The 72,089-nt window shown below is 36.1% G+C and overlaps 1 protein-coding gene across 1 annotated transcript; it reads right to left on the minus strand.

Annotated features, from left to right (window-relative positions):
• Positions 1 to 1,120: 1,120 nt before the first annotated feature.
• On the minus strand, positions 1,121 to 28,936 carry LOC122281085 (ABC transporter E family member 2-like). Its single transcript, XM_043092341.1, has 13 exons — positions 28,812 to 28,936; positions 28,609 to 28,728; positions 16,292 to 16,377; positions 16,095 to 16,192; positions 15,897 to 16,014; positions 15,729 to 15,818; positions 12,218 to 12,522; positions 7,514 to 7,709; positions 7,253 to 7,438; positions 6,879 to 7,148; positions 2,299 to 2,544; positions 1,722 to 1,856; positions 1,121 to 1,619 (listed from the first exon to the last, which is right to left on the minus strand). The coding sequence occupies exons 2-12, from the start codon at positions 28,709 to 28,711 to the stop codon at positions 1,737 to 1,739; spliced, it is 1,818 nt and encodes a 605-aa protein (XP_042948275.1). The 5' UTR covers positions 28,712 to 28,728; positions 28,812 to 28,936; the 3' UTR covers positions 1,121 to 1,619; positions 1,722 to 1,736.
• Positions 28,937 to 72,089: the final 43,153 nt, after the last annotated feature.

Raw genomic sequence — 72,089 nt, forward strand, 5'->3', positions numbered from 1 at the left:
CGGAGGTATAGATTATTATTATTATTATTATTATTATTATTATTATTATTATTATTATTTATTTATTTTTGAGTTTGGAGGGTGGTCGGCAGAATTAGGACCCATTTAAATTTGAAGACAAAATATTTCATCTCATCTCATCTCCTTTTATCATTATAATTTTTTTAAAATTCTCACTCAAAATCTAATAAATAATTTAACTTTTTCACATCCGAAAATAATAATAATATTCTAATAAACTTTTAACTTTTATCTTGACTTATTTCATCTCAATCCACTATCCAAACCTTAATTGTTTGAAAAGTAATGGTAAATTGAGTGTGGGTTGAATCAGATTTATATATCGTTTTCCCTAAAGGACGCTGCTACTTCCCCGTGGACGAGGTTTTCTACCAATCGACAGTGCATTTTGCACTTCACTTTTTTTAAAGGATTTTTTAGTTTGTTTAAATATATATATTTTTTAAATAAAAATTACAAACTAATTAAAAAAAAAAAACAATTCCTTAACCATTAACTAAAAAAGAAAACAAATATGTAGAAAGCCTCGGTATAAAATGTCGGTGACTACCATTTTCCTTTCCCTAAAAACGTAATCACAATCAATTTCCACACTGAATTTGGCACGTACCATGTAAATATTGTCAAAGCAAAGTGAGAGGATTCCTAACTACATACAGAAGGGGATGCAATAATGAAAAGAGGCACCAATTCAGCACAGTATTTTTTTTTTTTAATGGGAAGGGCAAAATACCACTAATCAATAGGTTCTTGTTCTCTTCTCAATGTCACGAAATGCGGTATGCCAGGACTCTTTCTACCACTAATCAATTTTTAGATGGAAAAAAAAAATAAAATCAAAACTTGATAGCTAATGTTGTATCAATATGTATAGAAATGGGAAGTAAAAAGAGAGTTAACACGCAACTTTCTCCTTCCACGCCAAGGTTATAACCAACCGACTCTAGTCGAACAAGAGTAACCTCGTCGAGTTAAGAGATTTCTTTAGCAACATGCACGGTCGTACAGAGTAATGAAACTAATCACATACAAATCATGCACAAACTGAAAACTATATGGGGGAGAAAAGAGGCCGATATATAAAATAACTCAGGCAACAGTCACCAAGGATTAATGCCCATTAAAGATGTAGAACTGAGACTGGTTATCTCCACTGGATGTTTTAACTAATTATACAAGAATAATATATATATATAAATACACTAATTTCCCGTTTCTGAAAGAACTGGACAGAGCCACTATATTGGAATTGTCATGCGTTAACCCGGAAACTAGAAAACTTAAAAACATGTAACTTAATAACTCAGCATTAACATCATTTTTGCTGTTCGTCACCTAGTAAACTACAAAAATTTGGGTTATAAAGACCAAGTAGAATATAGATTCACTCACCTCATGTTACACATAACTGGTGAACAGTAAGCAAGTGGAAAATATACTTAACTGGCAGTCTGGCATCAATAGATAACATGGCCTTTAAACTCAATATAACCAAGTGCCCTGTTGGACGAGCTAAGGACCTCTTGTCAATTGTGAACACAGTAACTTGGCTGACATCCCACTGCTCGTACTGATGCACTTAAATATTGCGAAGGCAACTGCATGTCAACAAAAATCCCAGCTGAAGTCTATCTAGGTGCCAAAAGAGCTATATGCTTAAACATGACTTGTGATTGAAAGTAACATATGAAAGAACAAACCTATTTAAATTTAAGTCAAGCATCCAGGTAATAGTAGGAACCAGCAGCTTTCTGCTCCCTGTCTTTGGTTGACTCCAGTTTGTTGATTCTTGGGCGGTAATTTGTTGGGTCCCTTCTAAATGTGATATCCAGATGCTGAATGAAATGCAAAATGAAGCATCGATAAGAATTGTAGTGAACACACACACACACACACAGAACAGTAATGTCTTTTAATGTATTAGTTTTTTTGCCACAATTCTCTTAAGATTTTACGTATGCTGTGGGAGAACTAATATGAGGGTGGAGGTACAGCAAACATTGGAAGCGTGAATCAGAATTGGATTGTTTTTATGCAAAATAGAGCCCCACTAATATGAGGGTGGAGGTACAGCAAACATTGGAAGCGTGAATCAGAATTTGATTGTTTTTGTGCAAAATAGAGCATAAAAACGCCCCACTCTCTTGAGCACATGCATATGTTGCTTTATTTTGCTCAAAGGCCAAATAGAGCAAGTAAAAGAGAGAGAGAGAGAGAGAGAGAGAGAGAGAGAGAGAGAGAGAGAGAGAGAGAGAGCAAAACAGTTGCAAAACTTACAGATAAGAAGAGATTCATCCCAGTCAATAATGACTGAGGAGAATTTGCAGCACAATCAATTGATGGCTTGCCCTCATACACAATTACTCTGTCTGCCAGATAAGTTGCCATTATAAAGTCATGCTCAACAACAAAAGCAGTTTTCTTTGCATGAAGGATAAATCTCTTTATGACTTTTGAAGCAACTATACGCTGCTCAGAATCAAGATAAGCACTTGGTTCATCTATCAGATAAATGTCTGCAGGCTGAATCAAGTAAAGCAGTATATTAGAACTATACAAAAAAATCATTAGAAAACAGAAGTTTTTTTAATGTCAACATTACATGAGAGATCACTATCATTAAAGTTACATTGTTTACTGGAAACCGAATCCCAACAAATGACTACCATAGGGCATTCATACCACACAAATGACCATTTTGAGCAATCAAACTAATATAGTTAAAAATGTTGGCAACAGTTCACGTGCCTTAAGAAATAAGTTGGCAATAGGTACACGTAAATTAGACTTAATAACAAATGAATAAAAAAAAAAAACACAGAAAAAAAGTGGGGGAAAACAAAAAAATTAAGTTGCTGGAAATTCAGGAGTTAGAAAGGCTCCAAGAGGTTCAAGCACTTACCCAGGAAGAACAAGACCGAAAGGCTGTGTTGGTTGCCAATGTGGAGAGGAAACTATTATTAGAAGAGATGTCTTGGTATCAAAAGTCCAGGGCGTTGTGGCTAAGGGAAGGAGACCGAAGCACAAGCTTTTTTCACAGAATTGCAAACTCTCATAGAAGAAATAATAATATTGAGGTGCTGAAAATAGAAGGGGTGGAATGTAGGGATGAGCAGTTAGTACATAACCATATTGTTGACTTCTATAAGAACTTACTATCAGAGCAAGTGGGCTGGCGGCCCCCCCTGAACGGGATGGTCTTTGACACCATTGGTTTGAGTGAGGCGCCACGCTTGGAAAGGGATTTTGAGGAGATAGAGGTTTTTGAAGTAATAAGGAAAATGGTCAGGGACAAGGCTCCAGGACCGGATGGATTCTCTATGGGATTCTTCCAAGAATGTTGGGAAGTGTTAAAAAAGGATCTCATGAAGGTGTTCCAAGAGTTTTTTGTGTCTGGTAAATTTGAGAAAAACCTTAACACTACCTTCCTAGCATTGATACCTAAAAAGGCGGAGGCTATGGAGATAAAAGATTTTAGGCCTATCAGCTTAGTGAATGGGGTTTATAAGATCATCTCTAAAGTATTAGCAAACAAATTGAGCGAGGTGATGGGGAAGATTGTCACGAAACCTCAAAATGCTTTTGTAAAAGGTAGACCGATCTTGGATGCGGTGCTAATTGCCAATGAATGCCTTGACAGTAGTTTGAAAGCCCGGAACACATGTGCAAACTAGATATGGAGAAGGCCTATGACCATGTTAACTGGAATTTCCTTATTCACATGCTCAGGAGATGCGGTTTTGGGGAGCGATAGAGTGCATGGATTCATTGGTGCATATCTACACCAAAGTTCTCGATGTTGGTAAATGGAAGTGCAGTGGGTTTTTTTAGCAGTTCTCAGGGGCTGAGAAAAGGGGACCCGTTATCACCTCTGCTGTTTGTAATAGTTATGGAGGCTCTAAGCAGGATGCTCGAGGTTATGGTTGTGAATGGTCTTCTAAATGGCATCCCGATTGGCACCCCGGATAGAGGTATTAGTAATATTTCTCATTTATTATTTGCAGATGATACTCTTATGATGTGCGAAGCAAATCAAAATCAGCTGCAAGTTTTGAAGGCGCTACTCTACTGTTTTGAAGCAGTTTCCAGGTTGAGGGTGAATTTAGATAAATAAAAAATGGTGCCGATTGGGGAAGTGTCGAATCTACGCCAGCTGGCTAGGACACTGGGATGCAAGATTTCGGCTTTTCCTATGACATATTTGGGACTTCCATTGGGGAGTGCTTCGAGGGCGCTTTCGATTTGGGATACAGTGTCGAGAAAATAGAGCAAAGACTAGCAGGGTGGAAGAGAATGTACTTGTTGAAAGGTGGAAGGATTACCTTGATAAAGAGTACTCTTTCTAACCTTCCTACGTATTTTTTATCTCTTTTCCTACCTGCTAGTGTGGCGACCCGTATTGAGAAGCTCCAACGTGATTTCTTGTTGGGGGGGGGGGGGGGGGGGGGGGTATGGGTGAGGAGTTCAAATTTCACTTGGTTAATTGGGGGCAAGTGCGGCGCCCTATCTCAGGAGGAGGTTTGGGGATTAGGAATTTAAGGGTTTTTAATCGAGCACTACTAAGCAAATGGCTGTGGAGATTTGCTAAAGAACCAGACTCCTTATGGAAATTGGTGATCGAGAAGAAATATGGTGGTTTATGGGGCGACTGGTGTACTAGAGATGTAAGGGGAGCTTATGGGGTTGGGTTGTGGAAACATATAAGAAAAGGGTGGGCAGTCTTTAACCGGTACGTTCAGCTTCAACTGGGTGTGGGTTCGAGTATTAAATTTTGGGGAGATGTTTGGTGTGGCAATAGGGCTTTACAAGAACTATATCCTTCCCTGTTTCAGATTGCAAGGGACAAGGATGCTGCAGTGTCAGAGATTATGGAGATCTCAAGGGGACAAATACTTTGGAACATTATTTTTAGTAGGGAGGCACAGGATTGGGAAATAAGCAGCTTTGCAGATTTCTATGGACTCCTATACTCCATAAGACCAAACAGGCAACAAGAGAATGTTATGCGGTGGACTCTAACAGGCAAATGTCCTTTTTCCATTCGTTCCTTCTATAAAGCCCTGACCCAAGTGCCTAACACTCAGTACCCTTAGAGGAAGATTTGGAGACACAAGGCCCCTCCCAAAGTTTCTTTCTTTGTATGGACTGCTTCTTTGGGAAAGATTCTCACTACTGATAATTTGAGAAAAGTGAGGATCATCATTACAAATTGGTGTTGCATGTGCAGAGGAGGGGGAGAGTCAGAATGACGTTTTTGTTAGATTGGATATGCCCTGGGTTATGCCGAAGACAGCGGAGTCAACTTTGGCTAGTTGGTCAAGCATAAGAGGCAGACAACCAATTAAAGAAATTTGGAAGATGATCCCTCTATGCATTATGTGGTGCCTGTGGTAGGAGCGCAATGCGCGGACTTCTGAAGATCAAGAGAGATCGTTAGGGGAGCTTAAACTTTTATTTTTTAGAACTCTCTGTAGTTGGGCTATTGCTCTTGATTTTAACAGCATGGCCTTTCATGATTTTCTTGTATCTAATGTGCCTACCTAGTTAGGGCATTAGAGTTGTGTACTGACATTGCCATTTTTTGATCAATATACCTTATTTATTCATAAAAAAAAAAAAAGGGTTAGGTTTGGAAGTTACCTATCCAAAAACATAAAAAAAAAGTTTTCATATAAATACACGAGCAACAGCATTAAAAAAATATGCTCAATTACACAAGCAAAAACAGTAAATTAAATAAAAAACCATATACATCTTTTATTGTGCAAGTATATGTACAGGGGAATCCGTGGAGTGCATAAGGAAGAGAGAAAACAATCTTCAAACAATAACACAAAGCTTCAACAAATCCTGGAGGTCATCATTCCATATCTACTCATAGAAATACAAAAAAATAACCCATTTGAAAATAGTCACAAAAACAGTGAAAGAAGTCAAGATATACATGGCATCTGACAACACTATGAACAAAACATAATTTTAGTCTTTAGTCCCCCCAAAAAACCCAAAAAACAGTGAAATGAAGGACTTACATGTGACCCATGGGGCACCAGGCCTTAAAACCTAGCATCATTGGACACAAAAGGAATGAAGCCTGGCCCATTAGATTCTCAAGAAATGGTACCAAACTAAGTAGAGGGTTCAGATGAAGTAAAATGTCTATTAGCTATGTAGAAATCAAACACCAGAATCTGACCCCTAGAGATGGAAGAGGCCCAAACAATCTAATTTAGCATGCGATGAACTTCTAAACTAATCTACCGAACTTTCTCTCATAGTCCCCTAACAATCTACATCACCACCCAAGTTTTCTCTGCAAGGCACACCTAAATAAAAAAACACTCATCTTTTATAGCATATGCTAACATCATCCCCATACAGCACAAACATTATATATAAAAATAAAAACAAAATGAAAAATAAAATAAGCAACAAATTCAACAGAACTAGGAAGAAAGGAATATATCACTATATCAATAATCAACTCAGAACTTCACTCTTTGGGCGACCCATCAACAAAGATATAGATAAATCATAAATTTGAAACAGAACAAATAAGTCCAAATGAATAATCAATTGGACCATTTAATCACACATAGAACCTTAATCAAAGGATAATCCTTTGTCTGTGGAAACCCTTCCTTAAAGAACTGCCTATTGTCCATACCATGAATTTACTCAGATAATATTAATATTTATACTAATTAACCAAAACGCCATAAATATGCATTGCATTCTTCAAAAATGAAATATTCATAAGGAATATGCCAATGAGATAATATAAAGCTACCCACAACTCAAAACTACCTAGTTTCGTACATTTTGCCACATTCAATAAAAGCAATTAAAAAAACTACCTTCCCAAGGCATAGACATAATGCAACTCTTTGCAACTCTCCACCTGAAAGATTCACAACTTTTTGATCCATCAGTTGTTCAATGAGAAGAGGCTTCATCACATCTGACACAAATTGAGGATGCATATATGAATCCCGTATTTTTTGATGTAGCAAGTGCCTGACAGAGGATTCAAATTTCGGACTGATCTTCTGGGGTTTGTAAGAAACATTAAACTCAGGTATCTCCACATCAGAACCTTCTATAGCATCAGGTTTCAATAAACCAGCCTGCAGTTTAGCCAATAGGATGACTCATCTTAAAAATCTGGTTATATATAATAACTTAAATTGTTAAAGTTGACAAAGAACGCAAAAATGATGACAAGTAATACCAGCATCCGGATAAATGTTGTTTTCCCTGTCCCATTCTCACCCAGCATCACAACAATCTGAGAATCAGTAAATTCGCCCTCAACAACACGAAGCTTGAAATTTCCTTGAGTTTTGGTCATAGTTGGATATTTGTATCGCGCATATGTCTCAATTTCCTCAGCACTTTCTTGTGGAGTCTCAGCAACCTGGTCCAGGCAACAAAGTATAGAAGTGTAAAGCTACATGTAAAGGACCAGAAATTGACAAAACTAACAGTTCACCTTAAAGGTAAGAGATTCATCCCGAAACCGTAAATTTTCTGTTGGAACAAATCCTGCCAAGAAGATATTGATTCCTTCTCTGACTGAAAAGGGAAGAGTTACAACCCCATATGCTCCCGGTTTCCCATATAAACAGCAAATGAAGTCCGATAAATAATCCAGGACACTAAGATCATGCTCCACCACAATTACATAGCTGAATTACAAAGTTTAAAAAGTGTGATTATCATTCTTAAAAGTCCTGAATAACACAAATAACAAAACACTTATTTTTTTATAAGTAACAATACTAAATTTCATAAAAATGTAAAGGATGAAACCCAAGTACACTAGAAGCATACATAGGAGAATTATTTAAAAATGCAAAAGAGAACAAGAATTAATTAAATATTTTTTTTCTCAGTAAAACAAAATTTTATTGATCACAAAATAGATAGTGGCCCGAGTATACAGGACATACAAGAGCATCGCCTATGCACGCTAGTTTAGTAATACCCATAAGAATTTATTAAATATACAAAAGAAGAAGATTTATAAGTGTCATGAACAGGGGTGACCATTCATACAAAAGATTTATTAAATCTACAAAAGAAGAAAATTTAGAAGTGTTGTGGCCATGTCCTCCCATCAATGAATGGACCAACTATCCAACAACTCATAATCAACTCATTGCCATTAACTAAAACTCAATCAGCAGAGGATGTTTGTTTTCTGGGCTCTTCTAACAGAGCAAGCTCTTAGAAATTTTCAGTAACCACCTCCCTCCGGCAGTTGCCTTCCCCCATCCCTACTTACCCCTAAGTTACTTGTCTAACATCATTACATTGCTCATCAAATCTATATTCCCATTCATTGGACCTTCGAAAACCATCACCTCTAAGTTTTCTGACCGAGATGCAGGCGACCATGGGCCAGGGATTTGCTACTCTTCTCTGTCACATCTCAGCTTGGGAGAACCAAACCCGGTCTTGACTTGTATATCTGTGGAGTAGATAGATTTTGTTTCTGACCCCTGACACATTTTGGGTCTTGACTTGGAACCAATGGCTCCTAGCCGTGTTTTAATACTCCATACAGCACCAGGATGAGCCAGTTTGCATTTAAGGCCCATATATTTAATAAAGCCCAAATTGTCTTGCAGGCTTTTCCCTCGTGCCCTTGTACTATTTTTGCACACCCCACTATTTCTGGGTAGAGGGACAAACAGGCTAATGGCCATTTGCAACCCATGGGCTTTAAGCCCTCTTTGAAATTTTTTATCACATCCTCCTTACCCCCACAACATCATCTTCATCTAGTCTTTGAGCCCAAGCATGATCTTCTCCATTTGATCTTTGACTGAAAGCATGGTTCTGTAAACTTTTACATCATCAGGATTCTCAATATATGCTGCCTCAAGTTGACCTACATTGCTTTTGAACATCTCTACCCGTGTGTCTATAGCTCCTCATACTCCTTGTATTTCTACACTCTCACAGACTTGCAAACCTCAGGACAACTCCTTCCATCCTTGCTCAGAGCTTCAGGTGCCAAGCTTGGTCTACCCCTTCTCATCGCCTCAACAAGTGAGCATGTCCAGAGCATCACTCTTTGAGCTTCCATCACCAGCGCAAGATTTACTCTGTGAGTCTTCCGTGGTTGGACATAAGTGTTGCCAAAGTCAAGGAAAGACTGGAAAAACTTTGCAACCTTGCACAATTAGGGCTCTAAAATGAACAGGCTACTCGACAAACAACTCGAACTCAACTCGATTAAACTCGAGTTCGACTCGAATCGAATATTAAATGGACCATTCATAAACACAGAAATAGGCTCGATTATTAAACGATACAAACTCATATAAAGCTCGACCGGCTCGATTTATGATCGGGAACAAACTCATATGAAGCTCGACTTGGCTCGTTACCTCGACTCATATATATTTATACATATATAATACAATATATATATATATATATAATATACACAAGTTAGATATATATATAATTTATAATATATATAATTATGTATACAGACTTACAGTCCATTACATATACTATATATAAATTTACAAATTACACCATATGGTCCATAACATATATATATATATATTCATATTAGTATATGTATGTTAGAAAGATGGTATATTGATATTAGTAATAATATATGTATGTTAATATATTAGTGGTGTTAGAAAGATGATACATTCATATACCATTACTAATGTATGGTGGTGTATGATATGCTAATATACTAACATTAATATGAAAGAAAATTGGCGGTGTATTAGTATAACATATTAGTATATGTTACTATGTATGATGATGGATAATATTAATAGTAATATATCTCTCTCATCGCTGGGAGTTCAGATCTGCAGTGTGCTCTCTCTTTCTCTCCTCGTTGAGGCAATGAAAGAGGAATGGAGCTTGGGAGCCTCTGCATTTGAAACTGAAGGTCTGATTGGGATGGGTTAGATTGTGCACTTTGGGGTGGAATCAAAGCTTTTCAGCTTTCACCAGAAACATAGAAACATGGGGGTCCTCAATAAATATTGTAGGGAAGAGCAAAAGGGTTTGGAGATCTGTAGTTATGGGTCATAGTGAGATAGGGTGGCTGGTGACTACGGTGGAAGCAGTGTTACAGGCAGAGAGAAACTTGGAATTCACAACACTTGTGCAAAGATAACAGAACCTTCGTGGCTCAACGAGGCTCCCATGTACATGGTAGATACTTGACTATTACTAAATATGGTGGAGGAGGTAGGTGGAGTGATCTAGTCATTCTGGAAGGGTATGAAGGGCTAGGTTGGGAGAAATTTTCTGTCAAGTTAAGTAGAGCCACTGCTATGTTTTTATCCATTCTTGATGATGGGTCATGGCGGGAAAGCCAGGAGAAGACATCTGGTCATCAGAACATTAATTTGGGGGTGAAACAAACAGACCTAAGCACAACCGTAGTGGCGAGACAATCATATGCAGCAGCTCTAAAGAAGGGTCATGCTTTGGCTACTCAATTTGATTCCAGGGGCAAGAAGGGAAACTGTGAAAGTGGCCTGGAGACTATGCAGACCATGCAAGGTCAAAACCAGCAAAAGGAGTCTGACTATGGCAATATGGCTGAAAGAGAGATGCTTAGTACATTAAAGGAGATGAAAAACCAACTTGTCAAACATCCCTTGATAGTATTACTAAGTTTAAAGTACATGAGTAATCATGTAAGGGGTTAAAAATTAGCTTAATTTTTTGTAGTGTATCAATGTATCTATATATGCAGGTTGGCGACTTCCTCATTTGTTTTCGTAGATGATTCGCAGATGAGATGAGATGAGTTGAAATAAAAGTTGAAAGTTGAATAAAATATTTTTAGAATATTATTTTTGTTTGAGATTTGAAAAAGTTGAATTGTTTATTTTATTTTGTGTGGGAATTTGAGAAAGCTGTAATGATGAGATAAGATGAGACAAGTCGAGATGAAATGAGAAGTTTTGTGAAAGTGAACGAGGCCTTAGTGTCGAGATGGCTGAATGGGAACACTTGCTGTTTGCTGAAGAAATCTGGCTCCATTCGATACTCCCCCTTTTTATGGTTTACTCCACTTGAAGGGTTTTTTTTTCCTTCTCCTGAAGGCTTGATGATGTACTTTGTATTTTTGTTGTTAATTCCTTATTTTGTATCTGTATTCCCAATAAAGCACCATTCGATACTGCGTTAATTCTTTGAGAGGCCAGTTATTGGGAATTTGGGGGCAAGTCGAATGTCATGTTATATCTTATACTTGTGTAATTGTGTTAATTCTTATTTCTTACTTTGTTAATTCCTTATTAATCTATCAGGTTATAAGTTATAACTTATGTCTCAGTGTACTATTTTGAATTGTGCTAGTTCTTTATTTTTTATTTTTTAATTTAGTGTATCAGTATATTTTCTAATTTATTTTGAAAAAAAAATTCCATCATCTCGAGCTGAGTCGGCTCGTTAATTGACAAAGTTTCGAGCCAAGCTTGAATGAAATTCTGGACTCGGCTTATAAGCGAGCCAAGCCCAAGCTCACCACATTTGTAAATGAGCCGAGCTCATACAGCATACGCTCGCTCGAACTTGGCTCGATTACAGCCCTGCAGCACAATTCCACCTTGAAAGCTATCCACCCCTTACATGCATGACCTTCTAGTATGGTTGTTAAGCCCCTCTTCCAAAATCTACAATACTCTTCAATGTCCAAGCATTTACCATAGTTATTAGAGTGACGATGGGCTTCATTGAATTCCTAATTGCCATATAGAAAGCAGCAACTCAACAATTAGCCTTTACAACAAAATCGCATGTAGACCACCCTTATTCTCTCATTGATCCCTACTACAGCAATACCCTCATCAACCAAGAACCCAAGAAGTTTCAACTCAACAATAATTGGAACCAACAACCCCACATTACCCTTCATCGTTACAAACTCAAAGAAAGGAAATGAATTATCAGGGACATAATTGTTGTGTTTACTTATCAAAAAAAAAAATCAGGGACATAACATTCACCAAATACTTCAAGCACAAGAAACAAAACATATGCATACACTATCAATTTTTAACTACTATACAATCAAATGGACACTATGCTTTAATGCGATTACCTGACACAACCAACCTAGCTGAAATGAACACATGCAACAAGGTAATTAAGAAAAAATTTGAAGATTAAGAATCAAAAAGAATAGAGAAACCATAACCTCTGAGGCCTGAGCAAAGACCGGACAACTTGAGCAGCTTTTAGCCTCTGTCTCACATCAAGATAACTTGAAGGTTCATCAAACATATATATCTCTGCATTCTGTACAGCAACAACAGCAATAGCAAATCTCTGAAGCTCCCCTCCTGATAAATCCCCTACATTACGATCTATAACCTGGTTCAGCTCAAGATCCATGCAAAGTTCCGACTTCATGTCTCTCTCATCCTTTTGGTCCAGCACCTGTCCTACATTGCCTTGAACTGCTTTTGGAATGTGATCAACATACTGGGGCTTTATAATAGCCTAATAAACAGAAATATGCATTCTCTCAGCAGAGACAAAATAGTTAAACAAAGGCATAGGCTATATCTAACCCCAAGACAACCCATAGAATGATCAAAGTCACAAGATCATTGCACAGAACTTTAAATTCAAAAAAAAACTGATAAATATGACATCCCATACTTCATTGTGCATCTTACCACTCAAACTCAGTCTCGTAATTATTATTTCTATCCATGAATAATAAATCAATACTTTTTGGGTCCAAGGTCTTGGTATAGAAAGTGAACAGATACAAAATTATCCAGATTAATGCAACCATAACATTAGACACGCAAAATTTTCTACCCAAATCAATTAAGGCATTAGATCAAATTGAGAGCTGCATTTTTTGCTTGAACAACCACCCTACGGAAAATTCTCACCACCGCTAATTTGAGAATAGGATGCATGTTGTGATAGATTGGTGTTGCATGTCTAAGATAAGTGGTTGGAAAGTTGATCATTATTACATAATTGTCTGTACTGTGGAGTGACTTCTTCAGTCAAGTCGATTGGCTTGGCTCACGTTAAAATGAATTGAGGACCTATCTTGTTTCTAAAGTGGGTTACGCATTAGCCCGCAAATTGCAACAGCATGGAGATGTTTTCTGCTTGGCCTATTTGGTTTATCTTAAGGAAACGAATGATAGAATCTTCGAGGACTGAGAACAGCTCATGGAGAACCACAAAACTTTTTCCATCCTATTTTCCTTTGGATAGCCTCAACAGACTTTAATGGGCTAAACTTTCATGATTTTCTTGCATCTTTTTCTCTTTCTAAATATTTGTCTTTCTTCTATTCGTCTTGTGTACTTTGTTTACACATGAAAATTTCTATTAAAGAATCACTTAATAAGTTGTTGACTTCATGTAAACTTAGGATGATATGCACCGCAATTATAATCTACTAGTCTAGTGTGCAAGAATAACAAAATTTATTGAATAAAAAATACGTTATGTAACAATGTTAATGTCTTCAGGCAATATAAGATAAATAGAACCCTTAGAATCTAAGTTTTTGTTCAACAGCTTAATCTTTTATTCCCTTGGTCTGCTTTTTTCCATATAAGTGATGAAAAAACCTTACAAACTTTGCTTCAGTGGAGAAAGGGACCAATAGTTATTTATATTGCATGCTAAAGAAACAACCACCCTTGGGTGGCCCAAGTGGTAAGGGCGAACTTGTGTGCATGTGCCCCATGTTACAGGTTCAATTCTTCCCGGAATCAAACTGTGATTTAAGTAGGAGGGCATGGTGGTGGGTTATTGTGCTAATCTCCCCAGGGGTTTAGGTTCCATGGGTGAGTCCTAAGGGCTCTGCTGTGGGGTGGTTCCCTGTCATAAAAAATAAAATAAAAAAAGTAAAAAAAAAAAGTGCTAAAGAAACAAAAAATGTGTAAGTTGAGAAACAGAAACAGATGCGTTATGAAAACCTAAAACTATCTAATGATAAAAATAGTTATTTGATTAAATGTATTATTTATCATCTAACAATATACTTCTGCCACTCACAATAACTTTTCCTATGTTTCAAAACTATTTTAGGTTCCAAGATTAATCTACCCAAATATGTATTAGTTTCTGCAGGGGACAATGCAGATATAGGCAGTCTGGCCAGCATTCTTAGGACAAGAGTGGCAGCCTTGCCTATAAATACTTAAGACTACATTTGGGACATCATTTAAAGCTAAAACAATTTGGGACGACACTAAAGTGGAGATGAAACATAGATTGGATGGGTGGAAGCTATTCTACCAGTTGAAAGGTGGCCGGCTCACCTTGATCAAAAGTTACTTATCGAATAATAATCTACCCACTTACTACTTATCATTGTTCACTACTCCAGTGATTGTGGCAGATTGCATAGAGAAGCTTCAGAGGAATTTGTTGTGGACTAGTATTGGGGGCGTAGCCAACATTCATCTTCTCAATTGGACCAAGATTTCCACTCTGATCCCTTCAAGACGGTTGGGGATTAGAAATTTTTTGGTGTTCAACGTGCTCTGCTAAGAAATGGCAATGGTACTTTGTCATGGAAGGGAGGCGTTATGGCATTCAATGATACAAGATAAATATAGTAATAATGAGTGGACGTTGCACTCATGGATTGGAGTCTGGAAATTCACAAGGGTTGGGGGAAGTTCTCATATTCCATTAAATTTGGTAACGGGGGATGGTGCCAAGATTAGATTTTGGCATGATTCCAAATGCAAATATAGCTCTTACGGAAAATTTCCCTGATGTGTACAACATTGCACAATCAACAGATGCCTTTGTGGCGAACCATAAAGAATATCTAGAGCTTTTGCTCAATGGAATGTCAGCTTAATCAGAGCGACCCATGATTGAGTGATCGATGCCTTCACCACATTCTTTTATCTACTATATTCCCCTAGTTTAAAATGATATTAATAAAAATTTTACTTATAAAAAACATCCTCTATTTCGAGATGAGGAGTTAACAGGATTCACTAAGCACCTGCCAAGAGGGGAATGTTTACTGTCCATTCTTTATATAATGCCCTTTAGAGCATTTGAAGGACTGGGGTTCCCAAAAGGGCTCTGCTTTTCACTACAACTACCTGTCCAAGCATGATTTTCACCATATCTTAAGGAAAACATGGTGGTTAACGGGTGTCGCATGTGTAAGAGTGGGGTGTCCACAGATCATCTTCTCCTGAATTGCAAGATTCCTATTACTCCGTGGAGTAACTTCTTCAGTCGTGTTATTTTGGCTTGGGTCGCCACAAAGAGTAGCAAACCCATTTTGTTCTAGGAGAGGCTTGGTGACCACCCACAAATCCCGCAAGTCAAGATTTACAGTGCTTTAAACAAAAAGTCAAAGCTACCACAACTATTAAATCCTACAAAGTTGTAAGCCTACAAGCTAATGCCAGCATTTCTGAAGGAAATGTCAAGGCACAGGTTTAGAGGGTAAGACAATTATAGCAGCAAAGATACACCTTAGCATTGTAAACTAAATAATTAAAACCTCCATTGGTAATTTGCTTAATGAAGACTCGCGTCAATAATTATACTCCAAGATAGTTCAACATAAAACTAAATGTTTCCTCACTCAAGAAGTCAGATCATAAGTGTATAAGGAAAAACTATATGTTTCCTCATTCAAGAAGTCAGATCGTAAGTGTAAAAGGACGTGTCAGAGAAAAAAAAAAAAACCATACCTTCAAATCATCTTCAAGAATACGAGTAAAATAATTTTGCAGCTCAGACCCTCGGAAGTATGTCAAGATTTCCTGCCAATCCGGAGGATTCTAGGGAAAAAAAGTCATGAAGTAATCAGCATAAATCCATCAAGAGGAAAGTAACAGAATGAAAGTTTAGAATATTACATTGAAACGGCCCAAGTTTGGTTTCAATTTTCCAGACAAGACTTTAAGAGCGGTAGACTTCCCAATGCCATTAGTTCCAACCAAGCCCAGCACTTGGCCAGGTCTTGGGACTGGTAACCTGTAAATGTAAAATACTGACTCTCAAACTACAGATAAAGATGTCACCATTTTTTCCAGGAAAAGCAGTGCAAAACGAACCTGTGCAATTTAAAAGTGTTGGGGCCATAGCGATGGGTTGTATCTTTGTCCAGATCTTTTGGCAAATTGATGATCTGAATAGCTTCAAATGGGCATTTCTGCATTAGCAAATCACTAAATCGTATCAATTACATCCTGTTAAATAAAATTAAACAAGAGAACAAACAAATAATGGATTCCAACTTCATCATGCATACCTTAACACAGATACCACATCCAATGCACAATTCCTCAGAGATATAAGCGATCTTAGATGCAGGGGTAACTTCAATACACAATTTACCTGAAAAAGATGGCAAAAAGTTAAGAAAACTAATATATTTACATCAAAAGACGTGAAACCATACAGTCGGTTCCATGTTGTAGGTAAAATGACCCTAAAAGAAGCTTAGAAAAATTACACTCTTCACTAGCACAATAACAAGAGAAATGTAAGCAGAAAAAATCAGAAGCTCCTTCTACAAACCATTCTCACACCAATATATATAAAAGTCACAATTCTTGAGGCAAGTTGTGTATATATATATATATATAAATATTACTTCTTAGCACTCGATCATACATAAATATAGTCTCTAACACCTATCCCTTCATCATATTCATCTTTGTTATTTATACCCATGTTGTTCTAGACCTCCCCTAGACATATTCACTTAGATCTCATTTGGTTACACATATGAGATGAGAGTTGAGGGTTGAATAAAATATTGTTAGAATATTATTTTTGTTTTGGGATTTGAAAAAGTTGAATTGTTTATTGTATGTTGGGTGAGAGTTTGATAAAGTTGTAATGATTAGATGAGATGATTTGTATAACCAAACAAGGCCTTATTCCCACCTAATCATCTCCCTTCCTCATTGACACAACCATCAAGTTGAAGATCCCCCAAAAAATTTTGCACCTCCAAACTACCACCCACTTTTCAAATTGCACTCCAAACTACCAGAACCAACAAGTTGGTAAACCAGGGCCCCAAACTACCAATTTCTTTCAATTTGCACCCTCCATTAGGGTTGTAAATAATTTGGTCCAAAATGGACTAGACCAAATTCTAGACTAGTCGGTCTTGGTCCCAAAATATGTGGACCGATGAAATTTGGTCCAGTACTGGGGTCTACAAATTTTGGACCAGACCGGACCCCTATATATATTTTTAAATTTATTTTTAATGATTTAATATATTATTTTTATATAGCAATTATATAAGTGAAAGATATAATTTTCATCTAATTTATTATCATTAACCGTATAAAATATTAAATAAAATATGCTATTAATTAATAATAAATCATAAATGCTATTAAGTCCTTAACTCAATTTATTATCGATGTTTCAGTGGCGGAAGTATTGGTGAGATTGGGGTAGCAAATCCAGTGTAATATCAATTTCACTAGGGCTGCATAAGATTGGGAGATGAGCAGCTTTGAAGCTTTTTTCAGACTTTTGTATCCCAGTACACCGAGTAACTCACAGGATAGGTTGTGGTGGATACCTACAGGCAAAGACAATTTCTAGGTTTGCATATAATTAATAGCATATAAGTCCTTATAAGTCCCTAACTCAAGATTCACATATCCAGTTTCCTTGGAAAAAGCTGTGGAGACATAAAGCGCCACCAAAAGCGGCATTTTTTGTGTGGACTGCATTCTAGGGTAAGATCCTCACAACAAATAATTTGAGGAAACATAGTGTGATTATCGCAGATTTGTAGGAAGGGGGGTGAATTTGTGGACCATCTATTATTACATTGTGAGATAGCAAGAGGGTTGTGGAATGAAGTTCTTGGTAGAGTTGATTTGGCTTGGGTTATGCCTGAGACTATGGTAGCGGTTTTGGCCAGCTGGACAAAGTTGAGAGGTATCCAACAGATTAAAGTGATGTGGCGGCTGATTCCTATATGCATCATGTGGTGTTTGTGGCAAGAGCATAATGATCGGACGTTCGAGGACAAAGAGAGATAGATGGAGAAATTGAAAGCTTACTTTATTAGAACTCTTTGTACTTGGGCCATTGTGGTGGACTTTAATGGCGTAAATTTTCATAATTTTCTTGTATCTATTGCTCCTACTTAATTAGGACAACTATAAAACACTGTATCAGGCTTTGCCTATTCTTTGATTAATATATATATTTACTTATCAGGAAATAAAATCATAAATCATGTGATAATTTATGCCATTATATGCAAATAGTTAATACATCATACATTCATAGATACTATACTATTTACACTTAATTAAAATAATTAGGTAATGTTTTTTTAAATACCTTTGTTGTAAGCAAGCATAAATAATCTATGTACAATGAAATTATTTGATATTCATTAAACATATATAAAATGTATGACATTATTAATAATTATGCACACTAAAGAGTAAAGTCTAAATTAGTAAGTAGTATTTTTTTTTTTTCTCGGCTAAATTAGTCAGTAGTAACTATCAACATCATCAATATAATTATACTTAAATATTTTTTTAATGAGTTAGTTACATAATCCACGTTAATAATTCACTTAATTTTAATTTTAGTAGTTTAAATATTTTTTTTATTAATTTATTTGCAAAAAACAAAATAACAAAATAGATAGCTACCGGTCCGGTCTGGGAAAATGATGGACAAAAAATTTTGGTCCATCACTGGACCGGACTGATTTACACCCCTAGCCTCCATACAATTGAGACATTCAATGTCAAGTAACTCTAAATCTTGTAGGAATTGCCTAAAATGATCACACTAAAACTTTGCCTGATAAGTACATTCCTTCTCTATTTTCTCTCCGTATACTTTCTCCTTCATTGTCAAATTGGGTGATCTTCTCAAATGACCGTTGCTGGAAATAATTTTATGTAGCTGCTTTTTGAGTTATTCAGCAGTGACAAATGCACTTGATTAAACATTTATTAATAGAGACAAAAGTTTTTGTTTTATCATTGGAGGGGGGACACTATCTTCGTATCACTGAGAAGAGTTGATCTTCAGCTTTGCCAGCGCTCGCTGGCTTGGAAATACAGTGGAATAATGTTCATTCTCAGAAGGAAAAAAAAAAGAGTTTTGCAAGACGTATCGCACTGCCTATCAAAAATAAATAAAAAGACATATCACACTGGTGCTAAGGCACTGTTTGCTCACTAGCATTCTAACGATTTTGGACGACTCTTAGAAGTTACAGACTATGGTGGCAGTGGGCGGCAAGGTCTTCTAGCGATCTCAGGAGGCATGGAAGGAAGGGGGTGGAAGAGCCTTTCCATGGAGATGAAGCACGTTCTGTCCATGCATATCCCAGCAAACAAGACACTAGTGTTGGCTCCAAAACTGGACAGAACAACAGATAAAGGGAAGGAGAAGGGGAAGCAGGTTCAATCTTATGCAGAGGCTGTGATGGGTGGGGGAAAAGGGCAGCAATGTTGGGTGGTAAGGGTCACCTCTCGAACACAACATGCTCATTTATGGGTTTACCTGAAAAACCCATTTGACATATTTAATTATCCATGTCTGGTGGTTGACCTGACACGACACAACATGGCCCGTTTGATCCAAAAAAATGCCAAAACAAAGGGCTAGAATCTACATATAATATTCACGATTTAGATGATAGTTTCTTGGAGTGTACTACCACATGTGAATTTGCAAAACTTTCACCATTTTTTACTTTTGCATTTTAACTAGACATGCACTTAGAGAGTTAAATGGGTCCAGTCAATTCATCCAAGTCTGATATTAAAGATGGTTGATCTTTACTTAAAGAAACAAATTCCAATCCAGCTAGGCAGCTACTATTTCATAGTTTAGTGTGCTTACTTTTTGATCGATAAAATGAGATAAAAATAATAGTGCACTTATAGATGCTTGACCTTTGCTTTAAAGCAATATTGCGTCTTTTTTTCAATGGTAAAATTAATCAGGTCAAACAGGTCAACTCCCATAGCAAGTCAATCCAAATATGACCCAATTATAATTGCATCAAATTTAGGTTGATCCAAACCCAATTATATCAAAATTCTAACTCTATTATTTTGTGTAAGACTATATCGATTGTGTGGATCATTCAAACATTGCCAACCTTAAATATATCCATAAAAATATCAGTCTTTTTTAGGTTATATAACCTAAAAAAGACTGCAAAGCTCAATTTCACTTAGCAAGTACCCAATGTGGAACTTACTTCATAACTATGTAATGACCCAGTCAAACAATTCTAAGGTTAGAATATTGATAATTTTTATTGTGCCTAAATTATATTTAATGGGTCATCTTGGATAAACCCACGAGCGATAAATTATTGAGGTTGATTAGTAGTTTTAGTTAGGCTCAATAACTAGGTTAAATCTTATTTATTATTTATTAAATGAGTTAGACTCCTTGTAGAATTTAAAGATCGGCCATTAGAAATTTATTTCAATTTAAAATCATCATTGATTCAAGTCCCCTATGTTGTCTAAGTCACCGCCGATCCTCCATTGAATAAACTATTAGATTATGTTTTTCAATTCAAAATCTCTTCTTGAATGATAGTGACCGAGTCCAACTTGAACTCAAACTCGTCAGCATCCTATTCCAACAGCAATACAACTCTACAAGTTATCTTCAGTTAAAACTCTTTAACCCACTACCTTCTCAAACTCTAAGCCATGCACGTCTCCACATTCCACTAGGATTCATGCCCCAAAAGAACTCCCTTACAAATCTACAAATCATCTTCACGTTAAAACTCTTAAATAGACTCCTTATATATACGTTCAGCCTCATGCACTTTACGTGTATCTCATTTCTCTTTAGGCCCTAGTGTAGTTTTTGCTTACCCAAAATCACGCAGAGCACCTCTAGTCCACTAGCATCCCTCATGTTTTCTCTCTCCTTCTAGTTCACATGATTGATTTCATGTCGGAAATATTGTATTAACGTTGCGAGGTAAGTAGCATGATCATACCCTTACACGTGTGTACAGTAAATAGCATGTCTTTTATAAAAATATTTGCATGTATGCCCTCCATTGGAAGCCCCCTTTTACATACCCAAGTCATGATAAAATTATGAAAATCCATGATCTTACGTGAAGAATTATGCATTAAAATATTTATGAAAAGTCATGATTTTATGTGAAAGTTATTCATTAAAATATTTATGAAAAGCCATTCATGATTTTATGTAAAGATTTATGCATTAAAATATTTATGAAAAATCATATTTTATGTGAGGAAACATGTATCAAGACATTTTATATAAGAATACAATTTCATTTGAAATCTATGATATGGCAAGTATGCAATCATGATTATGATAAGTATGAATGATAAGATACGTAACAGCCTATATTATGATATGAAAACGTACCATATGTATGGGCATATTGCATTGTCAGGTTGTGCATGCTGGTAGTGTACCTAGTGTCTTCCTTCTGTATGGATTCCACAACCCGCGGCCAAGGGCAGAATCGAAATCTACTTAGATTCGCTAACCTAACTCACGGGGGTCAATAGTGGATATGGGCCTATGATAGGTGAAAGATAAGTTCATATTTATATTATTTATGTATGTATTTATGAGTATTCATATTTTTCAAGAAACCTTATATTTATTATGGTTACTATATAATGTGTTGCTTATTGAGTATTCGACTCATTTTTTGTTTATTTTTATTTTTTAACCACCCCAGGCAATGATATTTACGAGGATGGGACTGCAAGACAGGACTTGGCCAAAGAGCCGAGGCAGAGGCCTAGATAGTTTATGTCATACACAATTTTATGATTTAAAGTTTAATAAGTTATTTTGATAAGCACATGATACTTTATTGAATTTAAATAAGTGCTTCAGCAGATTCTCTTTTGGACTTTTAAGTATTTAATAAAGATTGAATTTATTTATTTATGGAATCTTTCGTATCTGGCACTTCGTTAGTAAGAAAAGTTTTTAAGTCAAGTTTAATAGCTCACCGGTTCCTCGAAAATTCTTAAAAATAACTATTGGGGAGCGGGGTGTTACAAACTAACCCACTAAACTTGAGTCATTCATTGTCACAATGTGGGACTGACGCTTTACATTTAGACAATCCACCCTATGGTTTTAAGGTCCAATCATATTTAACGGCTCAATTGGACAGCACGATAGTTTTAAGCTTCCCCAAAATAGTAATAATGCTCAATTTCACCTCTTAAGTACCAAATGCAGGACTTAACATCAATGGCAAGTTTCCTTGAAATACTAAAAACACTCAATTTCACCTCTTAAGTACCAAATGCAAGACTTAACATCAATGGAAACCTTTATAACTTAGTCGCTATATATGAGTCGTTCCTTTTTATTCCCAATGTTGGACTAGTAAGTTACATTACACAATTCACTCGATAGTTTTAGAGATTGGTCATGCTTAACAGAACAATTGGATGGTAGATACAATTTAAAAGTTCTCTAAAATTACTTATAAAGCTCAATTTCAACTACAAAGTACCAACTTCACCTATTAACTTTCCCACCATATATGAGTCATTCCCTTTTTCCCAATGTGGGATCGAAGAGATACATTTAGACATTTCTTTTTTTTTTTATCAGTAAAAGAAATTATATTGATCAAAAGGAGGCAAATGCCCATGTATACAGGACATATACAAGAGCAACGCCTAAGCGTGCTAATTTAGGGATACAAGGAATTCATGTAAAGACATGCCCCGGAAATACATTACAATCGACCAATGAAGCAAGGTAATGAAAAGGAAATTTCTAAGCTCTTCCATCGATCGCTCTTGATCTTCAAAGCTTCTTGCATTCTGCTCCCTACAAATGCACCACCATAGACATATAGGTAACATCTTACATATGGATGCAATTTGAGAGTTACCCCGAATACCTCTCCATGAGACTAGAAAGTCACATACCCTTTCCGGCATCACCCAAGCTAAACCCAGTCGAGCAAAAACTTCATTCCACAAGGTCATAGCAACCTCACAATGTAGTAATAGATAGTCAGTGGACTCGCCACTTTTCTTGCACATATAACACCCGTCCATAACTATGATGGCACGTTTCCTCAAGTTGTCTATAGTCAGAATCTTCCCCAAAAAGGCTGTCCAAACAAAAAAGGCTGCCTTTGGAGGTGCCTCTGTCCTCTAGATGCTCTTCCATGGAAAACAAATCTGAGTTCTGCATGGTCAAGGAATGATAGAAAGAACGGGCTATGAAGACTCCTTTCTTAGAAGGGCGCCAATGAATCTTGTCTTCACCTACCCCAGGCACCCAAGTGCAGTACACCTGGTCAAAAAACACCGAAAATTCATCCATTTCCCAATTTTGTGCATCTCTAAGGAAGGAAATGTTCCATTGAGGACTGCCATTGGAGATGATTGCTAGATCCGCTATCGATGCCTCTTTTCTTCTAGCTACGCCATAGACTTGAGGAAAAACGTCCTTGAGTGCCCAATCACCACACCATAAATCTTGCCAAAATTTTACCTTTACTCCATTTCCAACTTTGAAGCAAGTATGTGCAACATATGTGTCCCCACCTCTTCTAATATTTTTCCAAAGCCCAAATTCATGAGGCCCACATACCTCATTGGAACACCAACGTCCCCATGAATCTTCATGCTTCAAAGCAATAACGGTCCACCACAAGGCCTCCCGTTCATGATGATATCTCCATAACCATTTGCCCAACAAAGCATTATTGAAAGATTTCAGATTCCGGATTCCCAAGCCTCCTTCTTTAATGGGAAAACAAAATTGCGGCCCATTTCACCAAGTGGAATTTAAACTCATCCTTTAACCCTCCCCATAGGAAATCACGTTGAAGTTTCTCCATGCGATGAGCCACCTTGGCAGGTAGTAGGAATAATGAGAGGGAGTACATTGGTAAATTAGATAGAGTGCTCTTGATGAGCGTCACTTGGGCCCCCTTGGATGTGTACATCCGCTTCCAACCGGCTAATTTCCTCTCCATTTTTTCTAACACCTCATCACAAATGGATTTTGATTTAAAAGCCGCATCCAACGGAAGGCCAAGATACTTCAAGGGTAGTTGGGATATCTTGCATTCTAAAATGGACGCCAAACTCTCCATATCGGGTATAAGCCCCACTGGCACTACCTCAAATTTGGCCAAGTTCACCGTCAAACCTGACACAGCCTGGAAGCACAATAAGAGAGCCCTCAAAGCTCAAATCTGCTCATGTCTGGCCTCGCAAAAAATGAGAGAATCATCAGCAAACAATAAATGAGAGATGTTGAGCAAACCTGAGACTACCTCACCCACTGAGAATCCTGATAGGAATCCACCCCCCACTGCCCCTGAAATCATCTTACTAAAGGCTTCCATCACAAAAACAAAGAGAAGTGGAGAAAGGGGATCCCCTTATCGCAAACCATGGTAGCTTTTGAAAAAGCTTTTTGACGTGCCATTCACCAGTACAGAAAAACAAACTGTAGAGATACAGTGATGGATCCAAGTACGCCATTTTGTAACAAAGCCACATCTCTCAAGTATATACAGTAAGAATCCCCAATTGACGTGATCATAAGCTTTCTCCATATCCAACTTGCATAGAAGACCCGACTCTCCTAACTTAATCCGACCATCTAGACATTCATTGGCAATAAGAACCGAGTCAAGGATTTGCCTACCTTGAACAAAGGCATTTTGGGTCTTCGAAATCAAGCTTGCCATCACCTTGCTCAACCTGTTTGCCAATACTTTGGATAAGATTTTGTATAACCCACTCACCAGGCTAATGGGACAAAAATCTTTAACATGTAATGCTCCAGGCTTTTTAGGAATGAGTGCTAAAAAGGTTGCATTGAGACTTTTCTCGAATCGTCCACTTTCATGAAATTCATGAAAAACCCCCATGATATCTGCTTTAAGTACATCCCAACAAGTCTGAAAAAAGGCCATGGAAAAGCCATCAAGGCCTGGAGCTTTGTCACCCACCATACCTTTAACTACCGATCTAACCACTACCTCCTCAAACGGTCTTTCAAGTTGTTCCAAGGTTGCGGATCAAGAGCATCAAAAACCAGCCCATCAAGTTTCGGCCTCCACAAAAACTGTTCCGAAAACAACTTATCATAATAATTGACAATGTGGTCCAAGATTTCAGTTTGGTTGGATGAGGCCGCCCCGTCTATCATCAAAGTTTCTATAGCATTGTTCCGCCTATGCAAGTTGGCCACCTTGTGAAAGAACTTAGTGCACCTATCCCCTTCCTTCAACCATAAAGCACGTGATTTTTGTTGCGAAGATATTTCTTCCAAAAGAGAGATCAATTCAACATCCGCAATCACTTGAGTTTTACGAGCCCACTCAGTTTCAAACAATACCATCTCCTCTTCCACCCCCTCCAAGCCCTTAAGCTCCTCCAAGAGGAAAAATTTTTGGCTTTCAACATTACCAAACTCTTGTGTATTCCACTCCTTCAAATCTTTTTCCAAAGACTTTAATTTACAAGCCAGAATATAACTAGAACTGCCTTGAAACTGGTAAGATGACTACCATTGTCGTATTCTGTTCACAAAACCATCGCTCTTCAACCACATGTTCTCAAATTTGAAATACCTTGGACTCCTTCGAATGCCAATTCAGAAGGATGGGAAAGTGGTCCGAACATAGCCTGGGTAATCTTTTCTGAATGAGGTTGGGATAATGACCCTCCCAGTCTGGTGAGATTAGAAATATATCTAGCTTGACCAAGATGGACAATCTCAGTTGCTAGACCAAGTGAAAGAGCCACCTGCAAGAGGAATATCCTGTAAATTTTATTCAGAGATGAAATTAGAGAAATCTACCATAGAAGGATTGAAGCCCAAACCACCCGATCTCTCGCTCGAAAATCGAGGGACGTTGAAGTCACCTCTGATACACCAAGGTAGGTCCCAGATGCTGCCAATACCAGCCAACTCATCCCATAGTAAACTTCTGGACCGATCAAGATTTGGCTCGTAAACTCCGGCAAAAGCCCATTGATACCCGTCAACGACATTCTCAAACAAACATGCCGCTATATAATCTCCCAAAAAATCTTCCATTTTCTCCACCAATCTCCTGTCCCACATTACTAAAATTCCCCCAAAAGCTCCAATGGATGGCAAATAATGCCAACCCACCTGACTACAACCCCACAAACTTCTAATGATACGAAGAGAAATAACTGCCAATTTTGTTTCTTGCAAACATACAATATCCAATTTCCATAAAAGAAGCTGATTTCTAACTACAAGGCGTTTATCTTTATCATTCAAAACCCTTACGTTCCAAGAAATAATCTTTGGTTTCATAAATCCACATCCTTTGCCCTTCCCCTTGCTCTTCACCAGTTAGAGCTCTTTCCACTTGTTCCATCATTTACTGTCCAATCAAGCCTTTGGAGTTCTCTTGCTCACTTCTTAGCCGAAGCGAGCTCCCTAGGTGATCCCAAACTGTTCTTCCCAACTTCTATGGCTGCAAAGTGGGCAATGAGCTGGTCCTCAAAACCCTCGCATAAAATCCCCACACTGAGTTGCATCTCCTTTGCCTTGTTCAGGACCTAGTTTGAAGCTTGAGGATTACTATTCTTGAATGGATGTAGAGAAATCAGTGGGGATGGATCTTCCCAACCATCGACATCTTCCCACTCCAAAGAGGTTGCATCTACTGTCCCTATGCTGTCTAACTCCCCTTCAAACCCAGAGACTTCGAAAGGAACCAATGCTAAAGGGCTTTCCGTTGCCTCTGTGACAACCTCACCACCCTTCTCCTCTGTAGGAACCTTTTCCATACTCGAGAGAACCATCATTTCACCCACCGGCACGTTCTGAAGTGATTCTGTGACTGTTGGACCAAAATCGCTGGGAATTTCTACTTCGGAGCCCCCTAGTAACAAAAGAAACTGACGGCGGCACCACCGTCACCTCCCACTCTTCCAGGAGAGTCGCCTCCTGTTCACCTACCGCCGTCGACCAAGTCTATGGAGGTCCCATCCGATGAGTGTCAGTCGCCGGTGGAGAAACTCCCGACGATGACCCAACCTCGAACGCAGAAAGGCCTGAGTAATCGGCCTTCCTTCTTCAGGCCTGTTTCTCGGGCCTTCCAACCCCTCGTTCGCCAAGCTTCGGCCCATATGATGGGCCCACCTGCTTCCTAGCCCATTTCGTGATGGCTCTCTCCTGAGCCTTGTTTGGGACCTCAGCTCCCCCCTAGTCTTTCTGCAGGCCCCATGGGCTCAACCCAGCCACTTGCTTGCCCACAACCTCAAGTGCCCCACGAGCTATTTCTAGCCCCTTATCCATGCCAAGATCTGAATCAATGCTAGCAATTAATCTCGTGAGCCTCTCCCTCTCATCTATAAGTTCTTCCTTTATTCTGAGTAAGGAAGTCTTTTCAGCTACTCCTCCCTTGATCAGAGAGGTTTTGGGGTTCAATCATATTTACCAGATCAATTGGACAGTAGGATGCAAATTGAAAGAAATTGGCATAAGGGTAACAATTTTTTGGTTATGCTTATGGTAGTTTGGGGTGCAATTGAAAATTGGATGGCAATTTGGGGGAGAAAAATGAAATTTCCCCCATTTGCTCTTTAAAAGACCAAGAGTTTAGTATCATCCTTGGCAATAACTAAGAATTCAATTTTCTATACTCCAAATTGAAATGGGGGCTTTTCATATTGGTAACCTAGCATGACCAATTTTAGATGAATCCAAACTCATATACTGATGATCTATTGACATATTTTTGTGCACTATTGGCTTGGTAGAGATCTGTGGAGCTTCACCATTCTAGTTGCTGTATTAATTCAAACTCTATTCCATAAAATATATTTGGTTTCATTTTGAATGATTGAGGATTACAAAGTCTTCTTCTTATGTTTCTTCATATACTTCCGCTAATGATCAGTTTGTCAAGATACAATGATGGTACATAAAAACATGCATATTCTGATCTCTATACAGATACACCTAGTAAGCCTCTGAAACTAAGAAATCTCCTAACAGTGCAAGACAATTAAAACGAATTTCAAGTTTAGAAACTATTAAAAAACCTATCAAAGATTATGGCAACGCTTAAGTTCCAGAACAAACAGAAAAGAAGCCCTCTTAAAGCCGAGCAGAAAACAAAGCCAGCTAAGTTAGATAGCTCCAATCTATATTTAAAATCCAACAAACGGTATATATTTTTCACTTTATTCACCAACGATGAGTAACACTTCAAAACTTACTTCAGTTAAAAAACGGTAATATTCTTCTAAAACCTTAAGTTACAAAAATCTTGAATTTCGGGAAGAATATTAAAACCTTTTAATCACAGAAACCATAGAAAACGGCCCAAAAAACTAATTAAATAGATTGGTAAACCCCTCATCTAAACTAATATTCTAAATCGGTTAATCTTTCCACTAAACTCAATTGATTCACAGAAGATTTACAATCGATAATTTGCAAAGAATAAAGGGAACCGGTTAAAAACGTACTTGGGAAAATCATTAAAAGCCGAACAGGATCAATCATATAGAAATTGAAATAAAAAATAAATAATAAACAATCAAAGCGTACCGGTTTTGACAACAGGGCAGCTCTTTTTGCATTCCTGACGGCACTTCTTCGGCTTGCACCTGTCCGAGCTCACAATGGCTATACGCGTCAACCGCTCCGCCATCTCTCTTTCGTCTTTCTCTTTTTTCAGAGCAAATGATTACGATACCCCCAAAAAAAAAAAAAAAACCACAAACTAGGAATTAGATTTGAACTGATGATACCTGCTTTTCTTTGATTTGCCGAGAAGTGGAAAGACAAGGAGGAAGAGAAAGTAGAGAGACGTGTTCCGGAGCGCGTTTGTGTCGACACAAGCAGAAGAAAGACACAACTAGGGCTCCCTTATAGGGACGTAATTCCTTTTTTTTCTATTATTATTATTATAAATTTAAAAAAAATTAAATTATTTATTTTATTTTATTTTATATAAGAATTTAAAAAATTATAATAATTAAATAAAATAAAATGAGACGTTATATATTGTAAAAATAGATTATACTTAAAATTTGAAAAAATCTAATTACAAATATAATTACGTATTAATATATGTACCAATTTAATATGATTGATTAAAAAGTATATTTTATTTAAAACAGTATTAATTTAAATTTGAATATGAATAAATCAATATTGATACGTAAATTAGTATGTAATTTTACTTATACGTAGTAAAATTTTTAAAACTTATTTATTTATTTATTTATTTTGAAACTGATAAAACTTATTTATTTATTCATTGAACAAACGGGTCTAGTTACGATATTCTCTCTCTTTTTCAAATGAATAACATTTTGTTATAAATACGTACATACGACCGTTTGATTTTACCAATTTTAACTTATACGAAACTTTTGAAATTATTAAATTTATTAATAAATCTCACTAATTCATATATCATCATTTCATATTCTTATAGTAATATTATATATAATTTTAAAATGTATAAATTTTGCATCTCTTTTAAAAAGGTAAAATTTACTATTAAAAAATTATTTTTCACGCGAATCTATTATTTATCCACTTTTCTAAACAGAATGCAGGAAACTTGTACTACACAAAAAAATTTAAAGTGAACATATTGAGCTCTTGAATAGATTGTTTTATATTACAATCTTTCAATTCTCTTACTACTTCTATTTATTTTTTTAACACGTTATCAAAATGAGACTCTAGCCAATTGTTATTTTGTTTTTAATCTTGGGCAAGATGCTTGCATAACATTTCCCGATCATAATAAGATTCTCTTCTATAAGTATTGATATTTGCTTATTTCGATATAAATCATATTAAGGGAGAGATCCGAGTATCAGAATGCCATGATTTTCCCAAAAGCTCACTATGATTGGACACACTGTGAGCACTTATCGATGACCGTAACACAACTCATGTTGAGACCATGACATCTTTGTCTACAGACATTATTCTTAATGCATTGCTTCCATAACATTTCATCATGAATATCATCATAGCGTATGCATTTACCAACATTAGGTGCCATATAAAACTTTACTATGGTATTATTTAAAAAGAATCAATTTGAAACTCGTTGATTATTTTTCATCAACTCAGGAGTTACCAGTCCATTTTTACTCATTCTAGAGTGGATAGAGGAGTTTCCATAAAATAATTCTCTATCCTAACTTTTGGGATCATGACAAAATTCATTTTCATGCTATATTTTAAAAAATGTATCTTATGACATGTGTATATGTAGCAAACTTTCATGTGAAAATGATATTAATATGCAATATGCTAAAAATAGTGAAAGTTTCACATGTCATGTAAATAAGTAATCAAATACTCAATATATCATATAATATTTCATGTGAAAATAACATTTAAAATATGAATGTGGCATTTATATAAAAATCATAAATAAATTATCTAGAAGTCCAATTTTTGGAGCACTTAGGAATTAATGCAGCTTTAATCAAAGTTATTCTAAGTTAGAATTTGCATAATTAAAGAAGATTTTCATAATCAAAAGGGTCTAAGATCTGTATTTACAAAATTGCCCCTATACTTTTCCAAAATTGTCAATAAGGTCCTAAATTTTTACTATTTACAATTAAGCCCCAAAATTCACCAAATTTTACAAACCTCATAGATTTTATGATCTAAATCCATATATAACCTTAGAATTTCAAAAATCACACAACTACTATGGCAAAATCATCCAACTTGTGGCATGCAACTTAGTGACCATTTTGTAATTTCAAACCTATAACTTGTATGCATGCATGTTTGATCAATTTCCATTAGACATAAATTCATAAAACGGATCTTGGAACATTTTTTTCAACTTAGATTAATACCACATGAATTCATCCCAACACTTAGGCATTAAATCACATCAAATCATTTAAAAACATTCAAATTATATGTGCATAATGTTTCTAACTTCTCTTTGTCAATGCAAGTTTTAAAGCCTAAAGAAATCATGTATTTTAACGCCTAACATGATGATAATTGGATTCAAAATGTTCTTAAGGCCATCCTAGAGGAAATATGATATGCCCACATCATTATCATATAAGTGCAAACCAAATACTTAGTTGATCAACACAAGATATTGAATTATAGACCTATCATGACCTGATTTTTACCACAAATTTAAACCTTCAATAAAACTCTCAAGATATTAGTGAATCTTACAAAATCATATTAATCAGTGTAAAATTGCAAGTGCACAGTATCATAGTTTTATAGTAAAGTGATGAGAAAAATATTGTTCTCAATGATTGGTAACTCACTTTTTGCAAGTACCTAAATTATACTAATCTCAATTTCATTTAGAAAAGTCACTAAAGTTTTTGTAATTGAAATTTGAAATAAAATCAATTCAAAAAAAGATTGAAAGGTAAAGAAAATTGTTGTTTGAAAAATCAAATTAATGAGAAAATGAACTTTTAGGAAATCGATTTCATCTAATCCTTAACTATACTTTTCTCATCTAACTAATTTAATTTAATTCTCTCTATTTGTTAACAAATTCTCAAAATTCATTTAAAAGTCTCTTTCGATAGTCAATCACAAATATTCTTGTTCATCATTTTATATAAAAGCATGCAAATTAATCGAACAAGAAAGCATTACGACCAGCAATTTTAAGACTATATAGGTTCATATAAATCTTTCGATCTCTATATTTATCTATGCGCAAATATCTAAGTTCTATCTTATATTCCCTCTTTTGATAGCAAATACAAGATCAAAATTATCTAATTAATAGCCAGTTAATTAGAAGTAATAAGCTCAAAATAAATCAAACAAGCATAAAAAGAATTACTTCAAATTAGTATAGAAAATCAAGCATAATTTGAAACTAAATTATATTGTTTTCCTAAAATAAAGAAAATTTAATTCATACTAAAAATTAAATTCAACATCAACGAATTCACCATATTTTTTTGAAAGAAATGGAAGAAAACAAATACTAAAAAATAAATACTCTCGTAGTCCGTTGCATCATCCACATTTTCTTCAATTTTTCCTCTGGTCGTCATCCCTTCTTCAAGTCCAATTTCCTTTTTTTTTTCTTGTTTTTAATGCATGTGGTAACCTGGTAGGTAGAATGGATAGGTTTTTTTTTTTCTTTTTTTTTTTTTTTTTTTTTTGCTTTTTTTTTTCAAAAGCATGATCTCCTCTTTTGAATTCAGATTGTCATTTTCCCCTTTCTTATTTTTATTGAATTTTGAACGTTTTCCAATATCTAATCCAGCTTTCAATTTCTCACATGCATCTCACTTTTTAATACAATATCCAAATTTTCAGCCTTTTAGAATTTTGGTCTTCAACATCTTTTGCTTTTTTCTAAATTTCTCTCTTCAGTCTTACCCTTATATTTGGATAAACCTTTATTTAAATGAGAGAGATTCCAAAAATGATAAGCTGTTAAAATTTGGATCTTTTTTTTTTTTTTTTATAAATTTGAACTACAATTTAAAGACAACAATGAAACCTAAAACTGACAAAAATTAAATAAAATTATACTAAAGTTAGTTAAGAAATGATAAAATATATAAAATTATGCAAGTCATTACATATCAATGCATGCCATGGCTAAAAACTCAATCCAAAACAATTTTCTCAATCAATACTTCAAATTTGTACCAATATGCAACACTTTGAGTAAAACCTCATGTAACTCAATCAAAATTCCATTCTCATGCCATGATTCAAAGCCTAACATGTTAATCTAATACCCAACTAGAGATAAGGCAAGAATAATTATCAAAAGTCATGGCCCTTGAGTTCTTAGAACTCAACTCACTCCAAAAACACTCTAACTCACTTGATTTCTCACTATTCTCACACTAAGAGGGAATGGCTCTCAAGAATGCTAAAGGAAGGCTTTGAGAAGTAGTGTGAGGAAGTGAGGGATGAAGGGGGGTATTTATAGGACTCAAATGGAGGTGAGAGAAGTGAAGGGGCGTTGGTATTGGATGAAGGAAAGTGTTGTGATTGGTGTGTGTGGGTGGTTGATTGCTTGAGTGAATTTTCAAATTTGTCATGGCTTGGTTAGCTGAATAGTGATCCAAATATTCATGATTAAACATTGGAAAGGAGGTAGAAGAAGGCCACAGGTGCAAAAAATAAAACAAAAAACAAATCAAATGAGAACTACTCAAAGGAGGCCAACGGTTTTGAATTAAAACTGTCCAGACTTTGATCCCTTCCTTTCCCTTCTTCTTGATTTTTTTTAGGGAATTATGACCATCATTTGAAGGATTTTTCAGGTGAGGAAGATAGGCATGAGTGGCAACCAAGTATACTTGAGCAACAAATGAAAGGGGCGAAATGGATGATGGTTTTTCAAGTGTGCCTCTCTTTATGCCAATTGGTTGGGCTACCTTGTGGATGTAATTTGTCAATCAAGTACTTTCAAGAAACAAAAAGACAAGGGTGGTGGCATGTCAGAATGACCAAAATAGGTGCAAAAATTTCTTAAAGAACAAAGGCACTCGATTTGGTTCCAACTACACTTCCTAGGGGAATAGTTGGGTTTTTATCTTTTGTTTCTTGGAACCATTTCATCCAATGCTAGAAATGAACTATGAGGGTTAAGGTGAGGTGTAAATTAGGATGACAACCCAACCAGCCCATTTTGTGTTTGGGCCCGACCCAACTAGACCAGATGCCCAAAATAACCCAAACTGATCTGACCTAACCCAACCCGGCCTAGCCCGAGTTTGGAAAATCTCCTCCGCTTGAGGGAAGAGCTTGTGGTCCTTGACCCCCAAATATTTTTGTCAACTTTCATACTTATAGAAAGAATCAAAAGACAACAGAAAATGATTAAAGCATTTGTTCTAATTCCATAATGGTTGAATGAATTAGAATTTCCTGCCATGCCGGCATCACTAAACCCATTGTAGACATTCAACTTCTCGGATATTTCTTAATAGATCTAGTACTATGTTCTGTCCCTAGCTTCCTATATCTAGCTGAAGGCTAGTAGCTACTTGCCAAAGTTTTGAAAACCAATAAATCACATAGAGGGAAATGGATATGGACATCAATACGATTGTGTCTAAGCAAAGATGGGTCGACGTGGTCCTTCTTGTTCATCATCGTGAAAACCATCATCTCTCTTCGGCATAACATGAGTTTAATATCCATCATGAAAATCATGATATGTTTGAATCTCTATGCTAAATTTCTCTATTAGAAACCGATTGAGATCCTTCATGATGATGATAAACTTGCTCATCGTTTGTAACAAAGGCAAATTCAGATCTGAATTTGGTACGACGATGAAGACAAAGAGAAAGGGGGGGGGGGGATGGCAGCTACGGTTTGAGATCCCTTAAGCTATTAAAACACATTGTCGATTTCAGCAGCAGGTACAATCCTCAAGTTTCTTCAAACCGTTTTCAGGTCGGGTAAGGTTAGGCCTCACGGACGGCCTTGGTTATAGAATTTTTTGCACAAGCCTAGTGTAAATGATAAAAAGTTTCTTGATAAAATGGTGTAAATGGCGTAGGCTAGGGGTTGATTTGGTGCAAGGGTACACTTAGGTGCTGAATGGTGGTGATTTGGGCATTGTCATGTACTTCCTTCTGTTAAAATGTGTTTGGTCAAGTCCAAACTTCTAAATTTGTCTAAGAACATTGTAAATTAATAATGAAATCAACAAATTTTAGATCAACAATGTGGAAAACAAATTAAAAAAAAGATTAAGCTTAAAATATGGTTTAAAAGTCACTAATCATGTGTAAGTTGATTATTGCTTCTTAATTCAAGTTAGAAGTTTAACCATGGGCAAGTGGGAACCTTAGGGGTAGGGATGTACAAAATTTCGAACCCTCTGATTCCGGCCGATTTCTGCTTTGATTCCAACTCCGACGGAATTGAAGGGTTCGAAAATTAGAGTCGAAATCGAAGTAATTCTAACTCTGTAATGGAATTCAGAGTTGGAATCGGTAACCCAATGGTTTCAAATTATGATTTTTCTTTTAAATCTAGATGCAAAACAACACCGTTTTGCATCTGGATTTTGTCAACCTATTGACTGGAACGATGTCGTTCCATTTAAATGGGAACGACACTATTTTGAATCACTGCTAAATGCCCTCCGAATGGCCTCTCTTCCTCACTTGATCATCTTTCTCTCCTCATTGTCCTCAGCAGCTTAGCTCTCAGACTCATCGTGAGACCTCTCATGCAGCATGACGCCACCACCCCCCACAGACCATAGTCCACCGTAAATTGCCAGAGGTCGCCATTGCCGCAGTGCCAAAATCCTCCCAGCTTTTCCCAATCGTTAAATTTAAATTTTAGGATTGTGTATTTACTCCAAACTTTTTGTATTATTTATTTGATAATTGGAAATTGGATTATCTATTATTAGTCATTTTTTATTGTTCTGTGAACGACATTGGCCGTGAATGTATTGAGGAACTGTTTGTGATTTTCAACCCTTTTTTGTTTGTGATTTTGGATTTTGAAGACTACTTGTTTGTGGAAATGTCACAAAGAAAAAAAAAGTTTGTGGAAATGTCACAAACAAAAAACTTTGAACTCGATTATTGATTTTATAGGTTATAGAAAATATTTCTTAATTCAAAATTCCTCTTGCCTAACTTAAATCAAAGAATTAGTAGATCTATGGAATGGGCTATCATATCAGACATGTCCTGTATATAATTGTGGTGATGGGATTACCTGATCTCTTTCTTCAACAAATCAAAACAATTGCTTCACAAAATATACTTACCTATCATCCTCCTTGGATCAACTACTTACCTATCATCCTCCTTGAATCAACTACCATTCATTGTTCCTTTACTTCTAATTTTTCCTATTCAATATATCTACTGATGAGATAGTCATATTGCTTTTGATGTGCTACTAGTTTCAATTTTTTGAAATATCACTACTCGGAGACCTGCATGATGCACAAAAATAACTCAATTATTAAATAAAAAATACTATATACATAATTAAGTTAGCATACTATATACAACTCAGAAAAGTGTTGATGTTAGTATCCTGATCTCTAAAAATTGATTAACCACTTTGATCTTCTCTCCTTATTCTCCTTGGTTCCTGTGTTAGCAATAGGATACCTTACAAAATTTGCTTGTATGGAGAGAAGAAACAATAGTTCACCATATGGCGTGCCAGAGTAACCATGGTCATCAAGAGTCCTAACTTATAGTCTTTTTTAATTTCCCTAAAATCCAATAAACTTTATGAATCCATTGATTACAAAACTAAAAAGAAATGAATCGAGCTAAAAAAAATGTATTAGGAAAATTAAAAGCCCTACCAAATTTAATTGAAGATTAATAACTTCATTAGATATATAATTTTCATTTAATGACTTTAACTTAATAACATATATTATTTAATTTTCATTTAGGGGAAAATTTACTGTTTTACCCAAAACTACCAAAAGTGTCAATTGCATCCTAAAACTACAATAGGTGTCACTTTGCACCCTTCATTTAGATAAGACTGCTAAGATTGTCTCACATGATCAATTTTTTAATGTTTACATTAACTGATGGTACATAATGAAAAAAAAAAAAGTATTTTCTGGTCCATAATGGAAATTTTGGTAGTTTGTTTAGGAGCAAAGCAAAAAATTAAGTGGTTGTTGGTGGGTAAAAGTGTAGTTTCCCTTTCATTTAATAAAATAACGGGGAGCTAATGATGTTATTGAACAAGAGCGAAACTCTATGCTTTTGAATTTATATATATATATATATATATATATATTGGTTGCTATGCACTAATTTTGGATAATAGTTTGTGTTTAATTGGACATTCGTAGATTAAATATATCAGTTTACAAGGTGAGAGGCTGTATGCCAAACATGCAGGAGGTGATGACTTGCTGGTTTTCATCTTCCCTATCATATGGTAGCCCATTCCTCTTGCCTAATTCTTAATTTTTTTTTTTATATATATATGTGTCAGATTTCAAGCTATAGAGGCGCAACCATATGGGACCCCAGAACAGGATTAAGATACCACAATTCCATCCCTAGCACCGAGATCTAGACCCACTTCCAGAACACAAACTTTGTGTGTAAGTAGTTGATTCTCACTCCCGATAGACCTAGCAGATGAGGATACATTTAATGAGGAGGATGAGATGGATATTAGGGATGAGCAGGATGTACCACCTCCATCCGAAAGGGCCAAACCACCACAACCACGATCAAATAAAAAAAAGTCGTGAACATGTAAACATTTCACTAAGGTTGATGGTGATCCCTCGGAACTGCATGCGGCTTGCAACCATTGTGGCCAAGAAGTTAGATGTCATTCAAAGAAACAAGGTACTGCTTGTTTGATATTACATCTAAATGGTTGCCAAATGAATAAGATAGTGAAGGATTGGCAGCCAAAGATCAGACAAAACTAAGTTACAAAACTTCTACTGCTACTGGTGGTACCCAATTTAAGAAAATGGTCATCCCTCAATCCAGTGAGAAAATGTTGAGAGATGCACTTGCTGAGACAATAATTAAAGATGAGATACCTTTTACTATAGTTGAGAAAAGAGAGTTCCGAAAGTTTATCAAGCTCATTAAGCTACGCCCATTGCCATCACGGTATATAGTGATGCGAGATTGTATGAAAAAGTATTTAAAAGACAAGATTGAGATGAGAAAAATGTTTGTGACCACAGGTCAGAGAATATCATTTACGACTGACACATGGACGTCTATACAGAATGTTTCCTACATGTGCATTACAGCACATTACAATGACAACTCATGGACTTTAAGAAAATGGATTATTGGATTCAAAGAAATCAATAACCATAAGGGTGCATCAATTGGGGCAGAGATGGATGATTGCTTGAAAGATTGGAGAATTCAGAAAGTTTTATGCATTACAGTTGACAATGCTAGTTCCAATGATACTGCAATTGAATGGTTCAAACGGAATACAAGAGTGAGAGATGATGTCATCCAGAACTATGAGTTTATCCATTTCGTTGTTATGCTCATATAATCAACCTGATTGTTACTGAGGGGTTAAAAGAGATTGACGATTCCATTACAAAAGTCCGTAACATTGTGTGGTATATGAGGGCTTGTCCCCAAAAGCTTAAAAACTTCAGTGCAATAGAAGAACAACTTGGGATAAAACATTCACGGACGCTGTGCTTGGACGTTCCCACTCGATGGAACTCTACATACATGATGTTGGATGTGACACAGAAGTACCAAAAAGTTTTTGAGCTGATGGAGGTGTAGGATGGGGGCCTTAAGTATGCTTTGCTGGAGCTACAGGAAAGGGGCTCGGTCCGCCAGATACACATGATTGGACGAGTGTAGGATTCTTTGTCACATTTTTGCAGATTTTTTATGATATTACTTTGAAAATATCTGGATCTGCATACACGACTGCAAACTTGTGGATTGATTATTTTAATTGTTTTTATGATTTCATAAATCTATTTAATTTATATTTTTTTTATCATTTCACAGATGTAATTGTAAACTCCAGTATAGTTGCCGATGACTGATAGAATATGGATAAAGATAAGTTGACATTAGAATTAACTTAATCTTTATTGGTATTAATGGTAATTAAATTTTACTTTTACTATGCTCAATTTTCTAGATCAATTTTGGTTATATTTATTGATTGAAAACTTTTTTTTTATCTTAATTTCAGGTACATCGAATGACTAAGTATGATGCTGCAAATGATATTTTTTTTTTTTGGTTGAATCAATATGTTTATTCTTATGGACCGTTTAATCAAACTTTGAAATAGGCATTTATTTCTATTATTAATTATTTAGGACTTTCTGAATTATGTATAATAATTAATTATACTGTCTAACGTGTTCAAATAGATTTGACCTTTTGAGATAAAAATATTGTCCCTAATACTCGTTGTACCTAAACCAATATATATATATATATATATTTAATAATTTTTAGTCAAAACAAGCTTTTATATATTTCAAGAAAATTGAAAATAAGAATGAAATCTATACAAAAATACCTCAAATTAATAAAAACTGAAGTTTCAACTTTCAAGTACCAAGCTAGCATCACATACAAAAACAAAAAAGAGAAATATTAATAGAGTAGAAAATACATATTCATACTCCATTCAATAAAATAATTCCTATTTGTTTAATTGAGAAATACTAAACAAGAATAAAATCTACATAAAGTGAGTTTTTATTAAACGAGGATAAAATAAATTGAAAACAAGATAGTTATTTTACAGTCGGAAGTCAAAATTCTGGTACCGATCGGAACTCCGAATTCCAATCAGAATCGTACTCTGATTCCTTTCAAAATCAGAATCGGAGATCGATTTCGACTCCGACAAAAGTTGGAGTTGAAAGTCGGAATCATGATTCCGACTCCGTCAGAGTAGGAGCATAGGCCTACTTAGGGGAGTGTGGCACTTCTTGGGATTGAGGGAAATCAATGGCATGGTATATGTGGACTTTAATTAGAAGGACAACTTCAATTAGAAGGACAAAAATGAAAGACAAGACTTTTGGGCCTTCTAGGTTGCTTGCTGGGTCATATGTGCAAGCCTTGAGCGTGTGCTTTGGTGTGGGGTATTGAATGGATCTTATGTCCTGATATGTGGGTCCTATCTATGGCCTTAAATGCCTACTAAGCTGGGTCCTAATCTTTGAGTATTTCCTTAATTAGGCCAAAGTCTTGAATCTTACTAAGTTGGGCCCAATGACTTTATGCTTATTAAGTTAGGCCTAATATCTTGGGTCTAATAAGTTAGGCCCATATTCTTACGTCTAATGAGTGAGGCTTAAAATGTTATGTCTTCCAAGTTAGGCCTTAGGCCTTCTCTCTTGCTAAGTTAGGCCCAATGGCTTTATGTCCTTTACATTAGGCCTTTTTTCTAGTGTCCTCCAAGAAAGACTTAAAACTTTATATCTCTCATGTTTGGCCTAAGGCTTTTTAACATGTCATCCTTAGCCCATCACATCCTTAGTGCATTAGGGCCCTAAAGTCTTATGTCCATCAAGTAAGGCCTAAAGTCTTAATGCCTCTCCTAAGCCATTATACCCAAAAAGCTTGGGCTCTTAGTAAACCACTCTTTGGGCCTTCTCTAATTCTATCAAATATTTAACCCAAATTACTTATCCCATTAATGTGGCAACCCTCCAATATGCCATGTGTCATTCCCTTGTGGGCCTCTTGGCTTCTTATCCTCAAAATTAATAAAACACTAAAAATTCTCCAAAACAATATTACTAAACCAATCAAGCTCCAAAAATTTTTCTTTTCCTCAAAATCAATATTGCACTAGAATCTTCTAATAATTCTACTAAACCCAAAGTATATGGCCCTTTTGTCAACTCAAGTATCCAAAATTGTTCTTATTCTCAAATAGCTCAACTCCTAATTAACTAGGATTAAGGCTACTAAAGTCAAAACCTAAGGAACTTTTTAGGTAGGCTATTACATGATCAGAAAACTAAATTTAATTATTATGGCAAGATGTATGCTTGCCAGTCAAAGAGAAACAAAACTTCAATAATGCATAACCATTTACCTTTATGTCTTAAAAACCATTAACAGGTGAGGTAACATCTGAGAAGGGGGTTGGAGAGAGTGATGGTAGTAAATTAAGAAGTCTTGTGACCCACAAATATATTGAAGATGCTGGCACTTGCAAATATGGTAATTATCGATAAGTTTCCATTTAGAGTTGTTGGAGGACAGGGACTTAGGAAAGTATATTGGTCTCTTGAACCTCGGGTTAAAATGTCATATCGTGTCACAGTCATAAGAGATTGTATGAATTAGAAAAGGGAAAACTTAAAAAAGTGTTTAAAAATTGTGGTATGAGGATTTTGTTGACAATCGATACATGGACATCGATCTAAAATTTGAATTATATGTGTCTAACTGCTTACTTCATTGATAAAGATTGAAAATTGTAGAAAAAATAATTAATTTTTGTTTAATTTTTAATCATCGAGTAGATACTATTAGGAGATATGTTAAGTTGTGCTTACTTGATTGGGGCATTGAAAGAATATTTATTATTACTCTTGGTAATGTAAGTTCAAATGATACTGAAATTTCATATTTGAAACAATTTTTGATGAGGATTGTGTTGGGGGGAAAGTATATGCCCATGAGATGTATTCATATCTTGAACCTTATTGTAAATGAGAGTTTGAATGAGTGCAATGATGCCATCACAATGGTTAGAAATGTAATTAGATATGTGCGCTCATCTCGTGCAATATTAAACAAACTTAAGAGATGTGCAGAAAAATAGAAAACTAATTGTAAGAAAATGTTGTGTCTTGATGTATTGACACGATAAAACTTAACTTACATAATGTTGGATGCGGCTGAAAAGTTTGAGAAATCTTTTAGGTGGATGGAGAGTGAGGATTATAAATTCCCCTCTTTGATGATGGGCACATGGGGCCTCCTAAAACTAAAGAGTGGGAGATAGTGTGAGTGTCTTTTAAGTTTTCGAAAACTTTTTATAATGCCACTAATAGATTTTCTGGATCTTTATATATGCAGCTAACACTAGTTTTCTAGAGATTTGCGCTAGAGTGCTAATACTTGTTAGAGGAGCATGACAATAAACATGAGAATAAAATATGATAAGTATTGGAGATCATTAGAAAGGATGAATTTGTTCATGTTGATTGTAGTTATGCTTGATCCACAAAGTAAGTTAGAACTTTACTTTCTACCTAAAGAAAATTCATAATGAGATTTGTGCTGAGAAGTTGGTGTCGAGTGAGAGAGAGGTATTAGCAAATTTGTATGTGGAGTATAATACTATGTTCGGTTCCACCACGAGTACTTAGGCACATGAGCTCCCTCCAACATTTGGAACCATGAATGATGGTGATGACAAACGTAAGACAAAATGATTCTACGAGTGGTATAAAGCATCTTCTACCATGAGATCTACTATTGCCAAAACAAAAGTGGATCGGTATTTATCAGATGATTGTGAGACACTTAGCCCAGACTTGGTGCAAAATTATTAAGCCTAACTATCCTATACTTGTGAGGATTGCACGAGATTTGTTGGCCATGTCTGTTTCTATGATTACATCTGAGTTAACATTTAGTGTGGGAGGTCATGTGCTTGATCATTTTGGGAGTTTGTTGGTTCTTAGAACTGTTGAGACACTTATTTGTGCTTAAAATTAGTTAAGGCATTCGTCAGCAATAATTAATATCTGGGAGGCTATGAATAATGTGGAGAGTTTCATAGTAGAATCGGGTAATATTTTCTTATTTTCATTATAATTAAATTTTAGTATTTTTCATAATCCAAATTCACTAACATTTGATGTTTTATTCTTATTATTTATTAATGTTTGTATATAGAGTTGGGCGCACAATCAAATGTGACAATTATTGAAAATTGAAGTTTGAAGCAACAAACATGAAGATCACTCCCAATTTGTTGTCATTTATCTATGTCATGTGTTTTTTGCATTGTTGCTATGCTTAAGACAATTTGTTTTTATTTATTTATATTATGTTTTTTACTTGCATTGTTGCTATGCTTAAAACAAATGTCTTTATTTGTAATATGTAATACTAAACAGTAAACATCTAGTGAAGTTATTTTTATTTATTTTTTAATTATATAGTAAGTAATATAGTTAATATTAGTATTATAGTTATAGTAACTAGTAAGTAACATCTATTGCTAGTTTATATATTTTTTTTATACATAACATTACAACAATATTAAAATAAAAATGAAACTTAAATATAGAAATAATGATATAGAAATAGTTTAAAGTAAATTAAGAGTTTAAAGCAATCTCAAAAGGCCCAAAGTGATCTAGAAATAGTGTATAAAAAATAGGACCAAATTTAGCCCAAAAAAATGGCCCAAACTGACAACAGGTCGATGAACCGGCCTGTATCCCTTCCCACATTCGACCAGATTGATTGGTTTCCTACACACAAAAATGCAAGTTGGTTGGTTCAGTTTGGGAAAAATTGAACTGATTATTTTAGTTTTCACCCCTACTCTCCAACTCCTCCTCCAACCTGTTGCCATGATCACATTTAGAGTCCCGCTCTCCCCCCTAGTCAATTGGCTTGAAGAAAGTATCTCTCTAATTTCTCCCACTCATCCACTAGCTCTCGATGGAAACTATCTAACTCCATTTCTTGATAATGGAGGGTGAACAACTCAAAATAGGTGGCTTCCAATTTCTCCATTTCGACCTCTGTCTCAACAACTTGTCTAGCCCTTTCCATAATGGAATAAGACTAATGAACCTGCTCCTCTAGTTAGGCTTGCCAACGAATGACCCAAGCTGCTAATGAGTGAACCCCTTGCGATGCCCAAAGGGCTATTAAGCAATATCACTAGAAACAACACAAGATGGAAGTAAATGGGCATACTATGGAAAGGAAACATCCAAGGTCAACAATAGTCTGATGCAAAGTCTGAATCTCAGAGTCATCAACTAGATGGGTAGACCCTGAAGGGCTTGGTTGGGAAAGACCTTGCAGGTTTGAAGAACTGGGCCCCTCATCGGTAAAACCAGGCAAGAGACCACTTAGCCCTCCAAGATGGCTCAACGGGGAAGCAAGGGAAATGATCGAAGTAGAAATCACTCCCATCATAGTCATGGCCAAATCCTTTGTTCTTCTAGCATCATCCCTCGCGACCTAGCTAGGAGAGAATGCAAGAAAAGGGGTCTCCTCAAAGTAAGGTGACAAGCAAACCCCCTGCCCTGTAGCAGGATATTAGATGGAGAAGGGTTAACAACTGTTTTACCCTATTTGGCCCTAGGCTTAAAGGATTGTCTGTGAGAAGGAACGGAATTCCTGGAGAAACATCTCAGGCCTTGCCCCTGGAAGCATAGGCAAGACCAAAGAAAGGACGATAGTCGTAGCCTTGAAACCTCTAGAAAAGGAATGGTAAACGCGAGGAGAATGTGCTTTCTCACGGTCACCACCTCCCTACACCTTTGTAGGTTCACTCGATGCCGATGGCGAGGCCTTGAATCTCTCAAACACCACCCCTATAGGTGGGCCAAGGATTCATTTGAGATGGACACAAGACACTTAGAGCCTAGCGAAGGATGGATGTCCTCCTTCCCCTGCTCAAAGATCTTTCTAGATGGTCAAACCTCAATGGAGAGGATGGGGGCCTACTCGTAGCTCTTGGGAAAGGATAGGAAGTGTGGTGGCGGTGAAGTAAAGTCCCCTTTTCGGTTAATAGTGTCACAATTTGTAAACAACCAGCCCGAACCTCATGAGAATCATAAGCGCTAGTGGCACCAAGGCCCAGCACCATGTTAATGTTCCTCTCCCCTGATTAAGGATCTTTGTCAAACAATTGAAGCAAGGCAACAAAGCCTAAACTAAGACTGCGTGTAACCACCCTTTAGAACAACGGTACTACGGCCAAGCCACAACCTACTGTGAACCTTAACCTGGTCATCAACACCAATGTACTCTCTTCCCTTTCTATCCAAAAGGAACAACAACGAGCCTCTTTTGCCTATGAAGTGGAGAAGTATCCTCCATGTCAAAGGAAGGGTGGCCAATAAACAGCGACTGCGTTGGGGAGACTAGGAAGCGGTCTATGTTCTCCCTAGTATGGAGTGCGTCAGACAAAGTCACCTTTAGATTCCCCACAACCCACGAATAGACAAAATCTAAGCGACCCTCTTCCCTCTTGAGAGGGCCACATTGAAATCACATTTTTTTAAAACGTGGCCCTATATGGTTCGAACTAGAAATTCATGATGGCTAGCCTTGTTCACAGAATACTCCCAACCAAAACTAGACACGAAGAAAAACTTATTATGCCAAGAGTGGGAAAAGCGAGGCTCTAGACACACCACCCGAGAACCCATCCATGAGCAAAAACTGCACTGGTTCCCCTCTAAATGCCAGATACCGTGAGTATAGATGAACTTGTGGGCTATAAGATTTGGGTACTCATCACTCATGGGCCCTAAGTGCCATGCCACACAACAAGAAATTAAAATCCTCCAAGCGTTACGAAGAAGTTTGAATAGAGTCAACCATAGGGAGTCAAGGACCTCAAGAACATGGCGACAAAAAGGGAGTTGTAATCCCATTGAAAACATGCTAAAGAATAAGGCCACATGCTTGAAAGGACCCTCCGAGTTACCTACGCCACGATAGGCACATGGGAAATCAAGTTAGTTGAGTCCTAGATCCCATACAGGTCCCTCACCAAAGTCAAACTCCACTAGAGTAGTAGTCGTAGACTATTAACTTCCTTTGATTCTCTCAACCTGAGGACAACACACTGCCGGACCCATTTGGGGATTCACCAAGCAAATGGAAGAACAAAAAGGTCCAAGGAGAAAGGAAGTAGGCACAATAAGAAAACTATAGAGATGTCAGAAAAGTTATATGCATGGAAGAGACTCAAAGGGTTAAAGGAATTAAAGTGAGGATCTAGCCCAAAGAGGGAAACACCACGTGTCTCTCTTAGTTGAAAAAGGACGCATGAATCCCACAAATCGCACTACATCAGGGAAATAAGGAAGGTGAAGCAATAGGAATCACTCTCAATTTGAGGAAAACTGATCGTAGCTATAAAATTTGAATCGATCGCCAAAGAGGTACGAAAAGGAGAAAAGAAGAAAAAAGGGATGAAATTCTCATCGCATGCATGCGATAGGAATTTGCGAAGTACTTTTTAGGCTCGATTCCTACCTTAGAGAAATGACCTAGCCCCATTGTGGATCCAGCCCACTTAGATTAGTTACCCTATGTGCGGTAAAGAGAGTAGGGGCAGACCCTAAAGGGACCTTCTGTCATGGGTGAGAACCAACCCATCAAGGGAGAAATAGCGTACCAAGACATTTATTCAATTGCGTTTGGGTGGGGCACAATAGGGGGAAGGAACATCTTCAAAACTGGCTAGGTCAGTAGCAAGTTAAGTAAGAATGGCCTCCATACTTTGAACTTAGAGGGGGTTATCGCATTAAATGCTACAAATTGCCCTCTCAAGGTACAAATAGCAAAAAAAAGAGCAAGGAAGGTACACACTATTTATCTAGTTCTCTTTTAGAGCTTACAAAATAATAAAGGACTAACTTAGGCATCGGAGTGAAAATCCCTGCCAGTGTCTAGGGCTGTCACTCTTCTAAACAACTTACTGATGGAATTTCCAGGCAAGCATGTGAAACACATCATCAATTCAAATCAAGTATGAAAAGGATACAACATAATTGGAATAGTGGGAGACTACTCAATGGAGGAGATATTGGCCTGGGATAGGATATGTCAAATTGGAGGAGATGATGTTCGACAAAATTGTTGAGAGACTTCTCGATGAATGAAGGAAACATTGGATTGAGTTATCTAAAGGAGGTGTTGTGATATAGAGTATATTTGTGCCTATGAAAAGAGAAAAGGGGAAAGCTTGTAATTATTTGAAATTAATTTGGGTGTTTTCACCCATTGACAATTTTCTTTAAAATTAGAACTACATTCCACACTTTCCGAAACAACACGTTGGAGGAAGAACATCAAAATGATACTTTTTCTTAAACGTACTTTTCAAAGTCTTTTATGATTAAAAAGTATTTTGATATGTAACAACCAAACAAGTTAATTTTATCGTTAAAGAGATTTCAAGGTTATTTAATCACTTTTTAAAACTCTTAATACAAATCGAACCATTCTCTAAATTAAATGGTTTGTATGTTTCGTACCATAATATGTCATTGTTGACTTGATTTTTTTTTTTCGTAACTAAGAAATAGGAAAGACATTAGAGGAATAGTTAATGGGTTGTGAAATTATAAATGATGTTCTACTCTAAAAGAAATGTAGATAGGAATGTAACAAAAGGTTGATTCTCATATTGACCTGTTGACGCCAAAAATCACACAACGGGTTTGAATGGGAGAAAGAGTCACTCATAGCCCGCTTTGACAATTTGGACCTCAATCAGTATATAATGGATATCAGAAGTTTATCTTCTGATGGAGAAATTGTCGCTAGAGTTTGTCCCCTCCCCTTGAAGATGCCAAAGTGAAAATTAAAGAAGAAGCCACCCTTAGTAGTCTGTTCCATTTCCTTTTATCATCTACCTTCTTCCTTACTTTACATCACATAATCCCATATTTATGTCACTCACATCTTCTCTTTTCTCATGACATCTTTCCATCTCTCCAGGTTTTTTCGTTCCCTCTCTCTCTCTCTCTCTCTCTCTCTCTCTCTCTCTCTCTCTCTCTCTCTCTCTCCTTATCTTCTCCTCATTTCCTCTCGATAAGACCTCCCCCCTTAGGCTGGGCCTAGTAGGCTTACTTTGGGCCTGGTATATTTTATTCCTTCCAATTTTCCATGATTCTTGACGGCCATTTGTTCTAAAAAAACCTTGAAAATATGTAAATATAAAATAAGCAGTAAAAATGATCCACCAAATTCTGTAAAGAAGTAAACTTTGGGAGAGGGTTCCTGGTTATCCGTTCAACTTGTGTTACGTGACAAAGATTTCCCAGCATGAGATTAGGAGAGGTGCTCTACTGCGATGGGAGATGTACTTGATGGTATAAATGGTGAGTGCGGAGCTTGGTGGTGGTGGGAGATATACTTGACTTCATAAATGGCGAGCGTGGAGCTCGGTTATGGTGGAAGATGAGCTTGGTTGTGGTGGGAGATGTACTCAACAACGTAAATGGCAAGCTTGGAGCTCGGTTGTGGTGGGAGATATACTCGACCGTGTGACTAGTGAGCGGTGAGCTTGGCTATGGCAGGAGATGTACTTGACCTCATAAATGGCGAGCATGAAGCTCGGTTGTGACGGGAGATGTACTTGACAGCGTAAATGGGTATTTATCCAACATTTTTGTTTTCGATGTGTTGGTGAGATTTTTCTTTTTCATTGTGAACCGATGTTAACATTTCCATTTTATTTTTAATGTTGAAGTTTGTATGTGGTAATCCACACTAAGTGGTCAGGGAGCCCTTTGACCCCCTAGATCCACTTTAGGCAGTTGTTGAGCTTGTTGACTCATTCCTGAAGGCATCCTATGTAAGGTAGTTGTGGAGCTCGGGGGCTCGTTAACTCTAAAGGCTCGTTCCCGAAGTAGTCCCACCAGTAGTGATTATGGCACAAGTGTGTGCACTCAACATTTGTTGGTGGAGATGTTGTCTTATGGTTCTTCTTGTTCGCCCTCGTAGACTAAGGGAAGGGATGAGACAAGCCTGTGGAGACATAGTACTTGGCTCCTCTAGACCTCTCATCGACCTCACAGACTGAGGGAAGGGTTGAGTCAAGCCAGTGGAGACACGGTGCTTGGCTGCCCTAATCTTCTCATCAACCTTGTAGACTGAGGAAAGGGATAAGGCAAGCCTATGGAGACATGGTGCTTGGTTCTTCTGGTCTTCTCCTTGACCTCGTAGATTGAGGGAAGGGATGAGGTAAACTCGTGGAGACATGGTGCTTGACTCTCCTGGTCTTCTCAGTGCTGGAAGTTTGGGAGTCAATGTGAACAATTGGGGCGCTTGACCTAGCTACAGAAGTCAAACAGGTCAATGTAGAAAATTTTCAATCACAAGTGTGAGGTTTGCGCACTTGAATTGTCCCGTCGAAGCATGACTATAGTTTAAGGCGTCTTGGCTGGACTCATGAGTAGCCATGTTTCGATGGTGATAAAGGTTTGGGGTGCCTGTATGCACGTTAATGCCAAGAAATCATTTATGATGAAGACACATGGGGACATTAGAGTTGTACTTGAGTGGGGCTATGTAGCCGATGTTTCAAGCTATGAAAATCAATTTTGTCGATAAAAATCGAATTCACATACATTTAAAGAGAGACAAATCGATAAATTTTAGCCATTGTGGCCAGTTGTTGCTTGACCAAAATTGCCTGCTACTGGCTGCTATTTCTTCTCTTTCTTACCCTTATTCTTTTCTTCTCTCTCCCTTATTTTTTTTAATCGAGGGAGACTCACTGTGGCATTGTGAAGCACTATGTTTGAGGCGATGGCGAGCATCATGAATCATGAGTCTAATCAGTAGGGATACTTTGTTGGTCTGGTTGAGTATGACGATTGATATACGGTCTTGGTTTCCCACTTGTACCTTGCCGGGATAATGGTTGTCCAAGGTGTGCATGTGACATGTAAGGTGACTGGGATGTGAGTTTCTGGGAAAATTTCTCTCTTGCATGGCCTGGGGGCAGCTGATAGAGGTGTGCATGCGACATGCAAGGTGGCCGGGGTGCGTGCATGTGATATGCAAGGTGTTCGAGGTGCGTGCATGTGGCAATCAAGTAACATGAGGATGTATGCGGCTGGCCGAGGGAGAGGCGCCCTCCACTTGGTGGCTAGGCAGCCTTCTACATGGCTGATAAAGAGTTGGCCGAGAGCATGGCCATGAAGGATGTTGCCCAGATGACTAACACAAGAGGGGGGTGAATTGAGCTGTATTAAAAAAATAACAATTATAAATCAAATATTTAATATAAAATATAAACAAAATATGAAATAACAATAAATATAAAGAGTAAGGGTAAGAGAGAAGCAAACTCAGTATGTTAACGAGGTTTGGCCCCACTACCTACGTCCTCGCCTCAAGCTACCCCTTGAGGATTCCCAAATTCAGTATTCAACCTCCTTCAGGTGGAGATAGAAACCTATTATACCTTTGAACAACACCGCTACAAAGGATCCGTGTAGAACACCCTATACACTTGCAATCACCTTACACGTGGTGATTCAACTATTCTCCGTGTAGAATACTTTCTACACGCACAAGGGTTATACACACCCTTTTTCTGATACAAAAGCTGATAGTGGGTAGGTTATCAGAAAACACTCCTCAATGAGTGAAATAAGAACAATACAGTGCAAACTATATCTCTCAAAATGAACAAGGATTAAGTTCAATACTTAGAGAAGAGAGAATGAAAACTTTGAATGAATATTGTATGCTCTTAGTGTTGTGAATGTGAAGCTCTCAAATGATCTATTTATAGGCATATGAGACTTCATATTCAAATTTAAAAAGATTCACATGTCAAAGACAACATCATTCACTTTTTCAAAAAATTCAAATAAAAGGTTCTTCTTTTTCAATTGTCAAAGACAACATCAGTCACTTTTTCAAAAAAATCAAACTTAATCTTTTACTTTTGGCATATGACAAAATGAGCACACTTTCCTTTTCAAAAAATTCAAACCTCTTTTTGCATATGACAAAATGAGCACACTTTACTTTTCAAAATTTTCAAACAAAATCATCTACCTTTTGTATAAGTCTAAAAAAGCATCAATCACTTTTGAAAATATTCAAATAAAACATGCACATGTGAAAGATGACAATCAATCATTTTTAATATTTTCAAAGTTCAACCCTTTAATCAAGGCATGCACATGCAAAAGATGACAATCAATCATCTTTCAAAATTTTCAAATTTAATTTTCAAAAATATTCATGCACATGTGGAAAATGTATTTTAATTCTTTATGATAAAATATTAATTTTGAGCATTAATCATAATTTCAAATTTTAAGAGATTTACAACATTACTCTATGACTTTAATGTGAATTTGTTTCCTTCTTGCTCATGATTGGTTCTTTGATGTGCTTGATTCCATTGTGTGAACAACTTGAGCTTGAAACTCCTTTATTCTTTGAATTCATTTGTTATCATCAAAATCCATGTGTAGATTTATAATCACATGAAACATAAAATCTTGGGTTCAACAATCTCCCCCTTTTTTATGATGACAAATATTTGATAGAACTTGAAACCTGTATTAATACTTAAGCGCCCCCCTGAAAATATGCGTTAGTTTTTCAAGCAAAAGTATAAATATAATTCCAAGCATATATAACAAGTTTAGCAATTTAAACAATGTTAATGTTCTAGTCTAAAACTTCTCTCCCTTTTGGCATCATGAAAAAGGATCGGTAGCAAGTAAATAGACCTGAAGAAAACGGTGCGTCTGTAGATAGTTAAAAAAATAAATAAATAAATAAATAAATAAATTTCATCCGTTCGTGACCCGAAAAGTGCGGCTGGAGATTTGAAAAAAATTGCCTGATGTTGTTGACAAACGAGATTGAAGGCTCCGAGGTTCTAAAAAATGTCATTTTCACCGATCAGGAAAAAAATATATTGCTCTTTGACTTGGATGATAGCTTGTCTTATTCTTTATGCTATCTCTATAAAATCAGTCCTGAAGTTCATCCAATCCGCATCAAGTTTTCTTCTCATCTCTATAACTCATCTGCATTCCTTCAACATTCTCGTTTTAAGCCTTCTATTCTTTTCTCAATGGCTCATTCTTCTAACATTTCTCTAGATCCATCCATGAGGCATTTTGCATCTCAACCTCCTGTTCTTTCTGCAGCTACCATTGGTGCCATGTTGCAGCAAGAAAATAATAATCTGACTAATAAGTCAGATTCTAATGCTATTTATGACTTGGTGAGTCTTGGGATTCGCTACTTTTCCTCTATTGTTACTTTTTCTCAGCGGCTACAAGCCAAAAATCACGAAGTTGAAAAGCTCAAAGAACAAATTATTGTACTTCAACGAATTGTTCAAGAGTCTCACACAAGGGAATGAATCATTCGGCAGAAAAATAAACAGTTGAAATCTTTATTAGATTCTTCATTCCGCTTGCCGGTTCCCATGGATAAGAATGACATGATATTGTATGAAGAGAATGAGCGTCTCAAACATGAGGCTAAGAATTTCAAGTTTATATAAAAGTATTTAAAAAATCTATCTCTATTTTTTTTGACTCTGGTCTATCTTTTAAGAGATATTCATAGCATGCATCATACCTATTTCTCTTCTGATCATACATAATCTATCTTCTGGTAAAGGTTTTGTGAAAATATCTGCTAACTGATCGTGTGTGTTTGTGAACTCTAATATTATATCGCCTTTTTGCACATGATCTCGAAGAAAATGATAACTTATTTCAATATGCTTAGTTCTAGAATGTTGTATTAGGTTCTTTGAAAGATTTATAACACTTGTATTATCACATTTGATTAGAATGTGATTATACATGAGTTTAAAATCTTCAAGTTGTTACTTCATGTAGAGAACTTGAGCACAACAACTACCCGCAGCAACATATTCTGCCTCAACAGTAGATAGTGCAACATAATTTTGTTTTTTACTAAACCAGGAAACTAGTGCATGACCTAAGAAATGACATGCTCCACTAGTACTTTTTCGATCTATTTTACAGCCAGCATAATCTGCATCTGTGTAACTGATTAGATCGAAAGATGTGTGCTTAGGGTACCATAATCCTAGGTTAATTGTACCACTAAGATATCTAAGAATGCACTTAACTGCAATTAAATGTGATTCTTTTGGAGATGATTGAAAGCGTGCACATAAATACACACTAAACATAATATCTGGTCTACTGGCTGTTAAATATAATAAGTTACCAATCATACCTCGATATATCTTCGAGTCAACTGGCTTACCGAATTCATCTTTATCAAGTTTAGTTGATGGGCTCAATGGTGTTCCAATTTCCTTAGCATTTTTCATCCCAAACTTCTTCAGTAATTCCTTAATATATTTTGATTGATTGATGAATGTTTCACTTTTTGCTTGCTTAATTTGCAATCCGAGAAAGAATGTAAGTTCTCCCATCATGCTCATCTCAAATTCTTCCTGCATAGTCTTAGCAAAAACTTGACACATATTTTCATTAGTAGCACCGAATATTATATCATCAACATAAATCTGAATCAACAGAATATCATCATTTTCATATTTAATGAAAAGAGTTGTGTTGATTTTTCCTCTTGAAAAACCTTTTTCAATCAAGAAACCACTGAGTCTCTCGTACCAAGCTCTAGAAGCTTGTTTAAGTCCATATAGTGCTTTTGTGAGTTTGAAAACATGATTTGGGGAAATATGATTTTCAAAACCTGGAGGTTGCTCAACATATACCTCTTCATTTATAAAACCATTTAAGAAAGCACTTTTAACATCCATTTGAAAAAGTTTGTGATTGAGTTGAAATATTGCATGTTTTAGCTATTTAAAACCAATGTATTTTAAATTCTTCATGACATTATTATTGGTTTTAGATGGAAAAATGGTTAATAAGCATAAATACGAGTTGTGATTTTTAATAGAATAATATCATGTTTATGCTTAATTTTACAACTATGATGTAATTGGGCAATATTTCCTCACATATATAACATATTTGTGATAATCTATTTTTCTTTTAATTTATTTTTGAGTGTTATTTTTATTTTCAGTTCAAATAAAATTCACATGATCAAATAAAATTCCGATATCAATCCTCAGGTGCAAAAATCTTAACGGCACCATACCAAATGAAATCTGCAACATGTCAAGATTGCAATTCGTGCTCTTCGGTCAAAATTCATTTAAAGGGGATATCTCTCCATGGGGCACTGCCTCTCGAGCTAGGGAAACTGGACAAGCTGGTTTCACCAGCTCACATGCAGAATGGACAGCAAAAGAAATGACACCTGCAGAGATGCAATACACATAAAAGCAGCAGCTCACTCAACACAGCTGGCAGATTCATTCGGACAGCTTCACACCCAGACACACGGACCACTCACACCAGCTCACATGCAGCACTCAACAGAACATCATTTTGCAGCACTCACACCATGCATGGGACTCACACGAAGCAACTCAACAAACCACACATGCATGACAGCAATTCAGACATCATTCGGACATGCAGGGGCCACGGCTGGAGTGCTATGTTAGCTTTTACTTTTTTTTGTGGAGGTGGGGGGCTTGAGTGGAGAGAGGGCTTCCGGAATGATTTTTCTTTCCTTACTTTTTAGTTTAGTGGAGAGAAGGGCGGCTGGTGTTATTTGATTCTTCTTCTTCTTTTTGTTTTGGTTTCATACGGAGGGACGGAGGGGCTTGAGTGGAGAGAGTGGTCCCGTGAGATGCTTCACTATCCTTGTCGTTGGAGTGGAGTGGAGAGAGGACAGCAGAATGAATTCTTTTTCGTTTGAGTGGAGAGGGACGACTGGTGGTATTTGGTGGGGGCTTGCTTTGCTCTCATGGGGGACTTCTTGCTTTACTTTGAGACCGGAGGGAGACTTATTTGTAGGAGGGGTTTTTCGTGTAGCTGAGAGAGGAGTTCTGAGCTTACTTATTTTTATTTTTGTTCCAGACAGTTTTTTTTTTTTTCTTTCGAATAGCTGGTCATTTTCGTTGCAGAAGGCAGCAGCTTATTTTTTTTTATTTTTCATTCTTCTTCGTTTAATTCAGAAGCAGCTGAGTTAGTTTGTTTATTATTTTTCGTTCAGACGCTGGGTGGTTTAGATGGCGATAGGAGCAAATTTTCTTTTATTTCCTGCTTGTTTTCGTTTAGCTCTAGCAGTAGTAGCTTGTTATTTTTTTTCCTTTACTTTTCGTTTGGACCTTGCAGTAGCTTGAAGTTTCATTTTATCTTCCTTTCCGTTTGACTGAAGGAGCTGTTTGAATTCTATGCATTGATTATTTTTTCGTTTAGGAAGCTAGTGGCAGCAGCAGAATTTTGTTCTTAGCTTTGGTTATGTTTTCTTTTCGTTCTTGTTAGTTTAGAGTTTAAGAGATGGCTGGAATTTATTTTCTGTTACCTTTACCTTTTCGTTTACGTTGCTTATTGTAGTTTTTATACTTGTTCCTTTATCTTTCGTCCGGTTAATATTAGTTTTCATCTCATTTGAATACGTTCTCACAGATTTTAATATGGCTTTGTTAAGATTAATTTTTGTTGTTAGAAACATCATGTGTAGCTAAATTCTAAAACTTGGGTTGTGGAATGAGACTTAATTTATTTTAGGTTCTAGATCGATGCAATATTTTATGGTTGAATGTTGATTTCACTAAGTTACTAGTTGGATTTAAATTGAAAATAGATTGAAGCTCTTGCTCTTGTTTTGTTGTTGACGTAAGGCACATCAAAAGCTTGAAAATTATCAAGGCTTCTCTCGTTTGTTTGTTAATGTGTGTTCGACTAGTAAAATAGAAAATCCCTTAGGAAAATATTGCAAAACTTGAGCTTAACCCTTTTATCTTCCGATTATCAATGCCTTGATTGGGTTGTTAATCGAGAAAATGATCTAGAATCCAAAATAAAGAGAGTCCCAAACCCAACCCAAGTGTTCGTTAATTTGTTTTCTTTTAGAAACTCTAATTTCAATTTCGATTATCTTTTTGCATTGCATTTTAATTAATTTGTTAGTCATTTATATTTCAATCCGACAATCAAACATCTAAAAATATGAATCTAGTCCATGACTAGTAACCTCTTCCATCCATTGTACATATCATTCTATTGTTTTCTCTTTGTGAAGTTTTTCACATTTTTTCAACAAGTTTAATTTTAAGCAACTTTCCCTGTGGATTCGATCCTGTAAGATACTACAACGCCTGTATACTTGCAGGTAAAACTGCACTAGATTTTTGATTCATTAATTTGAGTCAAAGTTTAGTCGCAATTAAGTTTTTGGCGCCGTTGCCGAGGAAAGTTGTCTAACTTAAATTTAAACTTGTTATTGTATTTTATTTTATTTTACTCATCTCATTTGCATCAACCACTCATCTCCACCATATTAGATTGATGTATCATTTCATGCCAGTATTTCAAGAAGGTTGGTCTGAGCCAATTCAATCAACTAACTGGATAAATCAAGCACAGAATCAGGCTTTCTCCAACACATATAATCCGGGGTGGAGAAATCACCCAAATTTCTCGTGGAGAAATGATCAGCCTGGTTGGTCCACACCACCTCAGCAGCACCAGTATCAGCCATATCAAAATCCTCAGAGCTATCCTTATGTAGCTCATCCTGGATTTCAGCCTCATGTAGCTGCACAAGGTCCTCAGCCTTCATCATCTGCACCACATAAGGAAACCCTTGAGGAAACATTACAGGCTTTTATGCAGGGACAAGCTCAGACAATGCAGGCCATTACTGAGATGAGAAGTTCTATCAGCGACTTGAACTCTGCATTACATGCTCAAGAAAATGGAGACGTTGTTGAGACAGCAAAAGCTGTTCTTACCTTGAGAAGTGGGAAGGAAGTTCCCCGACCTGAGATGACAATAGACACAGAGGTAATAGCTCCTACGCCTAAAGATGCAGCAGAGACGGATGAAGCTGAAAAAGAACCAGAGGAAGCGAGACAAGAACAGAAGAAGCCTGTGAGTGCAGATGCTAAAACTAGTAAGGGATACCAACTTGTGGTACCCTATCCTCAAAGATTGGCAGCTGGCAAAAGTGGAGTTGTAAAAATTACCTTTGAGAACACGGCACTTGAGTTGAACGTTTTCAACGCCTGCAAGATGCCAGCAAGTGGTTTGAATGCTGTGGAGAGTTTGACACCAACGAAGTTTATTTGCTCAAATTCTCCTTTCTCTGATAATGAAGATGATTTTAAATTTTTTTGTTTTGCAGATTTTTCTTTACCACTTCAAGAGACTGAGCGAATGCCTTCTAAATGGTCCACCCAAAATAAACGTCGGTTTCTCTCTGAGCAAATAAAACAGTTTCAAAAATTTTGCAAATCCCAATGGAGTGGGCCGTACATTGTAAATCCAAGGGAAGTGTCTTGATTTGCTTTTCCTTCTTTACAGTTTTCTTTACTTGCTTTGTTTTTATTTGTTCTTTTGCTTTGATTTTATATTTCATGTTGAATGTTTGTTTTGCTTGCTTAGTTCTGTGTACTTCGTTCGATTCATTGAGAACTATGTCTCTCACTAGTTGAGGGGTGTGGACTGAAGAAAACGGTGCGTTAGTAGACACTGTAGATAGTTGAAAAAATAATTGGATCCGTCCGTGATCCGACAAGTGTGACTGTAGATAGTTGAAAAAATAATTGGATCCGTCTGTGATCTGACAAGTGGTTGGAGATTTGAAAGTTAAAAGAATAGTTGGATCCGTCCGTGATCTGACTAGAGTGGTTGGAGATTTGAAATCACCTGATGTTGTTGAAAAACGGGATTTGAGGCTCCGAGTTGTCATTTCACCGAAATCACATTACTTTTTGACGTGGATGATAGCTCGTCTGGTTCGTTGTACTATCTCTATAAAATCAGTCCTGAACTTCATCAAATCCGCATCAAGTTTTCATTCTCATCTCTATAAACTCATTTGCATTCTTTCAACTTTCTCATTTTTAAGCTTTCTAGTCTTCTGTCAATGGCTCATTCCTCAAGCATTCCTCTAGATCAATCCATGAGGCCTTCTGCATCCCAACCTCCTGTTCTTTCTGCAGCCACCATTAGTGCCGTGTTACAACTAGAAAATAATAGTATGGCTAATAGGTCGGACTCAGATGCTATCTACGACCTGGTGAGTCTTGGGACTCGCTACTCATCCTCCATTGTTGCTTTTTCCCAAAGGGTACAAGCCAAAAACAATGAGGTTGAAAGACTGAAAGAACAAATCGTTGTACTTCAACGAATTTCTCAAGAGGCTCACATAAGGGAAGGAATCGAACGGCAGAAGAATAGACATTTGAAGTCTCTTTTAGATTCTTCATTCCGCTTGCCAGCTCCCATGGCTAAGGATGACCTGATGCTGTATGAAGAGCATGAGCGTCTCAAACTTGAGGCTAAAAACCTCAAGTTTATGTAAAAAAAAAAATTTCTTTTACTTGCTTGCTTGTTTTTGCATTGTTTGTTTTGTTTTTCTTTCTTTTGCTTTTTGTATTTTTAACTTTGACAGAAATCTACTCCTTGTGTACTCTCAAATATCTAAGGTGAATTTTTTTTTCCTCTCTGTTTAATCATTTTCGTCTCAATATATGTTCTACAGTATTTATCTTGCTCAAATTCATGTCTGTATAACATACATCATCGAATATTCATTGCTGAACATTGAGGACAATGTCACATTTAGTTGGGGGGAGGGTTTTCTGTTAAAAATGTGTTTAAAAAAAAAAATGTGAAGTGCATAACCAATTAACACACACTTCTAGCATGTTTGTTAGATTTGAGTATCTTGGTGGAGTAGTTGAGCGGAATTATTTTGTGAAGATTTATTTTCAACCTTAAACATAGAACATGACTTATGATGCCTCATATCTTGTTGAGGAGTGACTTGAAACACCGGGATGCGATATTTACAAAAATGAGAATTAGTATAATTTATATAGAATGAAGGGTAAGTTTTGAAAGAACATTTTGCACATGCTTACACTTGTAGTGTTCCTCATTAATGTTCATTGATTTAAAACAGGAGAAGTAAACTGCAGGACTACCGAGCCTTATATAAAAATAAAAAATAAAAAATAAAAAGAAGAAGGAAAAAGAAAAAGAAAAGAAAACGAAAAGAAAAGAAAACGAAAAAAAAAAAATCGTGTAAGTTTTCCTAAATAAAGGGCTAGAAACAGTTACCCAAAACTTTGGGGGTTGAATGATCAACCTTTAAACAGAGTTGGCGTGAAAACTGCTAGTCCCTTAGGCTTTGAGGTAGTTAGAATCAATAATGATTAATCTTAAGGTTGAAAAATCCTATGATAAATCATGTTTATTAGTGAGGAACACACAGAAGTTTAGCCACACACACATATCTGAGTTCTAAGATATTTGCCCTAATTCTATGTGAACAATTATTGAGACTTTCCTTGTGAATACAACTCCTGGTGTTGAGTAGTCACGAATCAATTATTTTGTGAGAATTCAGAATTATGTTTGATTGTTTTTGTTTGAATTTCGAGCTTTATGCAATGTTCATCTCAATTAATTTTCACTATTTTTCTCAAGGATTAGCAAAATGCTAGTTGGGGGGTGTGATTGAGCTGAAATATTGCATGTTTTAGCTATTCAAAACCAATGCATTTTAAATTCTTCATGACATTATTATTAGTTTTAGATGGAAAAATGGTTAATAAGCATAAATACGAGTTGTGATTTTTAATAGATTAATATCATGTTTATGCTTAATTTTACAACTATGATGTAATTGGGCAATATTTCCTCACATATATAACATATTTGTGATAATCTATTTTTTCTTTTAATTTATTTTTGAGTGTTATTTTTATTTTCAGTTCAAATAAAATTCACATGATCAAATAAAATTCCGATATCAATCCTCAGGTGCAAAAATCTTAACGGCACCATACCAAATGAAATCTGCAACATGTCAAGATTGCAATTCGTGCTCTTGGGTCAAAATTCATTTAAAGGGGATATCTCTCCATGGGCCACTGCCTCTCGAGCTAGGGAAACTGGACAAGCTGGTTTCACCAGCTCACATGCAGAATGGACAGCAAAAGAAATGACACCTGCAGAGATGCAATACACATAAAAGCAGCAGCTCACTCAACACAGCTGGCAGATTCATTCGGACAGCTTCACACCCAGACACACGGACCACTCACACCAGCTCACATGCAGCACTCAACAAAACATCATTCTGCAGCACTCACACCATGCATGGGACTCACACGAAGCAACTCAACAAACCACACATGCATGACAGCAATTCAGACATCATTCGGACATGCAGGGGCCACGGCTGGAGTGCTATGTTAGCTTTTACTTTTTTTTGTGGAGGTGGGGGGCTTGAGTGGAGAGAGGGCTTCCGGAATGATTTTTCTTTCCTTACTTTTTCGTTTAGTGGAGAGAGGGGCGGCTGGTGTTATTTGATTCTTCTTCTTCTTTTTGTTTTGGTTTCATACGGAGGGACGGAGGGGCTTGAGTGGAGAGAGTGGTCCCGTGAGATGCTTCACTATCCTTTTCGTTGGAGTGGAGTGGAGAGAGGACAGCAGAATGAATTCTTTTTCGTTTGAGTGGAGAGGGACGGCTGGTGGTATTTGGTGGGGGCTTGCTTTGCTCTCATGGGGACTTCTTGCTTTACTTTGAGACCGGAGGGAGACTTATTTGTAGGAGGGGTTTTTCGTGTAGCTGAGAGAGGAGTTCTGAGCTTACTTATTTTTATTTTTGTTCCAGACAGTTTTTTTTTTTTTCTTTCGAATAGCTGGTCATTTTCGTTGCAGAAGGCAGCAGCTTTTTTTTTTTTTTTTTTTTTCGTTCTTCTTCGTTTAATTCAGAAGCAGCTGAGTTAGTTTGTTTATTATTTTTCGTTCAGACGCTGGGTGGTTTAGACGGCGATAGGAGCAAATTTTCTTTTATTTCCTGCTTGTTTTCATTTAGCTCTAGCAGTAGTAGCTTGTTATTTTTTTTTCCTTTACTTTTCGTTTGGACCTTGCAGTAGCTTGAAGTTTCATTTTATCTTCCTTTCCGTTTGACTGAAGGAGCTGTTTGAATTCTATGCATTGATTATTTTTTCGTTTAGGAAGCTAGTGGCAGCAGCAGAATTTTGTTCTTAGCTTTGGTTATGTTTTCTTTTCGTTCTTGTTAGTTTAGAGTTTAAGAGATGGCTGGAATTTATTTTCTGTTACCTTTACCTTTTCGTTTACGTTGCTTATTGTAGTTTTTATACTTGTTCCTTTATCTTTCGTCTGGTTAATATTAGTTTTCATCTCATTTGAATACGTTCTCACAGATTTTAATATGGCTTTGTTAAGATTAATTTTTGTTGTTAGAAACATCATGTGTAGCTAAATTCTAAAACTTGGGTTGTGGAATGAGACTTAATTTATTTTAGGTTCTAGATCGATGCAATATTTTATGGTTGAATGTTGATTTCACTAAGTTACTAGTTGGATTTGAATTGAAAATAGATTGAAGCTCTTGCTCTTATTTTGTTGTTGACGTAAGGCACATCAAAAGCTTGAAAATTATCAAGGCTTCTCTCGTTTGTTTGTTAATGTGTGTTCGACTAGTAAAATAGAAAATCCCTTAGGAAAATATTGCAAAACTTGAGCTTAACCCTTTTATCTTCCGATTATCAATGCCTTGATTGGGTTGTTAATCGAGAAAATGATCTAGAATCCAAAATAAAGAGAGTCCCAAACCCAACCCAAGTGTTCGTTAATTTGTTTTCTTTTAGAAACTCTAATTTCAATTTCGATTATCTTTTTGCATTGCATTTTAATTAATTTGTTAGTCATTTACATTTCAATCCGACAATCAAACATCTAAAAATATGAATCTAGTCCATGACTAGTAACCTCTTCCATCCATTGTACATATCATTCTATTGTTTTCTCTTTGTGAAGTTTTTCACATTTTTTCAACAAGTTTAATTTTAAGCAACTTTCCCTGTGGATTCGATCCTGTAAGATACTACAACGCCTGTATACTTGCAGGTAAAACTGCACTAGATTTTTGATTCATTAATTTGAGTCAAAGTTTAGTCGCAATTAGTTTGAAATCTTTATAACAAGCATATGCAAGTAGCATTCGAATAGCTTCTAATCTTGCGACAGGTGCATATGTCTCATCATAATCGATTCCTTCTTCTTGATTAAAACCTTGGGCTACAAGTCGAGCCTTATTTCTAGTAATGACTCCGGACTCATCTTTCTTGTTTCTAAAAACCCATTTTGTTCCAATAATAGTATGATTTTTGGGTCTAGGAACAAGTGTCCAAACATCATTCCTTTCAAATTGATTCAACTCTTCTTGCATAGCTAGAATCCAAGATTCATCAAAAAGTGCGTCATCAATATTTTTGGGTTCAATTTGAGATAGAAAAGCAGTATGATTGCAAATATTTCTAAGAGATGATCGAGTACTTACACCTTGTGAAGGTTCTCCCAAAATTTGTTCCACTGGATGATCTTTCACAAATTTTCACTGTTTGGTTGCATCTTGTATTAAATTTTGATGATCTTTCCTGATGGCTCCATGTTGAACTTCCTCTATTGTTTTCTCTTTGTTGAGATTGAGACTTTCTGTGTTATTTATACCTCCTGTTTCTTCATCAATAGATTTCTTGGAGAGTGGAGAATTAGATTCATCAAATATTACATGCATAGATTCTTGTACAGTCAAACTCTTTTTATTGAATACTCTATAAGCTTTACTATTAGTAGAATACCCGAGAAAGATACCTTCATCAGATTCTGCATCAAACTTGTCTAAATTATCCCTGTCATTCAAAATAAAACATTTGCATCCAAATACATGAAAGTAACCAATGTTGGCCTTTTTCTCATTCCAAAACTCATAAGGGGTTTTATCTAATTTAGACCTTAGCATAACTCTATTTATAACATAACATGCAGTACTTACCACTTCGGCCCAAAAATAACTAGGCAAGTTGTTCTCATTGAGTATTGTTCTTGCCATCTTTTGAAGAGATCTATTTTTCCTCTTTACTAGCCCATTTTGTTGAGGAGTTCGAGGAGCAGAAAAATTATGCACAAAGCCGTTTTCATCACAAAATGTTTCAATATTTTTATTAACAAACTCTTTTCCCTTATCACTTCGGATACTTGAAATAGTATAACCCTTTTCATTTTGAATTCTCTTGCATAACTTGGTAAAGACATTATGTGCCTCATCTTTATGAGCAATAAAGATGACCCAAGTATATCTAGAGAAATCATCAACAATAACAAATGCATAATATTTTCCTCCTAGATTTGCAACTCTATTTGGTACAAAAAGATCCATGTGTATCAGTTGCAATGGTCTAGTAGTGGAAATATGTTTCTTAGGTTTAAAAGAAGTTTTTGTTTGTTTACCAAATTGACATGCATCACAAATTTTGTCTTTAAGAAAATTTATTTTTGGTAAACCTCTCACAAGATCATTTTTTGAAAGTTTGAAAATAAGTTCCATATTGGCATGACCTAATCTTCTATGCCATAGCCAACTAGTTTCATTTTGAGCTGAAAAGCAAATAGCATCTTGTGAGGTAATTTCTTCAAAATCGATTGTATAAACATTATTGTTTCTAATAGCAATAAAACAAATATTACAATCATGGTCATTCAAAATAATGCATTTATCCATTTTGACTTATGCTAAATCCTTTATCACATAATTGACTTATGCTCAAAAGATTATGTTTTAAACCTTCAACAAGTAGAACATCTTCAATTATGAGAGAAGATTCATTACCAATTTTACCTATTCCCACGATCTTCCATTTCGAGTTGTCTCCAAATGTCACGTGTCATTCTTCTTTAGATCTAAGATCAAAGAACTTAGTCTTGTCTCCCGTCATGTGTCTTGAACATCCACTATCTAAAAACCATTTGTTTTTGCTTGTGGAAGACTTCATACATACCTATAAAAACAATTAAAATGATTTTTCTTGGTACCCAAGCTCTTTGGGTCCTTTATTTATTAGTATTAGAAGAAACAAGATTTTTAGGTACCCATATGGCCCTAACAGTCATTGTATGATTTCTTCTAATAGGACAAGTATGATAATTATGACAATTTCTATTACAGAAATTGCAAATAGCATGTGACATATATGAAGAACTTGAATGATTATAATAATATCTTTTTTTGATAAAATTATTTTTATGAAAAGAATTTTGATTATTGGTTTTTGATATAGAAGGATTATCAAAGAAATTTTTATAAGGTTTGTATTTTTGTTTTGGCATATATCCCAAGCCTGCCTTGTCAAAAACACATTTTTGACTACCAAGAAGTTTTTCAAAATTTTTTTTTCCATTCGTAAAGTTTTCAACAATATTTTCTAAATTGATTTTCTTCTTATTCAATTCAAGATTTTCATCTTTCAAAATGATATTTTCTTTTCTTAAAATATCAATTTCATTTGTTAAAGAAAAATTTTTCTTTTTCAAAGCAGTATATTTGATACCCAATTTTTCAAATTCCTCATAAACCTCTTCTAAAACATTTTGCAATTCTTCATATGAAGGATTTTCAATATTATCAAGATTTGTTACCTCAATGTCATCTTTAGCCATACGACAAAGATTTGCTGATTCTTCATTGCTTGCTTCACTATCTGAGCTACTTGAATCATCATCCCATGTAGCTTTCATTGCTTTCTTGCCCTTGTTTCGATCTTTCTTTAGCAGAAGACAATCTGCCTTGATATGATCAGGTTTATTGCATTTATAACAAATTAAAGTGTCATTTTTACCTGAATCTTTCTTGGAAAACTTTTTGAAGGATTTCTTCAGAGGAGTTTTATTTTTCTTCAAGAACCTCTGAATTCTTCTTGTTATCATCACAACTTTTTCATCTTTATCACTTTCAATTTCATGAGGAACAGCTTTAAGTGCTAAGCTCTTCTTTGACTTTCCTTCTTCTTCTCCTATTTTCAATGTGTACTCATGGGTGATAAGTGACCCGATGAGTTCATTGACTTCGAGCTTCTTGAGGTCTCTAGCTTCAAGAATCGCTGTAACTTTTGATTCCCAACGTTTTGGTAAAGAGTTGAGAATTTTTCTTACTATCTCCACCTTGGAATAAACTTTGCGAAGAGCTGTTAAGCTGTTTATGATGTTAGTAAAACAAGTGTGCATACTAGAAATAGATTCATCATCATTCATCTTAAACATTTCATATTCATGAGTAAGAATATAAATTTTTGATTCCTTGACTTGCGAAGTTCCTTCATAAATTACTTCCAAATTATCTCAAATTTCCTTTGCCATAGCACAATTCATTATTCTATTAAACTTATTTCCATTAAGAGCATTATATAATAAATTCATAGCAGTTAAATTTAAAGTATAAAGTCTATCGTCTTCACGATCAAACTCTTCTTCTTCCTTTTTGACATTTACTCCATCAACCACTTTTGTTGGAATATAAGGTCTATTTATAATACATTTCTAGATTTCTCTACCTTGAATTTGAAGAAATATTCTCATTCTAACTTTCCAGAATAAGTAATTATCTCCACAAAAGAGTGGAGGCCGATTGCTAGATTGACCTTCATCAAATGAAACTACAATGTTAGCCATAAGATCTTAACTCAAAAGATAGTTAATCTTATAATAGAGCTCTTAGCTCTGATACCAATTGTTGCCCAGATGACTAACACAAGAGGAGGGGTGAATTGAGTTGTATTAAAAAAATAACAATTATAAATCAAATATATCATATAAAATATAAACAAAATATGAAATAACAATAAATATAAAGAGTAAGGGTGAGAGAGAAGCAAACTCAATATGTTAACGAGGTTCGGCCCCACTGCCTACGTTCTCACCTCAAGTTACCCCTTGAGGATTCCCAAATTCACTATTCAACCTCATTCAGGTGGAGATAGAAACCTATTACACCTTTGAACAACACCGCTACAAAGGATCCGTGTAGAACACCCTCTACACTTGTAATCACCTTACACATGGTGATTCAACTATTCCCCGTGTAGAATACTTTCTACACGCACAAGGGTTATACACACCCTTTTTCCGATACAAAAGCTGATAGTGGGTAGGTTATCAGAAAACACTCCTCAATGAGTGAAATAAGAACAATACAGCGCAAACTATATCTCTCAAAATGAACAAGGATTAAGGCTCAATGCTTAGAGAAGAGAGAATGAAAGCTTTGAATGAATGTTGTATACTCTTGGTGTTGTGAATGTGAAGCTCTCAAATGATCTATTTATAGGCATATGAGACTTCATATTCAAATTTAAAAAGATTCACATGTCAAAGACAACATCATTCACTTTTTCAAAAAATTCAAATAAAAGGTTTTTCTTTTTCAATTGTCAAAGACAACATCATTCACTTTTTCAAAAAAATCAAACCTAATCTTTTACTTTTGACATATGACAAAATGAGCACACTTTCCTTTTCAAAAAATTCAAACCTAATCTTTTACTTTTTGTATATGACAAAATGAGTACACTTTACTTTTCAAATTTTTCAAACAAAATCATCTACCTTTTGTATAAGTCTAAAAAAGCATCAATCACTTTTGAAAATATTCAAATAAAACATGCACATGTGAAAGATGACAATCAATCATCTTTAATATTTTCAAAGTTTAACCCTTTAATCAAGGCATGCACATGCAAAAGATGACAATCAATCATCTTTCAAAATTTTCAAATTTAATTTTCAAAAATATTCATGCACATGTGAAAAATGTATTTTAATGCTTTATGATAAAATATTAATTTTGAGCATTAATCCTAATTTCAAATTTTAAGAGATTTACAACATTACTATATGACTTTAATGTGAACTTGTTTCCTTCTTGCTCATGCTTGGTTCTTTGATGTGCTTGATTCCATTGTGTGAACAACTTGAGCTTGAAACTCCTTTATTCTTTGAATTCATTTGTTATCATCAAAATCCATGTGTAGATTTATAATCACATGAAACTTAAAACCTTAGGTTCAACAAAGGAGTTGGCCAAGAGCATGGCTGGGGAGACCATATGCACTTCCAAGGAGCTCTACCTGACATGATTGGTCGAGGTGCTAGTTGATGAGGAGTTTGGTGCCAAGGGGGAACTTGACCATGGGGCATGTGAGGAGGTCAGGTCAGATCTCTGGTCATGGTTGAGGTGCCCAGTGGCATAAAAGCTCACCTCATGGGCAAGTATAAAGGTCGAGGAGGTGGCACGTCGGCAACCTTAATAGCCCATCAATTGTTGGCAAGTTGTTGCTCTCTAGCCATTATAAGTCTTAGCACGGTTGGTGTCCTTAAGGTTGGTACTTTGGCTTTCATTGTCGTTCAAGAAGAAAGGATCCTTACTAGAGACAAAAATCGTCGACAACCATAATGGTGGCCATCAGTAGCTCTACTAGGTCATTCGCAGGGCTGGTAAAGAGTTTTAGCCGCTATACTCCCATGCATGTGTTGCCTGTGGCGAGGCCACTACTAGTTGAGGGTGGTTGATGACCACCCCAGAGGAGGCAAAAGATGTTGGCAGGTCAATAGGTGGTTGTCAGAAGCCTAGTCATGCCATGATACGGATGGGCTGAGGAGTTCTAGCCACTACTTCCAGTGTGTGTAAAGTGCATGAGTGTGTGGCTGCAAGTGTGTGCCCACCGTGGTGGTTGGGCACCACATTGGAGTTGGTTATCGATAGTCCAAGTGGTGAATACAAGTGGGGACAAATTGGGGGGGGGGGTGATAAGTGCCCCAAAGTGTACTCTGAATATTGCTTTTACGAGTTTAATTGTTAGATTATATGTATTATTTAGGCATTTTGATTATATTCTTCCAAATTAAACTTTAATTTTATAATGCTCAAGTTTTGATTCAGTGTCTAATGAGTCTAATGATTTTATTGTAGGAATAAATTTAAAAATGATTAAGCTAAAGTGTGGCTAATAAGGAAGAAGAGAACAATCAAAAGAGAATTTCATACATCCAAGGTCAAAGAAATTCGAGTCATAAATAAGGAAGGAAAGATCAATTAATGAAAAATATTTGGAATCCGTAGCCTCTCTAAGTATCCGTTAGTATTATTGTCATATCTTTCTCTACCAATATCCAACTAAGACAATTTAAGATGCGTTAGAAAGCTAACTTAATGGAATACATTTGTTTCAGAAATATCCATTTTCTAATTTGGCCATTTACTAACCGTAAAAGGGACCACAATATGCACGTGAAAATCTGGAGTATTACATACTGAGTTGGCATGCGATTTTCTTTCCATATTGAGGAAAGCTCATGAAAAGAGAGGAAAATAGAAAGCCAATGGCCAAAAAAGAAAAGGCCCTTCTATTTTTGGGAGAGAGGATGTTAGGGTTTGGAAAAACTCATCTTCCAGAAAAAGAATTTTTCTTTTTTCGAATGAGAGACTAATTCTTTGGTGATGCTAGGAATGAACTTGCTTGAATGACGATGATTTCAATTCTATCGGATTCATGTAATAAATTTTCTTGTTGATACAATTCTTGTTTATCATCTCTTATTAGTTTTCCTTGTATTTGGATAATTTTACAACCAATACTTTTCATTGATTCAGTCATGCTTTCTCTATGGAATTGTTGAGATGTTTATGATCTGGTTGTTGATCTTATTTGTATGATTCTCTACTGCAGTATTACTATTAAGCATATTGTCATATTTGAATCCAAGTATAATAGGATAACAATCCGTACTTCAAAAGAAGAGTGGTTTTCAAGAATTACATTTGAATAAATTGGTTATAAAGATATATTTTCAGATCGAAGAGTCTGGTGCTAGAATCTCTAATTGAGTATCCAATGAATCTGATATGGATAGAATTATCAAGTTCAAGTAAGGGATTCCCGATGCTTCATTGCTATTAATTCTGGTAAAACCTTTTCATTATTACATTTTGACTCTTTAGTTTATTTCTTTTCAGAAATGATTTGTCTTACATTGCTACTTTGATTTTTGTTTTCTTAAAATTTTCATTTATTTGTTCATTCTGCTATCTTCTAATTTGTCTCTTTGTGGTATCGACACCCGAAAGTTGTGCTATAATTACAACGTTATTCTTTAGGCATAATTAGATTTTAGTGTCGTTGTCAAGGAGACGGTTGAAAAATTGCTACATAGTTTTTCTTTTCAACAGTTTGTATAGGCGGTAAATTCATTCCCTCTTTTTGTTTGCTGCATCTTTATTTTATTTTTTTTTTCTTTTTGTAGGTTTTTTTTTAGTGTTGCGTTTTTCTCTACCTTGCATGCACAGGTATAGAGATGCTTTAGGTCGGTTTACTTATAGACCTGTGTTATAGTCAAAATCAGAGTCTAATTTTTCTAATAATTTATTTGATAATTTTTCTAATTCTGAGAAAATGAGTGAACATGGAGCTCAACCCACTAGAACCCTTCAGGATTACCTTCACCCTACACGCACCGCCACACCATTATGCATCATGTTTTCAACTAATACTCGCCAACTGGATTTTAAAATAGGGATGATATAGTTACTCCCTACTTTTCATGGCTTGGAAAATGAAAATCCATATGTGCACATTAGGGAGTTTAAGGAAGTAGTTGCAACTTTTCATAGTCAAAATGCAACTGATGATGTTGTGAGACTTAAGTTCTTTCCTTTCTTTTTGAAGGATAGAGCTAAGAGTTGGCTATACTCGTTGAGACCACGATCTGTGGGATCATGGAATGAGATGACTCAAGTCTTCTTTAATAAATACTTTCTCAAATATAAGACCAAAGTTTTAAAAAGGTAAATCTCCACTTTTGTACAAAAGGACGGTGAGACTTTGTATCAATCTTGGAAGAGATTTAAGTTGTTGTTGAGTATGTGTCCTCACCATGGGTATGTGAATTGGCGCTTAGTGAGCTATTTTTATGAAGGACTTACACATAGTGAGTTCTTACAGAAAGATCCTAATGAGGACATAAAATACCTCAACGAGCTTGCTAAAAAGGCTCACATTTGGACTAAACCTAATGCTACTAAGAGCACAAATAGGTCACAACTTGCATGAAACCTAAATAGTGGTGGAATTTACCATCTCAAGGAAGAGGATAACCTAAAGTCTAAGGTTGAGATGCATAATAGGGAGTTAAAGGTGTTAAAGACTAAAGACTTAAAGCCAACACACGTGGCTAATCATGTAGAGGTTTTTGGACCATGTTTTATGTGCGGTGGGATAAATCACCTCGCCCAAAAGTGTCCCACATTTACTGAGTTCAGAGGGATGTGTGAGAAACAATGTAATGTCTTAGGTATGTACAAGAAGCTTTTTACATATTTCTCTGATACCTATAATCTGGGGTGGAGAAATCACTCCAATTCTAGCTGAAAGTCTGAATACCAGCCGCCTGTTCAACACCTTAGATCATATTCTGTACCATATCATGCAGATTCAAAAGTTTGAATATTTGATTACACAGGCTGTTGAAGAAAACAAGGAGATAAAGAGCCATGTATCCAAGATGATGAGCTACTTGAGTGTGAATGAGCGTGATAAGTTCCCTTCTCAAGCTCAATCCACACCCCAAGGTCAACATATGGCACAAGAAAATTTGAAAGATGTCAATGTCATTATGACATGAAGTGGCAATCCTTACACATCTCAACAACTGATAAGTTAGAATAGGTTAAAGAGGATCAAAGCAATAGTGGTGCTGAGCTGCCCAAGGAAGTCGAGGTAATAAAGAGCCTAGTTAAGGTACAATTTCCTCAAGTTTTAAAATTAAATAAGTGAAATTTGGGTCCTAGCAATGAAATCATGGAGAACCTCAAGCAGTTAAAAATTAACCTCCCTCTTTGGCATGTTATTAAACAAGTTCCTACTTATGCAAAAGGTCTTAAAGATTTGAGTACAATTAAGAGGAAGACCCATGTTAAGAAGATAGCATTTCTGATAGAGCAAGTTTGTGCTCTAATTTATCAATGAATTCCTCTTAAGTACAAGGATCCTGGTTGTCCAATGATTACATGCGACATTGGAAATCATGAGTTTGGGCAAGCTTTGCTAGATTTATGAGCTAGCGTGAATCTAATGCCATATTCTATTTATTTGCAGTTGGGGTTGGGAGAAATCAAAACAACCACTGTGGTATTGCAATTGGCTGACCGTTCAGTCAAAGTACCCCGGGGTGTGGTAGAGGATGTTCTAATTCAAATTGACAAATTTTATTATCATGTTGATTTCCTAATCCTTGACACTAGCTCTATTGTTGATACTACTTTTAAATTCCTTCGATTTTAGTTAGGAATTTCCTTGTCACTATTAATGCTTTTATTAATTGCAGGAATGGGCTCATGAAGCTGTCTTTTGGAAACATGATTCTCGATGTGAATATCTTCTATATTGCAAAACAACCAGAAGATGATTACGAGAGCCACCAGACATACATGATTGACTCACTCATGGATAATGGAGTTTCTACAGCTCATGATTTTGATCCCCTTGAGTATTTTCTCGTTAATTCTGAATTTGATTCTATCATCTTATGTAGTTGATATTTGTGCTATTTTTGATATAACTCAAAATTATGGCACTCGGGCATGACAACTGAAGTTTGTGGAGTTGTTTGAGAAAAGTGAAAAACAAATTCTTTCAAATGTGGAAGCATCCAAAATTGAATTGAAGGGTCTACCTAAGGGTTTAAAGCATGCTTTACTTAGTTTAAGTAATACTTTTCCTATTATTATCTGATCGAAATTGTTTGAGTCTCAAGGTAAGAAATTAATGCAGACCCTAAATGAGCATAAGTCAACCTTAGGTTGGAGTATTGTTGATATAAAATTTGTTAGTCCCCTGGCCTATTATTATAAAATTAACTTGGAGGAAGGAAATAGCCCTCGTAGAGACTCCCAGCGTAGGCTTAATCCCACTATGAAAGAAGTGGTGAAGAATGAAGTGTTAAAACTATCAGATGTAGGAATCATATATCCTATTGCTGATAGTAAATGGGTAAATCCTACACAGGTTGTTCCTAAAAAGTCAGGTGTTATTGTGGTGAAGAATAACATGAGAGAATTAGTCTCTACAAAACTTGTGACTGGGTGGTGAATGTGCATTGATTATAGAAAATTGAATGCTGCCACTTGAAAAGACCATTTTCCTCTCCCTTTTATTGATCTCGAGTGTGTGGCTGTTCATCCTTTCTATTGTTTCTTAGATAGTTATTCTAGTTATTATCAAATTGAAATTGCATTAGAAAATTAGGATAAAACTACTTTCACTTGTCCTTTTGGTACTTATGCTTTTCGTAGAATACCATTTGAATTGTGTAATGCACTTGCTACTATTCAATGTTGCATGATGAGCATTTTTAGTGACATGGTTGAAAATCGCGTGGAAGTTTTTATGGATGACTTGATTGTTTTTGGATCTTCTTTTGATGCATGCTTATTGAATTTAGAAAGAGTGTTGACTCGTTGTGAGGAGAAAGAATTGATTTTGATTGAAAACAATGCCAGTTTATGGTACCTTCAGGTATTGCTTTAGGGCATATTATTTCTTATAGTGGGCAAGAGGTTGATCAATCTAACATTGAATAATCTCTAAGTTGCCTACACCTAGGACAATAAAAGGATGTGAGATCCTTTCTTGGTCACACAAGCTTTTATACGAGGTTCATATAGAATTTTTTCACCATTTCTAGACCACTATGTGATCTCCTAGCTAAAGATGTCCAATTTGAGTGGACTCAAGTTTGTCAAGAGGCCTTTAAAATGCTGATTGGTAAGTTTACCTCAGCACCTATAATTCAGCCACTTGATTATACTTTAGTTTTTGAGATCATGTGTGATACTAGTGATTTTGCTGTAGGTACTG

The sequence above is a fragment of the Carya illinoinensis genome, chromosome 11 (assembly GCF_018687715.1).
Source record: "Carya illinoinensis cultivar Pawnee chromosome 11, C.illinoinensisPawnee_v1, whole genome shotgun sequence".
Classification (NCBI taxonomy): Eukaryota; Viridiplantae; Streptophyta; class Magnoliopsida; order Fagales; family Juglandaceae; genus Carya; species Carya illinoinensis.

Excerpts from the sequence above, each read along its gene's own strand:
- LOC122281085 (XM_043092341.1), bottom strand. The coding sequence starts at position 28,711 with ATGGCGGAGCGGTTGACGCGTATAGCCATTGTGAGCTCGGACAGGTGC. Across the intron at positions 7,439-7,513 it reads ATGAATCTCTTACCTTTAAG|GTTGCTGAGACTCCACAAGA; the intron begins GTGAACTGTTAG and ends TGCCTGGACCAG. Across the intron at positions 1,857-2,298 it reads GGATGAATCTCTTCTTATCT|CATCTGGATATCACATTTAG; the intron begins GTAAGTTTTGCA and ends CATTTCATTCAG.